Consider the following 72,089-nt stretch of genomic DNA (forward strand, 5'->3'; position numbering starts at 1 on the left):
TCCAAGTATAATATAACTTTATAAAATATAATTATCATAAGATAAATAATCTGATATATTTCGGTCTTTGTCATCTGGCCGAACTAAGTATTGTTTCTCCTATTTTTCCAGAATGACCATTGAATCTTCCAAGATCAATATCTACTTATAAAAAAATAATACCAAGAATTGGTTGAATAGGTAAGAAAATAGACTTACTTATATTTCTTTTGATATATAATTCTCTATATAAAGTCTCTTTCTTGATAGGATAAAATACCTCTGAAGTTGAGGCTTTCTGGTGTCGCTCAAACCTCTTTTTCAATCTGACCTTTGTTGCTTCAAATATCGATTTCTCTTTGTAGATAACTCAGATAAAAAATTGGTTGAATAGGTAAAAGAATAGACTTACAGATATTTCTTTTAATATATATTTCTTCATATAAAGCCTAGTTCTTGATAGCAAAAAATACCTCGGAATCTGAAGATTGCTACAGCTGCTCGACCCTATTTGCAATCTGACATTCGCTCATTCAAATATCGATATCTCTCTATAGATAACTCCGATTGGAACAAATAGTTTTTATTTGGAACATAGAATCAAATATATTTTTTTTAATATTTAATTTGAAATATGAAAAACTCCTTATAGAGGTAAAAAAAGTAAATCAAACTATGGGTGTAGGGACTAAAAAAAATAACTACGAACATAGACATAGGGTTTAGGGTTTAGAGAAAAGGATCAAATTACCTCTGTAGGTTGACCACGTCAACTCACAGAACCTGCTCTGATACCATGTTGAATTTATGAAAAAGAGAAATACTTCAATGACTGACTATAATCAGTATACATGAACCTCTATTTATAATAGAGGTAGTAGAGTCCAATTACAATAAAACTACCTTTGTCCCAATTACACTCAAACTCTAACATTTAAAGATAAGTCCTAGCATAATTAAATAACTCAATATAGATATAAGTCCTAGCATAATTAAATAACTCAATATAGATAAAAGAAAAACCTAACTCAAACTAAAACTCTTCTAGGACGTGACCACTAGATAAAGATACTTTCTTGAGTCCTTCTTGATCTTCCAATTGATGTGTTAAGGATGCCAGCTCATGGTAATCATTGTGGGTCCTATTTTTTATGGGCTTGGGCCCATCTTGTGGGTCTTCTTTGGTCATTTGGCCCATCTTATAATACTCTTAGATATGTGGGCCTTCCTTTATTGTGTGGGCTTGAGCCCTATCTTCCAACACTGTGAGGCCAAATGAAGAAGGAGAAATACCCTTGGTTCACGAAATAAACCACCTTTGGCCTTGGAGGAAGAAGTGTCCCTTAAAAATAGTTCAGAACTAAGAATTGTTGAAGGAGAAATTTCTCTCAAAGAGATTTTAGGAGGACACATGAAGACTGACACGATGACGAATTTTAAATTTGCTGATGACGTTGCAGTGAAGAAAGGTGCACAATAGCATAAGATGAAAATTGATAGTAAGGATTTTGAAGAAGCTGATCAGAACATGGAAAATGTGGAGAATAAAGTGGAATCACAGGGTGCATCTATAGATCATGATAATCTTGTAAATTCTTAAGTTAATACTATTGATAAGATCTATGAACACAATTTGGAAGGAGAAAGAAGTATTCCATTTGCTCCTAGGACGCAAGGTCATTGCAGCCAAATTGAAGATACTTTAGAGGATCATCTCTTGAAGCACACCTCACTTGAAAAGGTTGAGAACAATACAAAGACCTTTCTAAAAGAAGAAAGTATAATGAACACTATGACAAGGCACATATGCAATGGTCACCAAGAGAACTTAAAGGTTGAAATAGTGGACACCATTCCAGGTGAAAACAAAAAAGAGTTAATGGGTGTGGACACTATTTTCGGTGAGCTTCAATACAAGGATGTTGAAGACAGTACACAGTTGGCAAATGTGAAGAATGAAAAATGTAATTTAGACTCTAATGGTCATGGAGTTATATCTGAGTTTAAATATGTGAATAATAACATGCAAATACTTTATCCTGAGCTTGCTTGTAATCACAAAGATACTGCTGAGGCAGAGACAATTGATTCTTTTTCTTCATTGGAATATAATTGTCACGACACGAGGAAAGCTTTGGAAATGGTGATCAGTGAAGGTATTGAAGCAGTTACTCACTCAGATTGCAATAAAATTGGAGTTCAGAAAAAGGAAAATGTAAAAATAGCGAGAGAGGGCATTGTATGTTGAGTCAGTGAAGGTTTTATTGAGCTTCATCATGATGAGTGCAATGAGACCCTCAGAGTTGAATTTAGTCAAGCTATTCCTGGTTGTTGTGACGGCAGAGATAGAGTAACGGAGAAGGCACCTAAGTTATTCAGTAGAGTTTACTTTTACTTTTTCGATGCTTTTGAACCATCTTCCAAAGGAGACCTTAGGGACCTTCTTCTTGTAGTTGGGGGTGTTGTCTTGGATGACGAGGAAGACCTAAGGAATACAACGGAAGTGCTTGCTTCTACATGTGCCTGTGCAGTCAGTGAGTGATTCTGTTTGGCATGCAATGAACAGGGAGTATATTGTAGGCGAGTTCAGAAGTGTGATAAATACACTATATCAACTTGTACCTGGGATGCAAATTGCAACTGATATAATTTGTGGTTTTCCTGGTGAAGTAGTTGTGGCAAATCACGCATAGGATGTTAATGTTGTGCATGCTCCTAAATGTTGTGTTGAATGGGTTCCACAAATATATTTTGTTAAGGAGACAGTCCTGAATTTAGAAGCAGAAGTTCAAAGGTTCCATATGCGAGAAGTATCCCTTGAATGAGCTTATAGCCTACTTAGATTGGTGGCAGTCCTATATTAGGAATTTGAGAGTGTAACTGTTCAGAATGAAGACTATTGAATTAGGAGAACTCCTATTGATCCATGGGGCCATATCATAGAGACACTTATTGTTGGCAATGTAACCTCAATCAAGACATTGGAATGGATGATGGAAGCACTACTAAGGGATAAGTTGCAGAGTTGGGCTTTATCAAAATTCCAAGATTGTGATGGGGTAACAGATAGTTCCTTATCCAAGCAAGAGCAAGGCATGATACACATGATAGCTTCTTTGGAGGATGAGTGGGTCGTAAGTCCAATTTAAGTTTTGGAGTTGGTACAAACTTCCGTGACATCCATGGGTGGACTGCCATGCCTTCCTTTGGCCTGCAAGATTTGGAAAGGAGAAGGTGGTAGCTGCACTTGTAGCTGTTGGGGCGGTGACAAATCCCACTTCACAACAATTGTCAACGAGGGATGCTGACCATGTTGAAAAAAAAAATTGCTTCTCGGGTGGAAAATTCTGCCAACAGGGAACCAGAGGAGGATTTCGAATACCACAATCTCTTCGTCCGGGTGTTACATTGGAGCGCTTACATCGCTTGTATCATCCAATGGGTTGACACAGCTGCCACAACTGCTACTTGGGAAGATGTGGAGACGTTTTGGCACGCATCCTTACCTTCGAGCTTGAGAACAAGCTCTGGTGGAGTGTTATGAACTCAATAGCAGGCCAAGTCAAGCAAAGACACCGTGACTAAGTCAATTACTTTGGCTGAGTCAGTTACTTAGTCATTAAGTTACTTAGTAAGTTAAGTCAATTACTTAGTCATTAACTTTATTTACTTTTCAAGTTAAATGCCGTGGAGGCTCAAATCTATAATTTTCTCTTGAACCTTGTTAACATGATCCCTATTTAGGGGTGTAAGGAATGGGAAAGAAGTAAGTCTGAATTTAGGTAAGACAGAGTTTTGAGTTCTCCTAAACGAGCTCTGGGGCGTGCGTTCTCCTCAACGAACCTAGGGTCTCAAGCTTCCCTTTGGCTTGATTTTCTTCTCTTCTCTTCATCTTCCCTATGAATCATTGTGTTAGATCCGGGACCCTATCAACTATTCATCTTCCGGAGCAGCGACATTTGAAATCATATCACGACACTTCATTTTCCAATAGTCTCTCAGAAATCTCAATGGAAGACTGACGTATATCCTCTCGCATTGCTAAAAATAACTCTCTGCGCATTGTTGCAAATTGATATTGGAGTAGAGCATGAATTTCATTTACGATTGAAGAATCACTCATTGTGTTCCTGCTCTGATACCAAGTTATTACGGTCTCGGATCTACACAGTGATTCGTAGGGAAGAAGAAGATAAGAGAAGAAAATCAAGGCGAAAGGAAGCTTGAGACCCTAGGTTCGTTGAGGAGAATGCACACCCCTAAACTCATTTAGGAGAACTCAAAACCTTGTTTTACCTAAATTCAGACTTACTTCTTTCCCATTCCTTACACCCCTAAATAGGGATCACGTCAACAAGGTTCAAGAAAAAATTACAGATTTGCCCCTCCGTAGCATTTAACTTGAAAAGTAAATAACCTTAATGACTAAGCAATTGACTTAACTTACTGACTAAATAAATTAATAACTAAGTAACTGACTCAACCAAAGTAATTGACTCAGCCATGGTGTCTCTGCATGACTCGGTTTGCTATTGAGTTCATAACAGATACCACGAACTAGTATCCTTATCAACATAAATTGGAAGATCAAGTGGGACCCACAAAGATAAGACCACGAGCTGGCTTCCTCTCTTGTAGTCACGTGCTTAAAGAAGCGTTAGTGTTTGAGTTATATTAGACCTATAAATAGATTGTGTTATCTTATCATGATAGGCTTATCTTAGAGAATTAGAGTTGGAATGTATTTGGGAGACTTAAAGTTTAATTGTACATGGACTTTATCACCTCCTCTACTATAAATAGAGGTATTGTAACTCGAAAGTAATAGCATCAAAGAAAAGAGTTCTCTCCTCTCTCTCTCTCTTGTGTAGCGTTCCCTTCCTTCTTCTTTTTCTTTGTCTCTCTTCTCTACCCGAGAGTTCTCTCTCCTTCTTTTCTTTCTTCCCTCTCTTACTTGCTCGAGATATTAGTAATGGGGTCTTAAATTCAACATGAATTTTCCACATGATCTCCAGCAACATAATTTTCCATGATCTCACGGTACGTAGTGGTGTGAAAAGAAGCTCCTAAATCTAACACCTAAGAGTCAATAGGGCTATCAACTGACAAGAATAAAGCAACTTGTGCCTCTTTAGTCACCGCATTTGCAGCATCGCTTTTCTTTTCATCCTTTTTCGGTGCTCTGTAGTTCTTCTTTATGTGACCAGACTTGCCACAATTTCAGCATTCCACATTCCTTCCAAATTTGGACTTGCTTCTACCATTCCTTGACTTCCCTCTATCAATTCCCTTATTGGAATTCTTCTCGAAGTTCCTGCCCCTAGTATCGATATTTAGGGCAGAATTAGATGTCGACGATCCTCCGGAGTCCTTTCTACAAACTTTCTCCATGAGAATGGTATCCTAAACATCATTAAAGATCAACTTCCAGTTGCCTACAGAGTTGTTGACCGTAGTCTTTATAGGCTCCCAACAATTTGGCAAAGACGCCAAAAGAATTAAAGCATGAACCTCATCATCAAATTTAATTTGAACGAAAGTCAATTAATTGACAATCGTGCTAAACTCATTCAAATGCAATGCCACTGATGTATTTTTTGTCATCTTTAAATTGAACAGTTTTTTCATGAGATGTATCTTATTATTTACGGAAGGCTTCTCATACATGTCGGACAAAATCTTCATCATCCCCATTGTGGTTTTCTCCGACGCTACATTGTGAGCAACGTTCTTTGACAATGTTAACCGAACTATTCGCAACACTTGTCTATCGAGGAGATTCCACTCATCATCTTTCATATCTTCTGGTTTCATATCCAAAAGTGGTGCTTGCAGCTTTTTCCTGTATCGATAATCTTCGATCTGCATCCTCCAGATTGCAAAATCCATACCATCAAACTTGTTGATTCCAAGTGTCAATCATTTTCCGCCAGCCATTGCTCTCAATCACAACCCAAAGTTATGATACCACTTGTTAAGAATTAGAATCCCTAATTCAAAAATACTGAGAGTAATAATAATAATATTGAAAGAAAAAAAAAAGCACAAGAACAAGACAACAAGATTTATACAGGTTCGCCTCAAGGTCAGACTACGTCCTGTCTTTCGTTCCTACAATAATCCACTATAAAAATGAATAGTTTACAAGAGAAATCGCACACACTTACAGGTGGTTTCTTTTCTAACCTCTCTTGGCCGCAACAAATGCTCCTCGGATGATAAAACCCTAATAGCAGTGACCCAAATATAAAAAGGCAACTGTGATACAAGAGTAAAATTTCCAAACAAACCATAATGAAATAGTAGTTAATATATCATGGACCAGGCAGGGGCTCCGCCCCCACACCCATAAGAGGGGGGTTTTCCGCCCCCCTTTCAACCCCCACGATGACCTTACAGCAAAGGTCGATCCGCATACCGATTCAGCTTAGGGCATTGATTAAGCTCCACAACTTAACACTATCCACTTCTCAACCTATTTCTCATTATATTTTTACTCATTGATTGTCTCCAAGTTATGTTTCTTTTTTATCTATACTGTCCTCTTCATCCATTCCTACTAGTTATGAGGAAGCTTCACGTGATCCAAGGCAGAAAGCGGCTATTGATGAGGAGATCCAAGCCGTGTATAAAAATTCTATTTGGACATTAACTTCTCTTCCACCCAATAAAAAGGTTGTTGGATGCAAATGGGTATTTACTCTCAAGCATAAGTCTGATGGCTCTGTGGCTAGACATAAAGCGTGGTTGGTGGCAAAAGGATATACACATTCCTAGGTGTTGATTACAAAGAAACTTTTTCACTTGTGGCAAAAATGAATTTCGTAGGGATACTTAACTCTCTCGCTGAAAATTTTAAGTGGGAGTTACAATAGTTAGATGTGAAGAATACCTTAAATGGTGAACTCTTTGAATTGCCAACCACCTGGTTATGTGGTTGAAGGGGAGACATTTTGTCAATTACACAAGGCAATCTATGGGCTGAAGCAATCCCCTTGAGCTTGGTTTGGTAAATTCATTGTTGTGGTTAACCGGCTTGGGTTCAAAAGGTGTGAGACCACTTTTTTTTTTACAAAAATTACTGTTGAGGGAAACATTCTTATGGTAGTCTATGTTGAGGAATTTTTATTACTAGAAGTGGTTACATAGGTATTCAGCAAGTTAAGGACTTAAATAAGAAATTTCAAACAAAAATCTTGGACTTCTCAAATATTTCCTTTGCATAGAAGTTCTCCAATCCAATCATGGCATAATTCTATCTCAAAGGAAGTATGAGCTTGATCTCCTGAAGGAAACTGGGTTGTTCGGATGTAAGCCAACTGATACACGAATGGAACTTAATGTCAAGCTATGTGCTAGAACTTTAAGTGTTGAATTTATGGAAAAGAGTCATTGACTTAATTAACTTCTTATAATCAGAGTACATGAACCTTATTTATAATAGAGGAAGGTAGTAGAGCCTAATTACAATAACTACCTTTGTCCCAATTACACCCAAACTCTAACACTTAAAGATAAGTCCTAGCATAATTAAATAACTCAATATAGATAAAAGACAAATATAACTCAAACTAGAACTATTCTAGGACGTGACCATAACATAAATATGCCTTTGTGAGTCCTTCTTGACCTTCCAAATTATGTGATAAGGATGTCATCTTGTGGTAATCATGGTGTGTCCTACTTCTTATGTGCTTGGGCCCATCTTGTGAACCTTCATTGGCCGTGTGGGCTTGGGCCTATCTTCCAACACTCCCCCTCAAGCTGGGGTTGAGAGAACAACATGAACTCCCAACTTGCTACAAATGATGTATAATTTTTTTTTGTATAAAATGGCATATCTTCCAATATGCCTTTATCTTCCAACACTCCCCCTCATGTTGTTGCGACCTTCCATAAGTGAGAGTAAAATCACTCCTAGCCGGTAAGACATTGCTCCATACTGCAGACCTAATACTGGATGTAGGGCACACTCCGTCTTTTGTAGGTAGTGTGTCTATCGACATTGCTCTGAAGTGTCCACAACTGTGTCCCTCCACAGGACACCGACTCTCAAGTGTAGGAGTAATAAAAACCATTATAGGGGGTAGTGGGTTTATTTATAATGGTGTCCCAATCCGAACACCAACTCTCATTGTATCCCAACCGTGATATTTTTTAGAGTTAAATTTATCATGGTGTCCCAATCCGGGTATCGACTCTCATGGTGTCCCAACCGTGATATTTTTGAGAGTCAAATAAATTATGGTATGAGAAAAGGTACCGAGGCAACCTCTTCTTCAATAATAATGTCTTGTCCAAAGACACATAATAGCAACAACTGTAATATAACACGACCATCTTCCAACACATATAACACGAACCAAAATAATAAACCTTGTAGAAGGACCCATGAAATAATCATAATCCGATATAAATATTTTTTCTTAGAAGCATAAGCTTCATCTTTTGTGTTCCCCCTTTCTTGAATATTTTGGTCACATAAACTTATCCACAAAATATGGAATAAAATACCTTTTTCTTATACTTCTACTTCTCCCCCTCAAGTTGGGAAGTAATGGCAGTGATCCCAACTTGAACCAAATATCATAGATACAACAATAAGCCCAAATAACATAGATGTAGTAATAAACATTTAAACCATGGAGAAGTGAGATATTTTTTTCTGATATAGAAACTCAAACAGTGACGCAAAACAAATGGCGTAAATTCGGATTTTTCAATACAACAAAATACTAGCATGACCTTTGATTATTCCAATGCGAATATATCTTTAAATATAGATCAGATTGACATGAAATTTTTCCCTTCTGAAACTAGATTTAAATACCTTTCATCCAAGTATAACTTCTCTTTATAAAATATAATTATCGGAAGATAAATAATCTGATATATTTCGGTCTCAGTCATCTAGCCGAACTATGCATTGTTTCTCCTTTTTTTTCCAGCATGACCATTGATTCTTCCAAGATCAATATTTCCTTATACAAAATTCAAATCGTAGATTGGACAAGCTCCCCTAATGATAAAAAATCCACTTCCGATTATTGTACAATGGTTGGGAAAAATTTAGTCACCTAGAAAAGCAAAAAATAGAATATTGTGGCTCAATCAAGTGCTGGGGAAGGAGGCTCATTCATGAGCTCACGCCAAACCCTAATCGTCTTCCTCTCTCAACTTGACCGCTAGTCTCTTCTAGCCTCTTTTCCTTCTTCCTTTCTTTCTTCTTCTCTACTTTTCTTCTTCCTCAACCTAAGCTTCCTATGGATTAGTTGAAAAGCCTCTCATTTCTCATTAAGAAGTGTTGTAAAGCCTAGATTGCATTTAGTTGGTTGAACTGAGTTCAACTTCATGCAATCTCTCATCCGGGTCACGTAATTGGAAAAAACTCAGAGAAATGTTAAACCCAGGCTAATCTAACGAGTTTTTTATTTTATTTAACAGGTAAATCAAATATCCCAACGATCAGCCAGCTGACAATCATGTGAGGAAAAAAATTTCCTCCATGATGAAAGTAGGTAAGGAAGTATCAAGAGTGGTGGAGTAATCCAAGTGAGTTGCCTGTTAATAATAGACCTTTGGCACTAATAGAGTATGACATGATATTCATGACAAAAACAACAAGAGATTGCAAAAATCGCAAGTCAACAAGTCACTATTAAATATGTCTAACTTTCAAACCATATGCTGTGATGTAGAAGAAAAAAATTAAATAGTACTAATGTCATATGCTTGTCGAACTTAAATTGTTTCACTGTTCTGCTTAATTGTATCTCTTGCCATACTCCAAAGGCTAACAGTAGACATTTGATTCATAAACCTCTGCCTTGGTATAACCCAGATTCGCATGTTCAAAATTAATAAGTTGATTACGAAATCTTATAATATTACTGTAATAGATATCACCTACTAAATTTATTATATTATTTAATATTAGATTGTCACGCCATTTACGCGGATAACCTATTATTGGATAAACATGAATCTATCCAATTTTTAACACTGTCATATAAAGGTCCATTAAATTCCTTCTGACTGACCGATTGATGACTTTGGTACATTTGTGATTTACAAATATTATTTGGGATGTGACCGGCACTTCATGCAACTTCACAATTTAACTCTTCAAGAGTTCATCACGACCACAGGGAAAATACACCAACTACGTTACCTACTCACAGCCATGCCATGGGACAGAAGAATCACATTTTCATAAGAAAATACCCCACAGAGCTATTGTAAAAATTGTGCCAAGCGTGGATCAGTACGGTGTGGCAGACCAGTTCGAGCACCCAAAGCGCGACACCCAGCTGCCGCCTGAAATCAACACAAATTTAGCAAACAATTTCAATCTTTTGCACTTACACAGTAATCCACTGGGTGGAAGTGACTGTACTAGTCCATTTTAAAGGCTAGAGCAACATTTTCAAGTCATGTAAAAAAATGTTTTACACACCCAGGTGATTCAGTGAACTCCTAGACCTCTAAACTCCATGTAAATAGTGAAATTAACCTGATGCAAGAAAGGTGACTTACCACTTGCGCTGCAAACGGCAACATTTTCCCTGGTGGCATGTTTGCACAAATAGCTGGCATAAATATATGATGGGAATGAGCTCACATATAGAAAAACATAAAAAAATCTAAATATACTTTTTTTCTATATTCTCTTTTTTTCCTAAAAAATTAGCTTTGTTGGTGTTTGAGAAAATAGAACGAGTGAGAGGAAATACTGAAGCCTCAAGTTACGATCACAAAGACATCCCCTCAACTACCAAAAAATGGTGAAACACAACTTCTTTAGCAAGAATAGATGCAATTGGCTGATGTAAGGTGCTTCCAAGATTATTTTCAATACCCAGTTCTTTTAAATGTCGCTGAAATTCTTGCAAGTAAAATAACAAAGAGAGAAAGAAATGAATGTTCAAGCGTTCTTTCACATTGGCACTGATTCACCAGCAACAGTCGCGCTCTGCATATATCACTAGCAAAATTTTCTGAGAATACAACTGAGGTGCTTGGGTAACAAGAAGATATAAGACTCTTACAGTGTCTGGCAAAATAAGGAAAGAGAAGACTAAAAGTGAACCTACAAAAGTAAAAGTAGGAAGAGAAATAGATGATATTACCGGTGTACTGTTTAGAAGAGTTTTGTTGATGTTAGTTGGACTGGCAAGACAAAAGAGACAGGTAAAAACTGACATGAATGCTGGAGATGTGGAAAGACTTGAGGAACCTTAAGTAAGAATAGAGCAAGTAAATGATGGAGCAAAAGCAAGGATACCAAGGTAAACAACTCATTTCAAGGAGGTTTCATGTAACCAGCTCCATTTAGCTGTGTGTCAGCGCTGCAATCATGAACTTGCTCAGAGTAAGCACGTTCTTTAAATCCTCACATTTATTTGCACAGAATCATGAACCCTCAACATTTTATCAAAGCAGTCAAGCTCATTCAGAGTATCCATTCATAAATTATCTAACATGATCTAACAAAACAAATTTTATTCAGTTTATCAACACTAGAATATAGTTTCCAGCTATATAACCATTTAGAAGCCAGAGCAGGATGCTGCAAAAAGATATACCATAAAGAATGGCTCCAATAAATGCATCTCCAGCTCCAGTGGTGTCAATAAGCTCAGAAGGAAGTATTTTTTCTGCAGTACCCACATGAAGCATCCCATTAACTGCACCGACCCCACCTGCTCTTAGCCTCATCACTGTCTGAGAAACATTCAATTCGATAATTAGTTAAGCCCAATTGTTTCAACCAAAAATTATCAAAATATACAAGAACGGAAGCTAAAAGAATCAAAATGTTTCTATCCATCACAAGATAAAGTGGATAGGTCATAATCAGCTACTATTCCTAAGAAAGAAAGGTGGGGGAACTCTGAGAACACCAAACATGAAATGTGTGAGATTGCAGCTCAAGGAAAACTGAAACCAGTCAATTACAGCCTGATATTTTGCTTACCAAAGCAGTTACCAAAATTTTCAAATACTTTGATCCAGGTGACTAACTACCACACTATTTATTGTTTCCACGCTAAAGGATACCAATTTAAAATTTAGTGAAATTGCCAAGTGGATGAAAGGAACCACTGGAAGTTGAAAAGCAGCTTAAACATCCCTTTTAATCAAATTATACATCACCATGACAGAGGCATACTTCAAAAAAAGCATAGCATTCCCAATCATGCATCATAGGGACCTCCATAAAACAGCTATTGCTAGGGATCAACCATTGTGGGCCAACTGGAATTTACTTTTTGTTAGTTTTGTAGGTCCAGAAAAATCCAGCTCAACATATCCTTAAATTGGCTGACAACCAGCAGATGCTACTGAAATTTAATTCTGACCCTGTGCCAATTTCCCTGATTTGCTGTCATTTCTAGGCTTTTCATTCTTGTTTCTTTCCAATTTCAAGGATGAGATTTGTAATCCAGAGGAGCGGTTCTCCTAGCTGGAAAATCAAATTCTGCCAAACACATCAAGACCAGAACTCAAACTATACTTCAGGTATGATGTCAAATTTCATTAGCCAATCACAGGCCATTGACCTAAAAGTCAGAATGGCTGGATGAGTAAGACTTTAGGATTAAGGACTCCCAATGCTCGATCCACTGGAACTATGACCAATATAAAACAGAACTTGAGAACATTCAGTCTAAAACAGTAAATGAGAAGCTGTAATTGTAGTCGAGCCCATAAATATAAATGTATACAGGTTCTAGAATAAAAAAAGACAAACAATCTGTCCTCATTGTAACAGAAAACTTGATTTCATCTGCTGTTACCTCAGATGAAATACATGTTGGATTAAAATTGGTTGTATCAATCTTCTTCTTCAGTGATACCAGCAACTCATCAATATCCATTTCTTCTGACATAGAATATTCTATTGCAAGTAGTAAACCACTATAAGTTATAAGAATTAAGATATTTTGAAGCTTGGAAAAAAAAAATAACCTTAACAAATCCTTGAATATTAAACAAGAATATCAGCTTCCTGTTCAAGAACTTATCCTAGACTCACCAGTTAGGCTTCTCTCAAGCATTATACATCCTTCCTCACCTAGGGTCACAATCACAAATTTGATATTTGGTAGCCTTAGAAGCATAGATAATAGGGCACTTGGAACAGATGATGCTCCGGTCCATTCCTGTCCCCAAACACAAGCAGAAAGTTATTGAATCTCAGATTCTCAGAACTTAATAGATGTAGGATAAGAATAGGAGGAATCGATTCAAGTGACATAATAAAAATAAAAATTAAGGAAAGTAACTTATTAAAGTTGGGTCCAGGTCTATCCAGATATAACTAGCCAAAATTTGAGGTCATTTCCCAACTGATAACCATATAACTTTTGTTAACGCGTACTTATGTGGGACTATTCCCGCTAACACTCCTCACATCCTTGCTTATATGTTATTGTTGAAGAGAAGATAAGGAAGGCTCTTACGGGACTCTCACAATAAAAAGTCTCACAAAGCCAAAATTAATATGGTGGAGTTTTATTGGAGTCTCACAAAAAAGTCTCAGTTTAAAGGTGTTTTAGTTATGTTAGTCTTCTATTTATGTTGAATTATTTAATTATGCTAGGACTTATCTTTAAGTGTTAGAGTTTGGGTGTAATTGGACTTTACTACTTTCCTCTATTATAAATAGGGGTTCATGTACTCAGATTATAACAAGTCAAGAGAGTTTTTCTCTTTTCCATAAATTCAACATGGTATCAGATCAGGTTCTATGAGTTGACTCAATCAACCCACAAAGATAATGCAATCCTTTTCTGATCTATTATCTCTAGTTGTTTAGGTTTGTATTTATCTTTTTTCTCTCTTTTCAATCCCTATACCCGTTGTTTGATTTGTGTTTTCACCTCTATATTGAGTTTTTCATATTACCTATTATATATTTCCAGAACGATATTCGAGTCTACTTTCAAAAAAAAAATGAATTTTGGCAATCAAAGTTTTCTACAAAGAGAAATTAATATTTGAAGCAGCAAAAGTCAGATTGCAAGAGAGGTTCGAGCAGTAGCAGAAAGCTTCAAATTTCGAGCCGGCTTATTCCATCAAGAACGAGACTTTACAGGAAGAATTATATACCCAAAGAAAGATCTGTAAGTCTCTTTTCTTACTTATTCAACCAATTCTCAATCTGAGTTTTCTATATGGAGATATCGATCTTGAAAGAGCCAATGGTCGCAGGCCAAAGAAGAAAGAGTACTTATTTCGGCTAGATTATAGATTCCGAAATCTATCAGATTTTTTTTTCTCCAAAGAAGTATATTTTTGTCAGAGCTAGGTGGTTCCGGTCCACCTGGGTTAGGTTCCGTCCACCCCTGGTCCACCTGGGTTAGACACTTGGCTTTCTGCACTTAACAGACCGGTTTGTTGGGTTGTATTAGCTAGGCATTTGACATGGTATCAGAGTTGGGTACCACGTTCCGCGTTCGAATATTGGCTAGGCGTTTGATAATTTTATGAACAAATATTATACCTGGATGAAAGGTATTGGAGTCTAGTTTCAGAACGAGAAATTTTCATGTCAATTTGATCTATATTTAAGGGGATATTTGCATTGGAGTCAGCAAGGGTCTTGATACAAAATAAAGAGAATCAAGATATCATAAAAGATTCAAGAAGGAATATTTTATGTCAAATTTGATGTCAAATTAAAGATATTTGAGTCTAGTTTCTTGATCAAGAAACCGTTTGTCATTCTGAGCTATATCTTTGGAGATATTGATATCAGAAGTATTAAAGCTTTCTTATTCAGGATGGACTCACACTGAATTATTTCATGTGTCCTTATTAAGGACTTTCATTATTTGGTATGTGTTATTTGGGCATTGGCCCGTATCTGTTGTTTCTATTGTGTCTATTTGACTGAGACATTATTATGGAAGGACTCCTCGGTTGCTAACTATTGTCAACATTGGTTATCATGATGAAGATTTGAATAAAGAACATTGTGGCCCCATCATCTTATCTTCCTTTAATTCTCATTATCATGTTATTGTTATTTGACTCTCACTTAACCCTTTGGTCAAACCCTTTTGAACCATTACTTTGGTTGGTCCATTTTATTTATATGTGTGTTTGAAGTCCATTGAGACTTTTTATTGGTACCCATGGGTCTTGTGAATGATAGGCATTACCCACTTTAGTGATTATTATCACTATATTTGTTCGAAATCCTTTTGAGTTTGGTTTTGACATATGTTTTATCACCCATTTTTACCTTTGAGTGTCGGTGCCTGGTGTTGGACATCATGATGGAGGAGTTTATTACTATATCTATGTTATTTGGTTCAAGTTGAGATCACTGTCAGTACCTCCCAGCTTGAGGGGGAATGTTGAAAAGAAGATAAAGAAGACTCTTACAGGACTCTCACAGTAAGAAGTCTCACAGAGCCAGAATTAATATGGTGGAGTTTTACTGGAGTCTCACAGAAGGAGGTCTCACAGAAGAGTCTCAGTTTAAAGGTGTTTTAGTTATGTTAGTCTTCTATTTATGTTGAGTTATTTAATTATACTAGGACTTATCTTTAAGTGTTAGAGTTTGGGTGTAATTGGGACAAGGGTAGTTTAATTGTAATAAGACTCTACTACTTTCCTCTATTATAAATAGGGGTTCATGTACTCAAATTATATCAAGTCAATGAAGTTTTTCTCTTTTCCATGTTGATTTTCAGGACTCCATGGATTTAGCTCATGGAGAAAAAGAGATAGACACCATTGGGAGAAAACAGGAGGAAAAAGAGGTGATGGACTTATAGTCCTAACCCTCCCCCTAAAATCAATTTATAGACTAATCAAACTATAATATTACAATAATACCCCTGGAACTTAACCTAATTACATCAATGTCATCTCTATGATATGACTCTTTATTTACCATCCTGTCATCATTGTATGGGCCTATGGGCCTTCTCCTTGGTCTATGGGCATTGAGCCCATCTTCCACATCTCTTGGATGTGTGGGCCTTCCTTGGTCTTATGGGCTTGGGCCCATCTTCCAACACGCTTGGAAATGAAAATGGCTGCTCAAATTTATAGGAAATGAAAATGAGTTTACTCACTTTTTAAGGGTAGTTCAAAATATTACTTGGGTATACCACTTAGATAAAACAAAAAAAATGAATGAAACTGGATGTTGTGCGCACTCCTGATTCTTTGTAGGTAGTACGTCTATAGTAATGCTCTAAAGTGATTTTAAAAAACAAAAATTGAAGAAAGTACTTTGACGAATTAAGGGTGTGAATAAAAAGATAGAAACTCTCATACTTCAAATGGAAGGAGGCACACAATGCATCTCTTCATACGTCTAAGTAAGAAGGATGTGTTTTTAGACAAATAGATGGATAAAACATGACTAGGTTTGACTCAAGAGAGATAAAAAAAATCCTCTATGAACATTGATAATTGAGGAAACATAAAAAAAAAACTTCAATAAGAAATCTTTGAGATGGAACATGATAATGGAAACTTTCTAAAAATAGACTTCTCATATAAGGCTCACTTTACCAAGTTGAAGAGACAATATTCAAGGGAGAAATTATCGAATAAGAAAGATTTAGAACACTAACATTTGGAATTTAGAATGAAGATACAAGACTTTCTAATTCAAAATTTTCAGGCTTTGTCAAAAAGAAAACTAAACCAAGATTAGCAATTACAAACTTCTCTTAAGGAAACTAATGTAACGTGAAATCAAAGAAAAAAAACTTTTAAGGAAGGAAATATACTCAAGTTGGTAAAATCTTGACTAGAGTTTGAAACAAATAGGAAAATTTAACCAAGATTAGCAACTAAAAAAATGAAGCAAAAAAATGGCTTAAATTCATATTTACGCATGCAACAGGCTACCAATATGACCTTTGATTCTTCCAATGTTGATATCTTTCTCTAGAAAGATCGTATTGAGAAATAGTTTATTGGGATAGAAAGTAGACCTGCAAATCGTTTTTTTAGATAGAAGTATCTATATAAATTCGCGATCATGTTGGTACACACCGTTCATAAAGTTCAGGCTTTTTGTTGTTACTCGAAACTTTTCTGCTACTTAACCTTTGTTGTTTCATAGATTTCTTTGTATAAAACTTTGATTTCAAAAATTCTTTTTGCATTGGAAACTAGACTTAAATATCTTTCCGACAGCATATGTTTTTTATATGAAAATCATGGTAAGAGAGTGGAAAATCCAAGGAAAAACAAGAATTGGGAAAGAAGAAGACTAAAGGAAAAAACGAAAAACTTCTCTTTTTTTCTTTTTCTTCTTCCTCCATTTCTTCTCCATCTTCTCCTTTTCCATGTCTAATATTTACCCACTCTGATACCATGTTGATCTAGGGCTTTCACGTAAACACAAAAGATTTCAAGGAAAGTAGAGAAGAGAGAAAGAAAAGGAGAAGAAGAGAGAACATGGCATATTCCAAGAGGGGAATGAGACTCAAGAAGCTAGAGCTTGATGCTCTTCCTTATCCCATTCGGTTGCATTTATAGTTGTTTTTTAGTTCTCAATAGTGCTTCGAGTCATACTACTGTCTCCTCCCCACCATCACCAAAATTTTAATTTAGAAACTCTACGTGTTGCCTTCTTCAACCAATTGTCTCAATGACATTTTGAAAACTAAACATAGTTAGAGAACCTGTTTTTGTTGGCTTGGCCTGACTAGAGCTTGTAACCAAGTTGGAGCATCATTCTAATTTTCATCGCAGGAACAATTTGTTAACGAAGATGTGTAGATGAAGAAATAGAACAGCGTTGAATGAAAAGTGCACTAAGGCTAGGCACTCGAAGACTGTGTTGGCAATGTTGATGAGGAAGGAAGACTTTGTCGTAATCCTAGATGATGTTGCAATCACCCATCTGTCTTACGGGGTTGAATTCTCCAGGGGCACGAAGAACAAGCAGGTTGCGCAACAGGTAGTCGGGAGGTTCAAGTATGTAGTGGTCGATAGTCTTGAAACTTGAACAACACAAACATGGTACAAACTAACGCACAAACTGCACTAAACATGCAAACTTCCTACTCTAGTACCATGTTAAAGTTGGGTTCAAGTCCATCTTAATAAAATTAGTTGACGTTCGTTTCCCAACTAATAACCACATAACTTTTCTTAACACTCATCTATGTGGAACTATTCCCTCCAAGATAACTTAATACTAAAGGAAATTAAGCCCATATTAACAATAGTTAGCCTTATTTGACTTAGTAAGAGCAAATGATTCTAATTATATGAAAAAACAAAGAAATAATGATTTTTGGTGCTCTAGAGCTTAAATACCCAATTTGGTTTATTTTCTTTCCCCTGTTGGAGGATAGGAAGCCCTCTAGTCTCAAAGGCCTGGACATGTCATGGGCTTGTACATGTACACATGCCTCAAGCTTGCAGTTTCAGCATGTGAAACAAATTGGCAGTTGGTGAATAGCCCCACATTGGTTACATATTTTGATGATATTGAGCTAATTAATTGGAAAGTAATCTCCTATATTAGCTAATCATTTTAGAACAGACCAAGACCAACTTTGCATGGCAATAGAGAAATATAAGCCCAGGTCTCTTGTTGATTATTTGAGCATATTACCATGGGGAATATTCCATATTGGTTATAGGATTAGATGAGTTTGCTTATTACCAGAGAAGCGATCTCCTAACTAGGCTATTCCTTTGGGATGGGCCAAGATTCGACTTTTTAATTTCTAGATGAAATTTAAATATTAATTAATTCGTCAAAATTCTGCTTCTTATGTTTGTGCATTCAGAATTGCATGGCAATGAAAAAGTTGCTCATTTCTTTTTTCGTTTTTTTTTTTTTTTGGAAATAACTCCAATTCAAAACCAATATGTCCCTCGTCATGATAACAAGAATTATCATGCATCTATGTAATCATTTACTAAAAACTAAAATTCCACTACAGCTCTTCATATAGATAGAAACAATTAAGTTCTTGTATGGATCCCTGCCAAATTATTTATCGATGAGAACCAACACTGCATAGTCAAGAAAAATTGATTAAAACATATTTCGTTGTAATTTTTTTTCTAATTATATCAGTTCAGGATTTACACATGAGAAACATAACTCCATATAGTAAAGACTCAAAATAAAGGGAAATGGCAGGAAAACTTCATGTCACCAGTTACTGTCAGAGGGGAAAGGCATTCACAATATTCAAAGAGAACACTTGGGCAGATTCAATGAATATAAATGTCCTACCTGAGGAAATTTTTGCGAGCATACCACATATGTGGCCAAATTCAGAAGTTCATCCAGTCCTTCCCTCTTTCTTTCTGAATCAATCAAGATGGGTATTTTCCGGTTAGCTGCCTGCACTGGAAGAATGCTTCAGGCAGCTTAGACCTGTCTTTGAAGGAATGACAAGGGAGAAATAAAAGAAAAAAAATAAAAACTAGCATATTACCTCTTTTGCTATACGTAAAGCAGTGTCATGAAATCTAACATCAAAATATACAAGGGAAACTTCATCTAGGGCAGCTAACATGCTTGACTGAGATAGGTCATCTGGCACCAGTGGCGGGTATCCAGGAGTGTGAATGCAAGTTCGTGTTTTCCTGGAAATGACACCATTATTATTGTATCAAAGAAGGACTAGGAACACAGACATAACCTGAAAATTCATAATTGATATATTTGAAGAGAAGTGGGATGATCCTCACGTTTGATCATCAACAATGACATAAGTAAAAGGCGTATTCCCCTCCTTTGAAACCTGAGAGTTGATGGTTTTGTCAATCACAAGTTCCTCAGAGGCATTAGGAGAAAAAAGCACTTCATTTTAACTTGCATATTACTAGAATCCAGACTAGCACAAGGAAAAGTGAATACAGACACGATGGACATGAAAATGGTAAAGAATTCCATGAAAAACACAAAGAAAGAGAAAAAAGCAAGTTTAGTAAAGAAAGAACACAATATGGTTAATAAAGATTGTATGCATAATGATGAAGTTCAAATGAAAAGAAAAATCACATATATTTAATTGTGCAGCAGTTCTCTTAGAATTGGAACAGACAGGTTAGTATCGGGTGCATATGGATTATGAAAGTAAGGGAAACACAGACTGAAGAGGTGGAACATGAAACCCCTGTATATATCAGGTGCAATCTTCTAAATGCTTGACAAGACAACTAGCATTTCCATTGGTCTCCAGATAAATAGGTCAAAATAGTCCACATTGTAAAAGAAATAGTACTTCTGGCAAAATATAAGTTAACCTCCACGGCCCAATTGATAAAAATAGACACAACAAAGAAAAAACAGTAAATAACAAGATTACCACAATAAAGGAAGTATCTATGCCATCAGTCTCGAGTTCAGCTACCACATTTCTTCCTTGAGCATCATCAGAAACCTTGAAGCAAGAAAGCAGACAGACAAATAAGTCCAAGCACTTCAAAGAGCCAAGTCAAGAGCAAAATTTACCAGTAAGTCCTCAAGGTTTCTCAGATACTCAAACAACAGGACAGTAACATTGTAAACTATATGGTTGCAAGCCACTTGAGAAATAAACAGTCTTGATAAACAAAAGATAGATCAATTTGATTAAACAGTCAACATCACTGAGAAAGAAAAGAAACCTTAGCAATCAGCCTTGGGGCCAGACCTAAACGTGCAGCTCCAGTAAGTGCATTCCCGGCATTCCCACCTCCTTGAACCTATTCAGAAAACAAAGCAATTTTTTAAGCACAAGATTAAAGAAATCATTTACGAAACCACAGATCTCCTGCTTAATTTAAGATATCCATGAGGATATCAGGTTTATTCTGCTCTTGAAACTTCACCAAATCATCTATTAAAGTAACAGTCTAACAAAACTCCTAAGAATTCAATTTGCTGTGTTAAGTAACAAAACAACTTAGACACGAATAACACAAGTGAAATTTCACAAGTCACGGTTAATATAAAGAATTTTCTACATAAGTATCAAAGTGAAAGTAGATAAACGTCAGCAGTCATATAAACACATTTACCTGCTTCTATGATAAACAAATGACAGGCAATGACGAAGTCCAGTAAAATCCTAAAAATTTAGCGATAATTGAAAACATAAGCAGTCGAGTGGATATCTGACAACAACAATCAAGGTTCCACTCAGCGTCAGAATTCTCATTAACACTATTATGAGCTGATCTCAATCAATAGGCGTTATTTACGCAGCATAAGAGTAGATTATCTTACAAACTCACCAAAGAGTTTGTGCTGCGTATTTTATGGTCGGGTTTAGGAAATGCAGCCACCATTACCAAATAATCCAGCCCAAGTCCCCCACATCCCAACTGCGAAAAAGAAGGCATGAAAATCAACAGGAGTCCCCATGAAGAAAAAAAGCAAGAGAGAGAGAGAGAAAGAGAGAACGTACGACAATCCGCTTCTCAGGCAGAGGAGGCAGAGAAGGGGAGACTACTGTTGACGATGACATGACCACCCTCAAATTCCTAATAACCAGACATAAATTCTATTTGGAAAAAGAATCCGAAGAATCAGACCACCTTACGCAATAGTGATCCAAATACTGCTCACCTGGGGAGAATTCTGGATGCGAAAGAGGGCAGAAGCGGAGAAGAGAAAATGAAATTGCTGGAAGTTGGAGTCGTTGCACTTCGAGAAGCGGTCAAACAAACCATTGTTCTAGCTTGGTGGAGTCCAGACCCAAGTCAAACGAAAGTCGTGTGGAGCACTGCAGCGTGTTGGTGTGCACTTGAGTGCAATAGGACGACGCAGCAATGGTAAGTAGTTAACACGTGCAGAGACAGTAGATGGGACCCACCTGATCATCATTGGGTACTTCGAGGATTGTATGGACGGCGTTCACCGGAGGTTGGCTTGAAGTGGGTGAGCAGATTGAACCCAACGGCCGAACCTGGCTATCTTTTTTCTCTAAACTGAGTTGACCGGGTGCAGGGCAAAAAACTTTGAAGGAAATGAACTAGCAAGTAAACAAAATATTAGTACTCCTTCCGGTCAAAATTTCTGTACTATGGTCAACAAAGGTAAAATTTGTTAACCCGAATCACCAAAAAAAAATCTAAAATGAGAGCAAAGACAAAAATTCCTTTTAACCCTTCAAACTAGGATTACATAATTTCTTGGACAAGAAAAAAGAGGTAGTGTGATGAGCTAAAAAATACCCGGTAACGAGTGACAAAGCTCTGAAATTGACAAACTTCCGAGCCAAAATTTCCAAGCTATCGTCCCCTAATCATCTTTCTCTTTAAGTCAAAGCTCCCAAAGAACAAGCATAAGCGAAGGTAGTAAGCCGTGAATGAATGTCGCCCCCAATTCTGTGGGACCAGATTTAAATTAAAAAAAACGAGGTTTCCCTTATAAGTAGGGGTGGCATCGAGCCGAGCCAAGCCCCAACCTGCCTATGTTCGAGTTGAGATTGATTTAAATATCTCGAACTCGAACTCGAGCTCGAGCTGAGCCTAAGCTCGAGCCTAAAATTGTTATCGAGTTTGAGCCTAATAATTTTAACTAAGTTCGAGCTAAGGTCAAGCTTCAACATTCATTAAAACTTTCCAAAAAATACAAGTCTCGAGTTCGTGCTCCAACATATATTTAAAATTTTTCAAAAAATACATGTCAAATAAATTGTATATAAAATAATGCATACATTTTATATAAAATTGGGAATGACCTCTACTTAAAAATTGGACATAAGGGTGACATCGAATCCAGTTGAGTCCGAACCTTATTCAAGCCGAGCTTGATTTAAATATTTTGAACTCGAGCTCGGTCAACCCTAGCCTTGAACCTAAAATTGTAATAGAACTCGATCCTAATAATTTTACCGAGTTTGAGCTCAAGCTCTAGCTGAGTTCGAGCTTAACCTACATTTAATACTCTATATAAAATATATGTCAAATAAATTATATATAAAATTATGCATATATTTTAAAAAAAGAATGATAGGGGAGGTTCAGGATTGAATTTCAATAATGGATTAGAACACACCAATATTAATCTTTTTTACTTCAAATGTTGTCTAGCTTATTTTATAATTTTTGAATCTGGCCATAAATTTACTATGGCCTCCTTAGTGCCCCTAGTTGAAAATTTATATTCTAGGAAAAACTAGAAATGTTTTTCCTATGATACATATTTCCAAAAAAACCTTTAAATAATATCTTATATCTATTAGTGACTTATTAGAAAATTACAAGAAATATTTTAAAACTTTCTTAGGAAAGTTAAATGGACCTCTTATTGCCTCTTCTAGGGAAATAAATAAAAAATAATAATCAATCTAATATATTACTATACTTATCGATAAACATTTTATCAAATAAAATGTCAAACACGAAATTGCTATGAAAATTGCCTCATGCTAAAAGTATTACAGCATCAACTGTCAAATACTCATTCAAAAATTTTCTATACAGTTTTCTTGCCCATCTTGGTAGGAAAATCTTACTTAGAAAATTATATGATTTTTAATAAGAATTTTCAATTAGAAAAATGTTTACAAAAAACATGAGACACGAATAGTCCTTAGAAACTTATTTCTACTAATGTGTATTTTCAATTTCTTCAAGAGCCATGAGGAAGGAGAGTCTAAGAAAAAGTTTTTTTTTCACTTTATGATCTCACACATGTGAAATCATCTTCGCGCGATAGGGGGGGGGGGGGGGGGGGGGGGGGGGGGGGGGGGGGGGGGTTGGGGAGGGAATTATTTCTCCCCTTGACTTAGGTATCTTTGTTGGTTCTGGTTTTCCGCCGAGACGAGAAATGACACTGAGGGAAAAACTTCCAACGGCGCCGGCGAGGAACTTTCGTCGAGGATAATGGCTACGACGAAAAGGCAAAAGGCGGTCGACAAGGCAACTATCAACAATGACAGAGGCGGTCACAACAGCGGACGGGAGGGGCTAGGCAATGACGAGGGGAGGAAGAATTTTTTCCCCCTCGTTCCGCTCGGCGCTCTGTTGTGGGCCAAAAAGGATTATGGGATCCTGGGTTAAGTTCTTAGCTTTCTGCCACCTACCAAGCCGTCTTTTGGGTAGTATTGGCTAGGTGCTCAACATTTGGTATCAGAGCTAGCGCTACATCGCGAGTTCGATACCCGGCGTGGGGGATCGCGAATCCCAGACGCAGGCATCCACGTAACAGTGGATCTAGGGTGAATAGGCCTGAGACCTCGTCGCTAAATGATAAGCCATCGGGTCATCGACTCGTGAAGGTGGGTGTGATGTTGTGAGCCAAAAAGGATTATGGGATCCTGGGTTAAGTACTTATCTTTTCACTACCTACCAGGCCGGTCTTTTGGGTAGTATTGGCTAGGTGCTCAACATGCTCCAGTCCCACTCGCAGGTCTCGACACCTCCAAATCCCCTGAATCACGTGCCGATTGTTAAAGTAACGAGCCGACTCGTGAGCTTTCAAGTCGAACCTTGATTTTGTCGAACTCGGCTCATTAATTTAAAAGAGCCGATCCCGGATCTCGAACTCAGCTCGAGATCCAGGTATACAGAATTGAACGGAGCCGTAATCGAGCCGAGCTTGAGCCAACTCGGTTCGTAGCCACCCCTACTTATAAGTATAGCATTTCTAATGTTGGGGAACAAGCAGATTAGAATTTTTGGAAAGACAAATCAATAATTTCTAATAAAAATGCAAGTACGGCTCTATCCTCCACATTATACCAGTCTTTGCATACGAGTGACACTGAGCTCTTATCTTTGGGGGGAGGTTAGTGCACCATGAGTTCGAGTTCAAGTTCATGTGATTGTATGGTTTATTCATTTGAACCCATTGGTGTTGTACCCGGAGTCGGGTTCAAGTGAATGATGCAGTTCATTTACTTGGACGAACTCCAGAGTAAAGTGAGTGAATCAGAATTCCCACCAAAATCCTAGTTCATCCAATTGAACTCGTCAGGACCCAAATTTTTTTCTCCCGATGCTACTCATTCTTCTCTCAAAGTTTCTCTTCTCCCTCTCACTCTTGGCCTCCCATCTCACTCTCCATCTCCATCTCCCTCTAGTGCTCAATGATTTTTCCTCTCTCATCTCCCTCTTGCTCTCACCCTGCAGCAACGTTGCCTCTCCCCCTTCGACCTTCCTCCCCTCTAGCCTCTACCTCTCTTTTTCCCTCTTCTCTTGCTTCTCACTCTATTTTCTCCTAAAAATTCTCCCAATTTCTTTCGATTTTCCCTATTTCGGTTTCAATTTTCTTCAATTTTCCCTATTTCGGCGGTGATTTCTTTAAGTCTACTTCGATTTCCCTTAAATTTCCCCATTTGGCTTCCATTCCCCCATTGGGCTTCAGTTGTCCCCAAATATCAGAAGGTAACCCTAAACCCTAGCTTTTTTTAGTTTAATGTACTATCGTATTTGATTTTATTTAATTTTTGTGTGTGGTATTTGTATTGGTTGTTTAATTACTACATAATTTTGGGATATAGAGTTAGGGTCATGTATTTAGGGTTTAGTTTGGTCTTTAGGGTATACTTTCGATTTTAGGGTTAGGGTTTAAGGTATTTAGGGTATGGTTAATGGTATTTATGGCTTCTCAGTATTAAGGTAGGGTTAATAGAAATTAGGGTTATAGTTTGGGGTTTTCAAGGGGTTAGGGTTTAGGGTTTGGAGCTTGGAGTTTAGGGTACTGGTTTAGTAGGGTGTACTTTATGGAATTAGGGTTAGGATTAATAGAAATTAGGGATTAGGGATTAGGGTTTAGGTTTATTAGGGTGTACTTTCTAGAATTAGGGTATAAGGTTTAGGGTTTAAAGTTTTGGGTTTAGGGTCTGTAGAGAGTCTGATTTAAAGTATGTTGGGTAATGGAGGATGAGTTGAGTCCATTTCAAATAAGGCTGAGTCACTTGCACGGGCATTCATTAGCCAATGAAACCCGACCCCCGTCACGGACGAGGTATGGTTCGTAGTGACTACGAAGTCATATGGGGCTCTACCAAGGGGTGTTCGGTGAATTTTGACTTGGGAGTGCTTTTGCATTGTCATGAATAGTCATCTGCAATGGAAACAATTTGATTAATTTTTAAATGTTATAGAATGTTGTTGAATAATTTTGAAGTGCTATGGAATGATCTTGCCATGTGGTGAGGAGATTCGGTTGTTATAAATATCCACCACATGGTATTTTTTTTTCAATGTTTTATTGTGTTTCCATGTGTGCCTAGTTACTAGGATGAGTAGAGAGTCTAATTAAGGTGGTCTTAATAAGTTTTTTCCATGAGGACCATCTCGATTTTAGATTATATATGGTTGGAAGAAGACAACAAAATGCTCGATCATATGACATTTGGACCTTCAAAGAAACAACAGAATGCTCGATCTCTTGGCCAAGCAGGTCAATACGGGCAACAAGTTGCCCAATGGGGTTTGGAAGCATGATGTTTTTTTTTTACTGTGTCAATAAGTTCAATGAAGACACAATCAATTAAAAAACTTGCAAGCAACTCAAGAATCAAATAAGATCATGGAAGAAAACTTACCAAACAATAATGAGTTGTCTCAACACTAGTAGGTTCGATTGGGATGCAACCACACAGTGAGTTACTACAAGTCATTCTATATGGCGAGACTACAATAAGTTCAGTAAATCATGTTGTACTACAAAACATTATGTATATTTTCCGTGTTACTAAACTCTATTCCAAAACTTCTAAAAGATGTTTTTTCTTGTAGGAGCATAGAGATGCTGAGAAGTATAGACGTAAAGGATGCCCGTTTGCTTTTACGTTGCAAATTGTGGACTTTTACAAGTAATTCGGTTCATTATCAAGTATTTTTTAATTTTTAATTATATATATGTTATTAATAATCTATCTTATGTTATTAATAAAATGATATATTAATTTATTTATTATATTTATTATTTTTATTACTATATTAAATTAGTAATTTAAGAGTGGTAATTAAAATATTATTAAAGTAAGCATTTGATCAATTATTTTTGTTTAATTATTCCATTTTTTATAATTAATTAAACTAATGGTTTTTAATTTTGTGAAAATATATTATTAATTAATACTACGTAAAAATCTATCTTATGTTATTAATAAAATAATATATATATATATATATATATATATTTATTTATTTATTATATTCATTTGTATTACTATATTAAATTAGTGATTTAAGAGTGGTAATTAAAATATTGTTAAAGTTAGCATTTGATCAATTATTTTTATTTAATTATTCCTTTTTTATGTTAAAATATATCTTACGTTATTAATAAACTAATATATTTATTTATTATATTTATTTTTGTTATTTTTTAATTTTTATTTATCTATTTTTATAATTAATTAGTGTACAATTAATTGTCACATGTAATTATTGTATTAATTTACAATAAACTACAATCATTTATTAATATAATATCTTATGTAATTAATTATTATATTAATATATTTTAATTCTACATTAAATTACTTATTAATATAGTAACCATGTTTGTTTTGGTTAATTATTTGTTTAGGTATATGTTCTATTTAAGTATATTATAAAAAGTTACTCATTCTCTTGTTTACATCATATTTTTCATTTTGGGCACTAACACTGGAAATTGTTTTCCAGTACACTTGAACTCATCCACCATGAACTTGAAATGAAGTGAAGAATTTAGGGGGGGTTAGTCCACAATGAAGTGGAATGAATTCCCCCCGCATTACCTAGGTCATCACAAATAAGGGGTTAGTCCACAATGAAGCGAGATAACACCGTTTCATCTCCTTAGGCAAAAACGACGAAAAACTGATTCCGCCCTTTTTTCCAAATTATTCACTTACCACGAGCGACGGCGTCGCTTCTTCCCACCCAATCCCCCCCCCCCCAGACTAAAAATTCCTCTTCTCCTCTCCTCTCGCTCAGCCTTCGTCTCCCGACGATTTTTTTTTGCCCAACCTTTTGCTCTCGTTTTCACTCTCTCTGCTCCCTCTACTCCCTCTGCTGGCTCTCGTCTTCGTTCTCTGCTTCCTCTGCTGTCTCTGCTCCCTCTACTTTCTCTTGTTATCTCTCGTTTTCGCCCCATCTCCCTCCCTCGTCTCTTTCTCTCTCGGCCTTTATCTTCCTTCTCCCTCTTTCTTTTCCCTCTAGGCCTCCATCTCTTCTCACTCTCGGCATCCCTCTCCCTTCTCGTTCTAGCTCTTCTCTTTCTTCCTCCCCCGATTTCCTTTGATTTAACCTATTCCGGTTTCGATATCCTTCGATTTCCTTCAATCTTCATCGATTTTTGACAGTTAGGCGTCGATTTCTTCCATTGGGCTTACATTTCCCCATTCAGCGGTGATTTCCCCCAAATTTCAAAAGGTAATCCGAAACCCTAATTTTTTTTTCAACTAGTTTAGTGTTGTGTTTGAGTTAACTTCAATTTTTGTGCGTAATTTATCTTGATTGTGGCCTAATTTTGGGATTTAGGGTTAGGGTTTATGGGATTTATGGTTCAAATTCGTGTTGATAGGGTTTAATTTCGGGATTAGAGTTGGGGTTTGGGACTTTTAGGGTTTTAAGGTCTAGGGTTTAGTCTTTAGGTCTGGAATTAGGGTTTATGTTTATTTTTTAAAAAAACATAGGGTTCTCGATTTTTGGGGTGGTAGTGTTTTAAGTTCTTAGGGTTTAGTGTTTGGGGCTTTTAGGGGTTTTAGGGTCTAGGGTTTAGGGTTTAGGGTTTGGGACTTTTAGGGTTTTTAAGGTCTAGGGTTTAGGGTTTATGGTTTGGGACTTTTAGGGGTTTTAAGGACTAGCATATAGGGTTTGGAGCTAGGGGTTTTAAGGGATAGGGTTTAGGGTTTATTTTAATTTGTAGGTTTCTCGGTTAGGGTATAGGATTTAGGGGGTTTAGTCGAGTTCAAACAAGATTGAAATGTTTTAGAATGTTGTTGAATATGTTTGAAGTGCTATGGAATGTTTTTGCCATGTGGTGAGGAGATTTTGGAGTTATAAATATCCACCACATGGTCCAATTCAAACATGGTTGAGTCGCCTACATGGGCGTCCATTAGCCAACAAAACCCGACCCCCATCAATGACGATGTACGGTTCGTAGTGACTGCGAAGTCATATGGGGCAGGGTGTTCGGTGAATTTGGACTTCATGAGTTTGTTTTTGCATTGTTTTAGTCATCTGCAATGAAATTAGTTACATTAATTTTGAAATGTTTTAGAATGTTGTTGAATATGTTTGAAGTATTATGGAATATTTTTGTCATGTGGTGAGGAGATTTTGGAGTTATAAATATCCACCACATGGTCCAATTCAAACAAGGCTGAGTCGCCTACATGGGCGTCCAGTAGCCAATAAAACCCGACCCCCATCAATGACGATGTATGGTTCGTAGTGACTGCGAAGTCATATGGGGCTCTACCAGGGGTGTTCGGTGAATTTGGACTTCATGAGTTTGTTTTTGCATTGTTCTAGTCATCTACAATGAAATTAGTTAGATTAATTTTGAAATGTTTTAGAATGTTGTTGAATATGTTTGAAGTGTTATGGAATGTTTTTGTCATGTGGGGAAGAGATTTTGGAGTTATAAATATCCACCACATGGTCCAATTCAAACAAGGCTGAGTCGCCTACACGGGCGTCCATTAGCCAACGAAACCCGACCCCCATCAATGACGACGTACGGTTCGTAGTGACTGCGAAGTCATATGGGGCTCTACCAGGGGTGTTCGGTCAATTTGGACTTTATGAGTTTATTTTTGCATTGTTCTAGTCATCTGCAATGAAATTAGTTAGATTAATTTTGAAATGTTTCAGAATATTGTTGAATATGTTTGAAGTGCTATGGAATGCTCTTGCCATGTGGTGAGGAGATTTTGGTGTTATAAATATACACCACATGGTATTTTGTTATTTGTTGGTTGTGTTTCTGTGTGTCCCTAGTTACTACGACAAGTAATGATTGTCTGATAAAAAAAATTTCCATGAGGACCATCTCGGATTTAGATTATAAATAGCAGGAAGAAGACAACAAACTCCTCGATCATATGAGATTTGGACCCTCGATGATGACAACAAAATGCTCGATCTGTTGGTTGAGCAAGTCAATATGGGGAACAGGATGCCCAATGGGGTTTGGAAGCATGAAGTATATTTGGACTGTGTCAATAGGTTCAATGAAGACAACTAATAAAAAAACTGTTGAGCAGCTCAAGAATCGAACAAGATCATGGAAGAAAACTTACCAAGCAGTAACAAGCTATCTCAACACTAGTGGGTTCGGTTGGGATGCAACTACACATCGAGTTACTACATGTCATTCTGTATGGCAAGACTATATCAAGGTCAGTAAATTATGATTGACTGTAAAACATTTTTTATGTTTTTCGTATTACTAGAACTCTATGCCAAGTCGTCTAAATGATGTTTTATCCTTGTAGGAGCATAAAGAAGCTGAAAAGTATAGACAACAAGGTTGCCCTCTTTATGGCAAATTGACCTTGGTAGTGGGAAACTCAATAGCCATGGGGAGAGCAAGTCAAACTGACGAAGACATGTGCAATGATGTCCAACATCAGGAAGAAAATGAGCGCGTGGACATGCTCAAGGATGTCGATTTAGGTAGAGATACTCCTTCGCCATTCTTTACAGAAAATGAGTCGGCACCTGATTAGTCACCAATTACTAACCCGTCAACTTCAAGTCGTCGTAGAAAGAGACCACAAATGACCACCAATGATAGTATTATGTTCGATGATACAATGACAAGAATTGCCACCCTATTGCAATCTTTACAACCTAAAAATGATAAAACTGCCGGAGAGAATTGGTTATGCAAATATGTCAGGATTTTTGGCTCCATATCGAGGAACTCGTTATCATCTACAAGAATTCGGAGACAACCTTCCTAGAAATGATAAAGAGCTATTCAACCGAAGGCACTTATCTTTGAGGAATACTATTGAACGAACTTTTGGTGCTTTAAAAGCTCGATTCCAAATGTTGAAAGTCGCTCCTCCGTTTTCCTATAAGATCCAGATGAAAATTGTAATAGCTTGTTGCATATTACACAATTATATACGTAAAGAGGATTACAATGATATGTTTGAATTGGAAGATGATGATTCCGATGATGAGGTAGGTGGAGGAGGTGATGAGGTCCAATTAGCAGGTGAAAATTTGGATGAAGATAGCGATAATCTTTATTAACAACAATGCGGAGGCATCGTGCATTAGAATCCACTAGAGTTGCATATTTTCGAGATGCCATAGCAATTAGCATGTGGAGTGATTATTAGTGGTTGTGCTTTATTGCATTTGAACATGTATGTTGTCGTTCGTATCTACTAAACTAGTAAGTTGATGATGTTAAACGCACAAACTCGTTGTTAAAAATAATTTACTCTAATTATTTTTGTTGTTGTCATTTTATACCTTTTTGTCACGTGTTTTAATTTTATTTATTAAGTATTTTAATTTATTAAGTATTTTTATACGATATATTATGTTATTACAAAATAATTTATTTATTAATTATATTCATTTATGTTATTTTTAATTGTTTTATGTAATTTAAATAATTTATTCTAGTCACATGTAATTAGTATATTAATTTATAATAAAATATAATCCTTAATTGGTTTAATTATACAATTTCTATAATTAATTAAACAATTATGTTTATTTATTATATTCCCTTATGTTATTTTTTAATTTTTATTAATTTTATATAATTTATTCTAGTCACATCATAATTAGTATATTAATTTATAATGAATTTTAATCATTAATTGGTTAATTATCCAATTTCTATAATTAATTAAACCCTTATGTTTATTTATTATATTCCCTTATGTTATTTTTTAATTTTTATTAATTTTATATAATTTATTCTAGTCACATGTAATTAGTATATTAATTTATAATGAATTTTAATCATTAATTGGTTAATTATCCAATTGCTATAATTAATTAAACCATTAGGTTTATTTATTATATTCCCTTATGTTATTTTTTATTTTTTATTAATTTTATATAATTTATTGTAGTCACACGTAATTATTGTTTTAATTTATAATAAACTATAATCATAACAGGTTACTCATTCTCTTCTTTATTTAGAAAAGGACACTGGAATCTGTTTTCCAAGCACTAACACTGGAATCTGTTTTCCAGCCACTTCAACTGGCCTGGACTAACACCCAAACATGAGTTGAAGTGGAAGTAATTCATCTCACTTCAATTCAATTTTCCACTTCATTTCCACTTCATTGTGGACTAACCCCCCCTTAATTCATCTTAAATGAATTGATTCAACTTCAACTCATCCTTGGGTGTTAGTGTAGATGAGTTCAAATGCACTAAAAAACAAATTCCAGTGTTAGTGCCCCCAAAATCAAAGTATGATATAAACAAGAGAATGAGTAATCTTTTATAATATACTTAAATAGAACATATACCTAAACAGATAATTAGCCAAAATAAACATGGTCACTAAACTTATAAGTGATGTAACGTGTAGTATAAAAATATATTAATATCCTAATTAATGAAAAACTATATTATATTATTTAATGATTATATTTTATTATAAATTAATACAATAATTAAAAAATAAATATATATATTTATCAACAACATAATATATATTATATGTATTATTAATTAATAATATATTGTCACAAAATTTAAAACTTGTGGTTTAATTAATTATAGCAATGGGATAGTTAAACCAAAATAATTTATCAAATATTTATTTTAAAAATATTTTAATTATGACTATTATCACTAATTTAATATAATAATTATAAAATAAATATATTGAATAAATAAAAATAATTATTTTATAAATAAAAAATAAAATTATTATTTTTATGACGATGGTGGGACCCACCATGAGGACGTGGGACACCAAGAAGGGTCTTCACTCAAGCAAGCACGAGTTAAGGAATTAAGAAGCACAAACGGAATTGAGTTAGAAGACTTGAATATCAAGTGGGACCCACAAATATCTCACGAGCTGTCAACCTTACCAAGATAAGCTAGAAGATCATGAGGGACCCACAAAGATAAGGCCACGAGCTGGCCTTCTCCCTTATATTCACGTGAATGAAGATAAAGTCATAATTCAACTCATATTAGTCTTCTAGTAGATTGGTTTGGATAAACTTATCTTAGGGGGGGTTAGTCCACAATAAAGTGGAAATGAAGTGGAAAATTGAATTGAAGTGAGATGAATTGTTTCCACTTCAAGTCATGTTTCGGTGTTAGTCCAGGCCAGTTGAAGTGGCTGGAAAACAGATTCCAGTGTTAGTGCTTGGAAAACAGATTTCAGTGTCCTTTTCTAGATAAATGATTATAGTTTATTATAAATTAAAACAATAATTACGTGTGACTACAATAAATTATATAAAATTAATAAAAAAATTAAAAATAATATAAGAAAATATAATAAATAAACCTAATGGTTTAATTAATTATAGCAATTGGATAATTAACCAATTAACGATTATAATTCATTATAAATTAATATACTAATTACGTGACTAGAATATATTATATAAAATTATTAAAAATTACAAAATAGCATAAGGGAATATAATAAATAAAAATAATGGTTTAATTAATTTTAGCAATTGGATAATTAACCAATTAATGATTACATTTTATTATAAATTATTATACTAATTACGTGGGATTAGAATAAATTATTTAAAATTAATAAAAATTTAAAAATAACATAAGGGAATATAATAAATAAACCTAGGTGTTTAATTAATTATAGCAATTGCATAATTAAACCAATTAATGATTACAATTTATTATAAATTATTATACTAATTATGTGTGATTAGAATAAATTATTTAAAATTAATAAAAATTTAAATATAACATAAGGGAATATAATAAATAAACCTAATTGTTTAATTAATTATAGAAATTGCATAATTAAACCAATTAATGATTACATTTTATTATAAATTATTATACTAATCACGTGGGATTAGAATAAATTATTTAAAATTAATAAAAAATTAAAAATAACATAAGGGAATATAATAAATAAACCAAATTGTTTAATTAATTATAGCAATTGCATAATTAAACCAATTAATGATTACATTTTATTATAAATTATTATACTAATTACGTGGGATTAGAATAAATTATTTAAAATTAATAAAAATTTAAAAATAACATAAGGGAATATAATAAATAAACCAAATTGTTTAGTTAATTATAGAAATTGTATAATTAAACCAATTAATGATTAAATTTTATTATTAATTATTAAACTAATTACGTGTGAGTAGAATAAATTATTTAAATTACATAAAACAGTTAAAAATAACATAAATGAATATAATTAATAAATAAATTATTTTGTAATAACATACTATATAGTATAAAAATACTTAATAAATAAAATTAAAACAAAATGGTATAAAATGACAACAACCAATATAATTAGAGTTTGTGCGTTTAACATCATCAACTGACTAGTTTAGTAGATATGAACGACAATATACATGTTCAAATGCAATAAAGTACAACCACTAATAATCACTCCACATGCTAGTTGCTGTGGCATTTCGAAATTGTGCAGCTCTAGTGGATTCTAATGCACGATGCCTCCGCATTGTTGTTGATAGGTTGCCTTCATCCCCAAGATCATCGCTATCATCGCTATCTCCATCTAAATTTTCACCAGCTAATTGGACCTCATCACCTCCTCCACCTACCTCATCATCGGAATCATCATCTTCCAATTCAAACATATCATTGTAATCCTCTTTACGTATATAATTGTGTAATATGCAACAAGCTATTACAATTTTCATCTGGATCTTATAAGAAAGGGAGGAGCAACTTTCAACATTTGGAATCGAGCTTTTAAAGCACCAAAAGTTCGTTCAATAGTATTTCTCAAAGATGAGTGCCTTCGGTTGAATAACTCTTTATCATTTCTAGGAAGGTTGTCTCCAAATTCTTGTAGATGATAACGAGTTCCTCGATATGGAGCCAAAAATCCTGACATATTTGCATAACTAGCATCGACTAGATAATATTTACCTACAATACAAAATATTTTTCATATAAGATAATTGAAAAAAAATAAAAAAAAAATACTACATAACAATATATTATTTACCTTTAGGTACACAAATTCTATTTCGGCGAGTCAATGCGTCCTTCAATACACGGGAATCAGCTGCTGATCCCTCCCATCCAACAAGTACATAAGTGAATTGCATATCAAATGTACATGCTGCCATCACATTTTGTGAGAGATAGCCTTTTCTGTTCCAGAACCCTTGTTGTTCTTCAAGTTGGATGTTTGCTTTGATATGAGTTCCATCAATAGCCCCAATACAATCCTAATTATATCATTTCAATTAATACAAGTAACTCTAAATATTAATCTAAAATTGTTCATTATATGTCAAGTGATGTTACCTTAAAATACGGATTAAACATTGGATTGTTTAAAATCTTCGAGTGAGTCCGTTCCGAAGGCCGTTTGATGTAATCAGGCCGAAGTTTGATAATAGCATTCAACACCTTATTGAAATACCTACTTATAGTCCAGTTTGATCTATCAAACATCTCTGCTGTGACACTATACGCTTGTCCTTGACCAATAGTTAAGAGAAAATATGCAAGTTGTTCTTCCACTGAGATGGTCTTTGTAGGTGATAAAAATCCTTTGCTATAAAGTATCTCTGCCATTTTTTTAAACACAATTTGATTCATCCTATAAACTTTTCAAAATTTAACAGGTGATTTCGCTAATGCCTTTTGTAAATAAATCGGACCACCTATCCCACGAGGACGTAATGTACGTCTAGACCTATGGTTCATATAGTATATTCCCATCATGTACATAAGACATGTCAATAAAATCATCATTGTATTTCTATTTTCGTCTTCCATGGAAACCTGCAAATACAATCACCACAACCATAATAACGACTTCAACAATAATTCCTGTTTCTTCATAATATCATCAACACAAAAACATACCATTTTCTTCAATCATAACCTATTTTTAATCACACCTATATAAAATCATCTCCAATCACACACCCACAACATTCATCCACACAATAAGAACACGACAATCATGAAAACCCAAATCTTAACCATAATAAAATTCATAATCTATCAATGATACGTCTTACAAAGTCATAATTAAAAAAACATAATTAAACTTCAAAACAATCGTCCCAAAATACATAATGTACTTCAAAGTATTGACTCCATTTCACCAGCACAATATTTAAGCCAATTAATTCGCTCTTCCACTGGCAGCTTCGTAAACATGTCCTTCTTCATTGGTGTATCTAACAATATAGGAGCGCGAAACTTCATCTCTACTGATAGGTCCGGGATTTTTGTGAGTGCTTCATACCAATTTTCTCCGGTGGCTTTATCATTTTTAGCTTGTAGAGATTGCAGTAGGGTGGCAATTCTTGTCATTGTATCAGCGAACATAATACTATCATCAGTGGCCATTTGTGGTCTCTTTCTACGACGACTTGAACTTGACGGGTTAGTACTTGGAGACTGATCAGGTGCCGACTCATTTTCTGTAAAGAATGGCGAAGGAGATTCTCTACCTAAATCGACATCCTCGAGCATATCCACGTGCTCATTTTCTTCCTGATGTTGGACATCATTACACATGTCTTCGTCAGTTTGACTTGTTCTCCCCATGGCTATTGAGTTTCCCACTACCAAAGCCAATTTGTCATAAAGAGGGCAGCCTTGTTGTCTGTACTTTTCAGCTTCTTTATGCTCCTACAAGGATAAAACATCATTTAGACGACTTGGCATAGAGTTGTAGTAATGCGGAAAACATACAAAATATTTTACAGTCAATTATAATTTACTGACCTTGATATAGTCTTGCCATACAGAATGACATGCAGTAACTCGATGTGTGGTTGCATCCCAACCGAACCCACTAGTGTTGAGACAACTTGTTACTGTTTGGTAAGTTTTCTTCCATGATCTTGTTCGATTCTTGAGCTGCTCAACAGTTTTTTTATTAGTTGTGTCTTCATTGAACCTATTGACACAGTCCAAATATACTTCATGCTTCCAAACCCCATTAGGCATCCTATTCCCCATATTAACTTGCTCAACCAACAGATCGAGCATTTTGTTGTCATCATCGAAGGTCCAAATGTCATATGATCGAGGAGTTTGTTGTCTTCTTCCAGCCATTTATAATCTAAATCCGAGATGGTCGTCATAGAAATTTTTTTTATCAGACAACCATTACTCGTCGTAGTAACTAGGGACACATAGAAACACAACCAACAAATAACAAAATACCATGTGGTGGATATTTATAACTCCAAAATCTCCTCACCACATGACATAAACATTCCATAGCACTTCAAACATATTCAACCACATTCTAAAACATTTCAAAAGTAATCTAACTAATTTCATTGCAAATGACTAGAACAATGCAAAAACAAACTCATGAAGTCCAAATTCACCGAACACCCCTGGTAGAGCCCCATATGACTTCGCAGTCACTACGAACCGTACATCGTCAATGATGGGGGTCGGGTTTCGTTGGCTAATGGACGCCCGTGTAGGCGACTCAGCCTTGTTTGAATTGGACCATGTGGTGGATATTTATAACTCCAAAATCTCCTCACCACATGACATAAACATTCCATAGCACTTCAAACATATTCAACAACATTCTAACACATTTCAAAAGTAATCTAACTAATTTCATTGCAAATGACTAGAACAATGCAAAAACAAACTCATGAAGTCCAAATTCACCGAACACCCCTGGTAGAGCCCCATATGACTTCGCAGTCACTACGAACCGTACATCGTCATTGATGGGGGTCGGGTTTCGTTGGCTAATGGACGCCCGTGTAGGCGACTCAGCCTTGTTTGAATTGGACCATGTGGTGGATATTTATAACTCCAAAATCTCCTCACCACATGACATAAACATTCCATAGCACTTCAAACATATTCAACAACATTCTAACACATTTCAAAAGTAATCTAACTAATTTCATTGCAAATGACTAGAACAATGCAAAAACAAACTCATGAAGTCCAAATTCACCGAACACCCCTGGTAGAGCCCCATATGACTTCGCAGTCACTACGAACCGTACATCGTCATTGATGGGGGTCGGGTTTCGTTGGCTAATGGACGCCCGTGTAGGTGACTCAGCCTTGTTTGAATTGGACCATGTGGTGGATATTTATAACTCCAAAATCTCCTCACCACATGACATAAACATTCCATAGCACTTCAAACATATTCAACAACATTCTAACACATTTCAAAAGTAATCTAACTAATTTCATTGCAAATGACTAGAACAATGCAAAAACAAACTCATGAAGTCCAAATTCACCGAACACCCCTGGTAGAGCCCCATATGACTTCGCAGTCACTACGAACCGTACATCGTCATTGATGGGGGTCGGGTTTCGTTGGCTAATGGACGCCCGTGTAGGCGACTCAGCCTTGTTTGAATTGGACCATGTGGTGGATATTTATAACTCCAAAATCTCCTCACCACATGACATAAACATTCCATAGCACTTCAAACATATTCAACAACATTCTAACACATTTCAAAATTAATCTAACTAATTTCATTGCAAATGACTAGAACAATGCAAAAACAAACTCATGAAGTCCAAATTCACCGAACACCCCTGGTAGAGCCCCATATGACTTCGCAGTCACTACGAACCGTACATCGTCATTGATGGGGGTCGGGTTTCGTTGGCTAATGGACGCCCGTGTAGGCGACTCAGCCTTGTTTGAATTGGACCATGTGGTGGATATTTATAACTCCAAAATCTCCTCACCACATGACATAAACTTTCCAGAGCACTTCAAACATATTCAACAACATTCTAACACATTTCAAAATTAATCTTCAGGGTTGGAATTAATTTGGCCACAATCAACACAAATTACGCACAAAAATTTAAATTAACTCAAACACAAAACTAAATTAGTTGAAAAAAAAATTAGGGTTTCGGATTACCTTCTGTTATTCTAGTTACTAGGTTTTTCCTAACAAAAGAGAACAACAAAGAGAATAAAAGAAAGCACATCAGAAACTGCAACAGTGAATCAAACTGTAGAGGAATGGCATCTAGCAGCAAGTTGCTGGTGGGAGATCTCATAACTAGCAAGAAAATTGGCAAGACTTGCATTGGGAAATGTAGAACAGCTAAATGCAGATGCTTTGCTTTGGTTTCATGATTTTACCAAGCGAATGGGTAGAACCACTTAATATTGGATGGTTCGTTTTGGGTTCATGGTCTTACCCAGCGTATGGCCAACTGGGTGTCACCCTCTAAAAGGAGCATTGTTAGTGCAAAGGAAAAGTTGCAAGAGAATTTACTCTCTTGAAAACTGTATGGAAATGAGTTAGTCAAGGGGAAAAAGTAGGGAGGGGAACTCACTGCATCTAAAGAACCTGTTATGAGGAAACTGCAAGGGCATGGTCCCAGAAATATGCCATGAACTGACAGCATGCTTGATGGGTTGTCAAGTTCTTAAACAGTCAGTTGAGCTATCAACTCTCATGCACAGGAAACAAGTGAGCAAATCTGTATTATTTATTAATGAACGTTTTGTATCTCAGCTTCAATGAATGTGATATTATTGGAATTAATTTGGCCACAATGAAGATAAATTACGCACAAAAATTTAAATTAACTCAAACACAAAACTAAATTAGTTGAAAAAAAAATTAGGGTTTCGGATTACCTTCTGAAATTTGGGGGAAATCACCGCCGAATGGGGAAATGTAAGCCCAATGGAGAAATCGACGCCTAACCGTCGAAAATCGAAGAAGATTGAAGGAAATCGAAGGAATTCGAAACCGGAATAGGTTAAATCAAAGGAAATCGGGGGAGGAGGAAAGAGAAGAGCGAGAACGAGAAGGAAGAGGGAGGCCGAGAGTGAAAAGAGATGGAGGCCGAGAGGGAAAAGAGAGAAGGAGATGAGAGAGTGAGAGGGAAGAGAAAGGTCGAGAGAGAAAGAGACGAGAGAGGGAGATGGGGCGAAAATGAGAGATAACAAGAGAGAGGGAGCAGAGAATGAAGACGAGCGCCGAGCGAGAGGAGCAGAGTGAGCAAACGAGCGCCGAGCGAGAGGAGCAGAGCGAGCAGACGAGAGCCGAGCGAGAGGAGCAGAGCGAACAGAGACGAAGTCGGGCAAAAATTTTCGTCCAGAGACGAAGGCTGAGCGAGAGGAGAGGAGAAAGGAAATGAGGGTAATTTTTTAGTTTCGGGGGGGGGGGGGGGAAAGAAGCGACGCCGTCGCTCGTGGTAATTTGATGAATTGAAAAAAAGGGCGAAAACAGAATTCCGTCGTTTTTGCTTGAGGAGATGAAACGGTGTTATCTCACTTCAAGTCAATTCATTCTGGACTAACACCATAAATGGGATGAACTAGGTAATGCGGGGGGAATTCATTCCACTTCATTGTGGACTAACCCCCCCTTAGAGAGTTAGAGTTGAAATGAATTGTTTTTTCTCCATGACCTAAATTCATGGAGTCTTGAAAATCAACATGGTATCAGAGCTTTGATTTTTAGGACTCCGACTATGGGTTTTCAAAGTTAATTCTCATCCATTGTTAGAATTTTTTTTCTCTTCATCTCTTGGTACTCATGCATTGTTTTTTCACTTCTAATATTAGTTTAGCCCTTCTTTTTGAGTCTTCACATTGTCAATTCTTTTGAAGTCTTTTATGTGAAGGTCCTACAATCAGAATCGACTCGGTACTACCTACTAGTGTGTTGGTGTATGGCAACACGATCATGTTGAGATCATTGCTAATAATCAAGTCACCTCGACGTCTGCATGAGAGAGCCTGAGTCCGGGTTTTACGCTCTGTTTGGAACCAGAGTCGACGACTCGCTGTTCAGCACCGTGAAGAAGACGAAGGCATTCCGAGAGTCCTTTGGCGCCGGGAGAAAAAAAAAATGATCACTTCTGGCAAAAAAAATTCTCCCAAAGAGAAGGTTTTTCGTCATTCTCCATTCGGCCGCGGGGGAAGACGACCCATCGTTGCCGAAGAAGAAGAAGAAGAAGAATATTGTTGTTAAGCCGATGTCTATTTTGCTGAAGCTGACGTTGCCTTTTTTGGAGAAGATGACACCAATCTCTGCAAAATTCTGACGTTCCTGCTGTTGTCGAAAACTTTCCCGTTGTTGTTCCGCTCTGTTCGGAAAGCAGGGATCGTCACCGTGGGGAAGAAGGAGAGTTACCTTTTCTTGACAATGATTCCATTTCGGGTTAAGGAGGTTCTGCTCGGAAAGTTTCCTCCCAATCTCCCTCTGGTTTTCCATCTCTTCGCGTGGGGAAAAAGGTTGTGTTTCTCGATTAAAGCTTGTACTAAGTTAAGAAATTTTATTATTTCAACGCCTAAGTTCGAAAGTTTAATTGAGCGCTCTGTTCTGGCGCAATCCGGACTCGCCCTAGTCAACTCAGGGACCGAGTTCCCAACTGATCGAGTCAACCCAGACCAACTCAGACCAGGTCAACTCGGGTTCGGGTCAACCTGACTGGGGCCACTTATTTTTTGACTCGATATACATGCCCAAGATTTCTGCGCGACTCGGTAAATTTTTTCATTGGCTGGATTATTATTTTTGAAAAATTGACAAATTATTCCTTGGTTAGCACATTATTTAGAACATATATGTGCCTTTGATTATTTCATGGGTCATTTTCAAGGATTATTTTGGGTTGTGTTAAATGGGCCCAAACCAAGCCCATTTCAACTGCTGCTATTGTGTCTCTTTTGATAAGACATTATTATTGAAGAAGAGGTAGCCTCATACCATTATTTATTTATGTCCCCAAAAAAATATCAAATTTTTGTGGTTGGGAGTCCATGACAGAGGAACTTCATCCCTGTCAAAAATATCAAATTTATTTGTGGTTGGGAGTCCATGACGGACGAACTTCATCCCCGTCAAAAATATCAAATTGTTGTGGTTGGGAGTCCATGATAGAGGAACTTCATCCCCGTCAAAAATATCAAAATTATTTATGGTTGGGAGTCCATGACGGAGGTACTTCATCTCCGTAAAAAATATAAAAAATATTTATGGTTGGGAGTCCATGACGGAGGAACTTCATCCCCGTGTAGGGCACACTCCTATCATTTACAGGTAGTGGCACTCCTATCTTTCGCAAGTAGTGGGTCTATATGTAGTGCTCAGAAGTGTAATAAAACTCCTCCATCCCACATGACAACGAGTCTCAAGTGGTAGGAGTAATAAATGCCAATTAAGGGGGGTAACATATATGTAGTAATAAGCTCTTCCATCACGGTGTCCCAACCTGGGCGTCGACTCTCAAAAGTGATAAGTGGATAATGTCTGTCATTCACAAGACGAAGATAAAAGACCCACGGGTGTATATATAAAAAAGTCTCAATGGACTCAAAACACCCTATGTATATATGTATGGACTTAAACTCCCAACCAAAGCAACACGCAAAAGGTTGGCCCAAAGATGTATATGAGAGTCAAATAAACGATGGTAGGATTAAGGTTGTCAAATAAACAATAGGTAATGGGTAAATAGGAAGATAGGATGTTGAGGCCGCCACTTCTTCAATAATAATGTCTCATCCAAAGAGACACAATAGTTGTAGTTGAAATGGGCTTGGACCCATGAAATAATCCGATGCGAGTATTTGCACCAAATAATATGTTGACCAAAGGAATATGTTGCGAATACTTCAAAATAATAATCCAGCCTGAGAAATAGAATCGAGTCGAGCCGAGTCAGGTATCACCAATAATTACCACAATTATATTGCTAGTCAAGATTCTTGGTCTTCAATTTTCTTTGCTGCAAAAATTTATTCTTAGATGCAAAAGCTTCATCTTTGTGCTCCCCCTTTTCTTGAATATTTTTGTCACATTAAAATTACCACAACATATAAAATACTTCTTTCTTGTACTTCTTCGTCTACTTCTCCCCCTCAAGCTGGGAGGTAATGGCAATGATCCCAGCTTGAACCAAATAACATAGATGTAATAATAACAATATGTTAAACACCTAGCCAATACTACCCAAAAGACTGGCCTGTTAGGAGCGGAAGACATAGGTACTTAACCTAGGACCATAACATCACACCCCTCCTTCACGGGCCGACATCCACGACGGCCCACTTGCGATGGCCCACTCTAGCGACGGCCCACTCCGCCAAGGTCGCCCCCTCCGCACGTGCGGTGGCCTACTCCGTCAAGGTCGCCCCCTTCGCAGTTGCCCCCTCCGGGATTCGAACACGCGACGAGGGAGCTAGCTCTGATACCAGTTGTTACGGTCCCGGATCTGACACGTGGATTTTTTGGGAGGATCTGGGATCTGCCACGGGTTACGGGTCTTCCAGGCATTACCATAGGGGTAGTAGGAAGACATGGGGAAGACGAAAACGAAGATCAAGCCTAAGGGAAGCTTGAAAACCCTAGAGCTCGTTGAGGAGAACTCTAAGCCTCTTTACGCTAGATTTAACCTAATTCTTAATACTTCAATGTTTCCTTTTCTCATTACTCTTACCCCTTAAATAGGGTTCACCTTGTTAGAGTTTAATAAAATATTACAGAAATATCCCTATGAATAAAATATTCCAAAAATATCCCTATTAATAAATAATTCCAAAAATACCCCTATGGCCTAAAACTGAAATAAAATAAAGAAAATTAAATAAAATAACTAAAATAATAATGTTATTGCGTGCATAACATTACACCACCCTTGGAAGATGAGCTTGTCCTCAAGCTCGGAAGTAGTGTCGGTCTGCCGACGTTTCCACCGGTGCCGAAGTAGCATCTGCGATAGCTATGACCCACCTTCAGGACGCCAATTTTTTTTTTTTTTTGGCCCGGTCCGAGTGAACCTGGGTTGACTCGGTTTAGGAACCCGGTCCGGCGCACTACTCAGCTTCGTGCGCTGATGAAATTTTCCTAACTTAGGAAAATTTGAATTGAACCATCTTCTTCCTCCTTCGGCGGAAATGTCGTCGACGCTTCTTCGGAAATCGAAATCCGGCATTATCCTCCTGCCGATCCCGAACATAGCGGCCATCGGTAAGTGCCGAAACCTTGTCAACAACTGCTCCTTCCCTCAGGGCGTTGACGAAGGCGGGCGACGGTCGTCTTCCGTCCACACAGCTCCGAACAGGGCAGAAAGTTCTTGGTCGAACAACATACAGGGGATCCAGAAATTGAAATCCCACAGCTGCAATTCAAAGATCCACATCCGCACAGGTATTGTGCTCATCCACAGAAACACAAAGCCCCTCAAATTTTTTTTTTTTCCGATACACTGTCCCCCCCCAATTTGGAACAATGGTTTGCTCTGTTCTGCCGAGAGGTGGATTGAGTGTGGGAGGTGGTGGCCGGCAGTCGAATCCCACCGGAGTTGTGTATGACGGTGCCGACGGAGTCGCCTTCGTGTCCGGTGGTGAAGAGCAGCCGTTTTGGGCGCCGCCGCCTGGTAATTTTTCGAGACCGAGGGCTCTCGGAAACACACCCCTGTCGGAAGAATCGCCGGAAGACACTGGGCTGGCCGTGGGGAGGGGTTTTGGGAGGCGGAACTCCCACCCTTGATTACCGACGGGAAATTTTTCCCCTCCCGTGCAGAATGAAAATTTGTCCCCTCCCGTGCGTAACGGACTATGGCTGCGTGCTTGGCTTGCCGTGAGCAGGGGACGACTGCTTTCTGTTGCTTTTTTGCGTCCGCCCCTCCAGACGAAATTTTTAATTTTCCCGGCCATGGGCCGTTCTGCCCGTCCAAGATAGAGATTTGAGGTCGTATGACCTGTTTTGCTGCAACAACAAGTTTCTCCCTTCCATAACGTTCAATGGAAGCATCTAACCGTGATCGTATTTTCTCCAATTCCTTACCCATAGTGATCCATCTTTCTTGGGATATAGAATAACCCATTGTGTTCCCGCTCTGATACCAGTTGTTACGGTCCCGGATCTGACACGTGGATTCTTTAGGAGGATCTGGGATCTGCCACGGGTTACGGGTCTTCCAGGCATTACCGTAGGGGTAGTAGGAAGATATGGGGAAGACGAAAACGAAGATCAAGCCTAAGGGAAGCTTGAAAACCCTAGAGCTCGTTGAGGAGAACTCTAAGCCTCTTTACGCTAGATTTAACCTAATTCTTAATACTTCAATGCTTCCTTTTCTCATTACTCTTACCCCTTAAATAGGGTTCAGCCTGTTAGGGTTTAATAAAATATTACAGAAATATCCCTATGAATAAAATATTCCAAAAATATCTCTATTAATAAATAATTCCAAAAATACCCCTATGGCCTAAAACTGAAATAAAATAAAGTAAATTAAATAAAAAAACTAAAATAGTAAAGTTATTATGCACGGGAGGGGACAAATTTTCGTTCTGCACGGGAGGGGAAAAATTTCCCGTCGGTAATCAAGGGTGGGGGTTCCGCCTCCCAAAACCCCTCCCCACGGCCAGCCCGGTGTCTTCCGGCGATTCTTCCGACAGGGGTGTGTTTCCGAGAGCCCTCGGTCTCAGAAAATTACCAGGCGGCGACGCCCAAAACGGCTGATCTTCACCACCGGACACGAAGGCGACTCCGTCGGCGTCGTCATACACAACTCCGGTGGGATTCGACTTCCGGCCACCACCTCCCACACTCAATCCACCTCTCGGCAGAACAGAGCAAACCATTATTCCAAATTGGGGGGGGGGGGGGGACAGTATATCGGAATTTTTTTTTTTGAGGGGCTTTGTGTTTCTGTGGATGAGCACAATACCTGTGCGAATGTGGATCTTCGAATTGCAGTTGTGGGATTTCAATTTCTGGATCCCATGTATGCTGTTCGACCACGAACTTTCCGCCCTGTTCAGAGCCGTGTGGACGGAAGAAGACCGTCGCCCGCCTTCGTTGGCGCCCTGAGGGAAGGAGCAGCTGTTGACAAGGTTTCGGCACTTACCGACGACCGCTATGTTCGGGATCGGCAGGAGGATAACGCCGGATTTCAATTTTTGAAGAAGCGTCGACGACATTTCCGCCAAAGGAGGAAGAAGATGGTTCAATTCAAATTTTCCTAAGTTAGGAAAATTTCATTAGCGCACGAAGCTAAGTCGTGCGCCGGATCGGGTTCCTGAACCGAGTCAACCCAGGTTCACTCGGACCGGGCCAAAAAAAAAATTAAAAAAAATCGCGTCTTGAAGGGGGGTTGTGCACCGGACCGGGTTCCTGAACCGAGTCAACACAGGTTAACTCATACCGGGCCAAAAAAAAAAAAATTGGCATCCTGAAGGTGGGTCATAGCTATCGCAGATGCTACTTCGGCACCGGTGGAGACGTCGACATACCGACACTACTTCCGAGCTTGAGGACAAGCTCGTCTTCCAAGGGGGGTGTAATGTTATGCACGTAATAACATTATTATTTTAGTTTTTTTATTTAATTTACTTTATTTTATTTCAGTTTAAGGCCATAGGGGTATTTTTGGAATTATTTATTAATAGGGATATTTTTGGAATATTTTATTCATAGGGATATTTCTGTAATATTTTATTAAGCCCTAACAGGGTGAACCTTATTTAAGGGGTAAGAGTAATGAGAAAAGGAAGCATTGAAGTATTAAGAATTACGTTAAATAAAGCGTAAAGAGGCTTAGAGTTCTCCTCAACGAGCTCTAGGGTTTTCAAGCTTCCCTCAGGCTTGATCTTCGTTTTCGTCTTCTCCATGTCTTCCTACTACCCCTACGGTAATGCCTGGAAGACCCGTAACCCGTGGCAGATCCCAGATCCTCCCAAAGAATCCATGTGTCAGATCCGGGACCATAACACAATAACAATAACATTATAATAGGAATCAAAGAAAGATAAGATGATGGGGCCACAATGTTCTTTATTCAAATCTTCATTAGGATAACCAATGCTGACAATAGATAGCAACCAAGGAGACCTTCTTTCATAATAATATCTCAGTCAAAGAAACACAATAGGAACAACGGAAATGGGCCAATGCCAAAATTACATGTACCAAATTTGCTGTAATATAGAAGTAGATAACCGGTAAATAATGAAAGTCCTTAGGAGTAATAAGGACATATGAAATAATTTGGCTTAAATTTGAATATTTTAATGCAACAGGATACCAACATGACCTTTAATTCTTCCAATGCGAATATATCCTTAAATATAGATTAGATTGATATGACACTTTCTCCTTATGAAAATATTCTAAAATACCTTTTCATCCAAGTATAACTTCTCTTCATAAAATATACTTCTATTGAGATATATAATCTGATAGATTTTAGTCTTTGTACTATGGCCAAACTAAGTACTCATTTTCTTTTTTCCAGCATGACAATTGACTCTTCCAAGATCAATATCTCTTTTGCTTACAGATATTTCTGGCAATATATTATTCTCCATATACAGTCTCAACTTTTGAGATATTTTATGCTATTAAGAACGAGACTTTATATGAAGAATTATATATCAAAAGAAAGATATGTAAGTCTATTTTCTTACCTATTCAACCAATTCTTGATCTGAGTTTTTTATATGGATATATTAATCTTGGAAGAGTCAATAGTCATGCTAAAAAAAGGGAAAATAGTACTTAGTTCGACGGAGATGAAAATTTATCAGATTATATATCTCAATAGAAGTATATTTTATGAAGAAAATTTATACTTTGAAGAAATTTATTTAAGTCTAGTTTCAGATGGAGAAAAATTTATGTCAATATGATCTATATTTAATGATATATTCTCATTTGAATAATCGAAGGTCATATAGATATCCTGTTGCATTGAAAAATCCGAATTTAAGCCAATTTGTTTTGCGTCACTTTTTGAGTTGCTGTTATTAATCAACTATATCAGGGAAATATCTCACTTACCCCTTTTTTGGTTACTATATCTATGTTATTTTGTTCAAGCTGGAAACATGTTGGGATCTTCTCGGGCCATGGATCTTGTCACCCTTCTTCCCTCTCTTCCCTCCAGATTGGCTGTTGACGTTGGAAGAGAACTCCTATTCTTGGAACGTGTAATGGTGGAAATGGATTGAGCCTTGAGGAGGCTTGACCTGGAACTTTGAGGGTGAATCCGACCTAGAACTCTGAGGGAGAATCCGACCTGGCTAAAACTAAATGATTCAATACTTAATCTTCATTCAGCTCTTTGTCCCAATAAATAGGTTTGGGGACGAAAATACAACTCAGACCCATGGGTCACATGGTTCACACAAAATTACATTCAAGCCAAACCAAACCAAATTCAACATAGATGAAAAGGGAAATAGCATAATTTAATTCCTACGTCTGTTGATAACTCGGGATGCTATGGAGTCCATAACATCATCCCCTTCTGGAGAAAGAGCTTGTCCTCAAGCTCGAAAGAGGAGTAGAGAGCCCTGAAAGTGGCTAAGGGTTCCCATGTAGTGTCAATGGGGTCAGTATCAGCCCACTGCACTAGAATCTCCCAATCACCCTAAATGCGGCGAGTCTGCAACACCTGTGTTGGAATAGAAAGGACCCGACCCTCATGTAGCGGTGGCAGAGGTGTGTGTAGGAATGGGGAGTCTCCCTGGAAGGCCTTCAATTAGGAGAAGTGAAACACATTATGGATCTTGGCTTCTGGTGGAAGCTGCAAGCGGTAGGCGACTGTGCTAATGCCTTCCAGTACTTGAAAGGGCCCATAATATTTTGGGGAGAGTTTGTGACATTTGGATGCTGTCAGTGAAGGCTGCCGGTAATGTTGGAGATGTAGCCACACATAATCCCCTGGAGAGAAGAAGACGTCCCGGTGTTTCTTATCATAATAGAGTTTCATGGCCTATCGGGCCTCCTGGATATAAGTGTGTACTGTTACGGTCCCTAGCCATGGATCTAGTAACTCGGCGAGTTGAATATGAATCCAGCACTGTTTGAGGGTTTCTTATCACGTTTTTGTGAAAAGAACTCCTTATACTTCTCCTTTCACGTTAGGATTGAAAAGGATTTCCCTTTTTCAATTATAGATACAACCAGCAAGTTAAAAGACTATTTAACCACTCAGATATGAAACCCCTCTTTTATGATTCAAGTCAAGAGGGTTTTACTTACTGTAATGACTCAAGAACAACCCTTTTCCCTTTACTGAATTCATTCCCCTTGAAAGGAGTTTCCTTTTCTTAATTATGAATGAACCCAGCTAGTCAAGGAAGCTCCTTGAGGCCTCCACGTGGAACCCCCTTTCTTATGGCTCACGTCAAGGTAGGGTTTCCAATTTCATGCAGCACTGGTTCCTTACGTAAAAGAGAAACATCAATTCTAATCTTCAATACTTGGAACAAGATTAAGAATTACCTCTTGACGTCAACACCAATCCAGCAACAGGAATTCCTCCTCCTTCCTAGTTAGCTCACTCCAACCCTTCTCCCTTTCTGGAATTTCGTCAAAGAGAAGGTCTTCTCTTGCAGCTCGGAAGAGAAAGGTAATTCCTCTTCCTTTTCCTTCCAAGATCTCCTCGAAGACTGCCCAATGGATGCAACAAACCACCAAGAGAGTTCACACCAAGAACCCTACAAGAGGGAGCCTAGCAACAACCTAAATTACCCTAGTTTATGCTAATTCCGAACTTGCTTTATTTCTCCATCCTTACCCTTAAATAGGGTAATTAACATCAACATAGGTTAGGGTAATAAAACCCAATTCTACCCCTACCTTTAAGTCTTATTACAAATCAATAAAATTGAAAGCAAAAGTAACATAAAAAATAAAAGTAAAGTAGAGGACTCAGTGTTATTGAGTCCATAACATCTGCCCCCCCCCCTTGGAGATCGAGCTTCTCCTCAAGTTCGCAAGCTGGGTAGACCTGGTGGAAGTTGTCGAGCCGCTCCCATTCTGCGTAGTTGTGGCCGATTGCTACCCAGTAATGACATGGGGAGATGTCCGGTGGTTCTTCCTCAATCACCTTGATATCCTCATCTTCAACCTTATCGATCAAAAACAATCTTTTGCACTGATGCCCAACCTGATATGGTTCATCACAATTGTAACACAAATTATTAACCCGCCGTTCCGCCATCGCAGCACTTGTCAATTTTTTATATAAGGAGGTGTAGGATGACTAGATCTTGGATCCCATGTTAAAGTAATACCCGGGTTGTTTCTCGGAGGAATGCGCTCCTCTGACCATGGAGGTCGTCTGTGTTGTGCCTACTGTCGCAGTTCTAAAGCACGAGCTATATTCATAGCGCTGGATAAGTCAACAGGTGCATAGAGTTTGACCTCAAGCTTTAATGACTCAGTCAGTCCTGCTGTAAACAACGCAACTTGCTGATCCACTTGTACCATACTGCTGGCTCGTGCTAATTTTTCCTGGAACAATTTTTGATATTGCTCCACGGCCCCAGTTTGGCGTAATAAAACCAAATCTCCCAAAGGGTTACTGTAAGCCGGAGGACCAAAACGGAGAGAGCACAGTCGCTTAAATTCATCCCAATCTACCACCTCGCTATCAACCTCAACTAGCTTGGTACCAAAGTTGTGCTTCCCCTAGTAAGTGGAAAATAACTACGTTGACTCGATCATAGGTTGGGACTCGCTGATGGCTAAATTTTTTTTTTGCATTGATACAACCATATCAAAGGGGTCTTCTGACCCATTATAAGTAGGGAATTCTATTTTAGTATACCTTGGAACAGTGTCTCCCCCCTGGTAGAAGTGTCCCCCCGGAATGAAGGGTCCTTGCTATCCCGAGAAACTCGTGTGCCTCAGAAATTCATCTCCCCCTCTGTTATACGAATGGTCCCCTCCTCTATGATCTGGAATGAGAGGTACAGTACCTCCCCCCTGGTTGAGGTGTCCCCCCGGAATGAAGGGTCCTTGCTGACCCGAGAAACTCGTGTGTCTAGTAAACTCATCTTCCCCTCTGATATGCGAATGGTCTTCCGGAATTGGGTTCTTGCTAGTGCTCAGACCAGTCTCTATGCTATCCATCATTCCTTTCAAGGTTTCCAAACTGAGAGTGAACTTCTCCTCCAATGCAGCAAATTTCTTGCCAGTAGTTAGACCATTCTCCATGCTATCCATCCTTCCCTTCAAGGTCTCCATATCGATATCAATTTTTGAGAACCTCTCTAGGACAGTATCAAATTTTCTTTCAAGCAATTCAAAGTATTCATTGGTGCTTCTCTCTACCGGGTTACCCTGCTCTGATACCAAGTTGTTACGGTCCCTAGCCATGGGTCTATTAACTCGGCGAGTTGAATATGAATCCAACACTATTTGAGGGTTTCTTATCATGTTTTTTGTGAAAAAAACTCTCTTGTACTTCTCCTTTCACGTTAGGATTGAAAAGGATTTCCCTTTTTCAATTATAGATGCAACCAGCAAGTTAAAAGACTATTTAACCACTCAGATATGGAACCCTTCTTTTATGATTCACGTCAAGAGGGTCTTACTTGCTGTAATGACTCAAGAACAACCCCTTTCCCTTTATTGAATTCATTCCCCTTGAAAAGGAGTTTCTTTTTCTTAATTATGAATGAACCCAACTAGTCAAGGAAGCTCCTTGAGGCCTCAACGTGGAACCCCCTTTCTTATGGCTCCTGTCAAGGCAGGGTTTCCAATTTCATGTAGCACTGGTTCCTTACGTAAAAGAGAAACATAAATTCTAATCTTCAATACTTGGAACAAGATTAAGAATTACCTCTTGACGTCAACACCAATCCAACAACCAGAATTCGTCCTCCTTCCTAGTTAGCTCACTCCAACCCTTCTCCCTTTCTGGAATTTTTGTGAAAGAGAAGGTCTTCTCTTGCAGCTCGGAAGAGAAAGGTAATTCCTCTTCCTTTTCCTTCCAAGATCTCCTCAAAGACTCCCTAATGGATGCGGCAAACCACCAAGAGAGTTCACACCAAGAACCCTAGAATAGGGAGCCTAGCAACAACTTAAATTACCCTAGTTTATGCTAATTCCGAACTTGCTTTATTTCTCCATCCTTACCCTTAAATAGGGTAATTAACATCAACATAGGTTAGGGTAATAAAACCCAATTCTACCCCTACCTTTAAGTCTTATTACAAATCAATAAAATTGAAAGTAAAAGCAACATAAATAATAAAAGTAAAATAGATGACTCAGTGTTATTGAGTCCATAACATCTGCCCCCCCCTTGGAGATCGAGCTTGTCCTCAAGCTCGGAAGCTGGGTAGACCTGGTGGAAGTTGTTGAGCCGCTCCCATTCTGCGTAGTTGTGGCCGATTGCTGCCCAGTAATGGCATGCAAGGAGATGTCCAGTGGTTCTTCCTTAATCATATCCTCTGTCACCTCGATATCCTCATCTTCAACCTTATCGATCAAAAACAATCTTTTGCACTGATGCCCAATCCGATATGGTTCATCACAGTTGTAACACAAATTATTAGCCCGCCGTTCCGCCATCTCAGCACTTGTCAATTTTTTTATATAAGGAGGTGTAGGATGACTAGATCTTGGATCCCATGTTAAAGTAATACCCGAGTTGTTTCTCAGAGGAATGCGCTCCCCTGACCATGGAGGTCGTCTGTACTGTGCCTCCTGTCGCAGTTCTAAAGCACGAGCTATATTCATAGCGCTGGATAAGTCAACAGGTGCATAGAGCTCGACCTCAAGCTTTAATGTCTCAGTCAGTCCTGTTGTAAACAGTGCAACTTGCTGATCCACTTGTACCATACTGCTGGCTCGTGATAATTTTTCCTGGAACAATTTTCGATATTGCTCCACGGCCCCAATTTGGCGTAATAAAACCAAATCTCCCAAAGGGTTACTGTAAGCCGGAGGACCAAAACGGAGAGAGCACAGTCGCTTAAATTCATCCCAATCTACCACCTCGCTATCAACCTCAACTAGCTGGTACCAAAGTTGTGCTTCCCCTAGTAAGTGGAAACAACTACGTTGACTCGGTCATAGGTTTGGACTCATTGATGGCTAATTTTTTTTTCGCATCGATACAACTATATCAAAGGGTCTTCTGACCCATTATATGTAGGGAATTTCATTTTAGTATACCTCGGAACAATGCCTCCCCTCTGGTAGAAGTGTCCCCCTGAAATGAAGGGTGCTTGTTGTCCCGAGAAACTCGTGCACCTCAGAAATTCATCTCCCCCTCTGTTATACGAATGGTCCCCTCCTCTATGATCTGGAATGAGAGGTACAGTGCCTCCCCCCTGGTTGAGGTGTTCGCCCGGAATGAAGGATCCTTGCTGACCCGAGAAACTCGTGTGTCTAGTAAACTCATCTCCCCCTCTGATATGCGAATGGTCTCCCGGAATTGGGTTCTTGCCAGTGCTCAGACCAGTGTCCATGCTATGCATCCTTCCTTTCAAGGTTTCCAAACTGAGAGTGAACTTCTCCTCCAATGCAGCAATTTTCTTGCCAGTAGTTAGACTATTCTCCATGCTATCCATCCTTACCTTCAAGGTCTCCATATCGGTATCAATTTTTGAGAACCTCTCTAAGACAGTATCAAATTTTCTTTCAAGCAATTCAAAGTATTCATTGGTGCTTCTCTCTGCCGGGTTACCCTGCTCTGAAACCAAGTTGTTATGGTCCCTAGCCATGGATCTAGTAACTCAGCGAGTTGAATATGAATCTAGCACTGTTTGAGGGTTTCTTATCATGTTTTTGTGAAAAAAAACTCTCTTATACTTCTCCTTTCACGTTAGGATTGAAACGGATTTCCCTTTTTCAATTGTAGATGCAACCAGCAAGTTAAAGGACTATTTAAGCACTCAGATATGAAACCCCTCTTTTATGATTCACGTCAAGAGGGTTTTACTTGCAGTAATGACTCAAGAACAACCCCTTTCCCTTTACTGAATTCATTCCCCTTGAAAAGGAGTTTCTTTTTCTTAATTATGAACGAACCCATCTAGTCAAGGAAGCTCCTTGAGGCCTCAACATGGAACCCCCTTTCTTATGGCTCACGTCAAGGTAGGGTTTCCAATTTCAGGCAGCACTGGTTCCTTACGTAAAAGAGAAACATAAATTCTAATCTTAAATACTTGGAACAAGATTAAGAATTACCTCTTGACGTCAACACCAATCCAGCAACCAGAATTCGTCCTCCTTCCTAGTTAGCTCACTCCAACCCTTCTCCCTTTCTTGAATTTTTGTGAAAGAGAAGGTCTTCTCTTGAAGCTCAGAAGAGAAAGGTAATTCCTCTTCCTTTTCCTTCCAAGATCTCCTCAAAGACTCCCTAATGGATGTAGAAAACCACCAAGAGAGTTCACACCAAGACCCCTAGAATAGGGAGCCTAGCAACAACCTAAATTTCCCTAGTTTATGCTCATTTCGAACTTGCTTTATTTCTCCATCCTTACCCTGAAATAGGGTAATTAACATCAACATAGGTTAGGGTTATAAAAACTAATTCTACCCCTACCTTTAAGTCTTATTACAAATCAATAAAATTCGAAATTAAAAGCAGCATAAATAATAAAAATAAAGGAGATGACTCAGTGTTATTGACTCCATAACACGTACCACATGGAGGATGGCGTCTCTTTCGGGTAAAAATCTGTCCAAGATGGCGACCTTGGATGCACCTGGTTCTTACGATAAAAGCCGATGCGGATCTCTGCCATACACTACCTTGAATGGAGTAGTGCCGAGTGCACTGTGGTATGATGTGTTATAACAGAATTCTGCCCATGCCAGCCACTGAACCCACCATTTAGGTGAGTCCCCGACAAAACAACGGAGATACATCTCCAGCGTCCTGTTGACCACCTCAGTCTGTCCATCAGTCTGCGGGTGGTAGGTAGAAGAGAACACCAATTTCGTGCCTTGCAGCTTAAAGAGTTCTTTCCTGAACATACTAGTGAAGATGGCGTTCCTGTCATTGGTAATGGACTTAGGCACCCCATGTAACAGGACAATATTATCCATGAAGAGTTGAGCCACATGAGCTGCTGTGTAGGGATGCACCAAAGGGAGGAAATGGCCATACTTGGAGAATCGGTCAACCACTACAAATATAACGGATTTGCCTGAAGAGGTGGGAAGGCCATCTATGAAGTCCATTGAAATATCGGACCATACCTATGACGGTAGCTGAAGAGGTTGGAGCAACCCTACTGGACTTAATGATTCGACCTTGTTCTGTTGACAAGTCTGACAAGTTGCCACATACTCTGTTACACTTTGCTTCATACCCTTCCAAAAAAATTTACGACTGAGGCGGAAATATGTTTTCTGTTTGCCCTCAATGTGTACAATCATGGAAAGAGGTTAAGATGCTGGTAATGAGTGGCGAGATGGGGTGCAAAACAATCCTGTTTTTTAATAGGATAAGACGATCCTGGATTGTCCAATGGCTATTCGAGGTCCCCTGTTGAATATCATGATATAAGGCAATGAGTTCGGGATGCTGATGTGTCTCTTCCCTAATAGAGTCCAACAAAAGACTTCTGGGCTGACTGATAACATGCAATTGTGGCTCTGGAATGTCCCAATGAGACAAGGCATTGGCCCCCACATTTAGACTGCCATGTTTATACTCAACGGTAAAGTCAAACCTCATTAGGTTACTCAACCAGTGCTGCTGAGGAGAGGTGGTGAGATGCTGCTCAAGAAGATACTTCAGGCTTGAATGATCGGTCCAAATAAGAAATGGGCGCCCCCAGAGATAGGGCCTCCAATGTTGGACGACTTTAGCTAAACCGATCAATTCCCATTCATAAGCTGCAAGTTTGTGATGGTGTTGGCCAAGCTATCGACAGAAATAAGCGATCGGGTGGCCTTGTTGCTGTAACACTGCACCTATACCCCTGCCCGAAGCATCACATTCCACTACAAACAACTCATCAAAGTCCGGTAGCTATGAAACCGGCACTGAAGACAAGGCTGCCTTCAACTACTGAAAAGAATGATCCGTTGGCTCGAACCAGTTGAAAGCATTTTTCTTGAGGAGTTTGTTGAGCGGCGCTGCAATCTGTCCGTAGCTGCGGATAAATTTTCTGTAATAACCAGCGAGGCCCAAAAATCCCCTTAACGCTGTGATGGATATGGGAGGAGGCTAGTCTGTGACGGCTTGAATCTTGCTCTGGTCAACCTTTACCCCCAACGGCGAAAATAACATGGCCAAAGTATGCTACCTCGTTTGTGCCCATAGAACATTTTGACTTGTTTAAAACCAAATGACGTGAATGGAGGAGAGTAAATACCTGGTTAAGGTGCTGAATGTGCTCGTCCCTATGTTTGCTATACACCAATATATCATCAAAAAAGACTAGAACATATTTCCGTAAGAGAAGGCTAAATACCTCATTCATGAGGGCTTGATAGTGGCGCCATGTAACTCATCTAAAAACTCATCCACCACGGGATTGGGAAATTTGTCTTTAATTGTGTTAGCATTGAGCTGCCTGTAGTCCACACAAAATCTCCAGGACTTGTCACGTTTTTTGACCAGTAACACCGGGGATGAGAAAGGAGACCTGCTGGGCTGAATAATTCCCTGGGCGAGCATATTTTGGCACTGTCTCTCAATTTCATCCTTCTGTAAGTGGGGGTAACGGTAAGGTTGAACCACCACAGGTTCTGTCCCCAGTTTCAATCTGATGCGGAGATCACAGTGGTGAATATGCAGAAGAGTAGAGCAGTAGGTTCCTGAAATAAATCTTCAAAGTTTGTAAGTAATTGAGATAACTTACAGTGCTCGGCGCTTTGGACCTGAGCTGCCTGAAGTGTGCAGGGCACCGTAGCATGTGTGCCATGCAAGGTGATTTGACACTAGCCCTCTGTGACGGTCATGGTCAGGGCCTAAAAATCCCGCAAGATAGGCCCCAACAACTGGAGCCATTTAACTCCGAGTACCAAATCAAATCCTGCCAATGGAATCACCAAGAATTCGACAATAAAGGAGTGGCCCTCAATACAAAAGGCGGTGGCAGTAGAGATACCCACACTAACGATTTTGGCCCCATTGGCCACTGCGACTGAGAGGCATGTTTTCTGTGTGATTGCCAACCCAATCTATTCTGCCACTGGCTGACTTATGAAGTTGTGCGTGCTGTGAGAGTCAACTAAGGCTAGTAAATGTAGATGGTGCAACTTGGCCTGAAATTGCATTGTATTGAACTGTGCATGCTAGTCATGGCATGGAGTGAAATAGCCGGGGCATCATGTTCTGTTTCAACACTGTTTTCCTCTGGGAGTATTTCTTTTGTATCTTCATAGAGAAGCACACTGAATAATCTCTTGCATATGTGACCCTGGAGATACTGTTCATCACAATTAAAACAAAGACCCTTCCCCCTCCTCTGTTCCATCTCTTGTCTATTCAATTTTTTTATGTATGGTACTGGCGACGTAGGGGAAGAACTCTCTACACGTGGAGCTGCTTTGTGTCCATTACGTGGAGGCCCTGAATAGGGGGAGGGCGTAGTGGTAGTCGCCCTACTTGGCCAAGATGGTCTTCAGACTAGGGATTCCTTCAGAACTTGCTGTTTAGTATCAATGGTCCTGGCCAAGTTCATAGTATGGTCCAAATCTATAGGTCCATGTAATCCAACCTCCAGATGAAGGGCCTCTGTCAAGCCAGCAATAAAAAGGTTAACATACTGGGAGGGCTTGAAATTGGTACTGGCTCTGGCCAAGCGTTTCCTGGAAGGTCATTTGGTACACTTCAATTGTGCCCGTCTGTTTCAAATTCACTAATTCGCCCAACGGATTGCTACTGGCTGGAGAACCAAACCTTAGCATGCAAGATTGTTTAAATACATCCCAATCCAGAACCAAATGTTCATTTGTGAATTGGTGGAACCATAGAAGCGCTTCATCGAGCATGTGGAATGCGGCCAACTAGACTTGGTCATCCGTCGGTGTTTTTTTATGGTAAAGAAGTGGTCACATCGGTGTAACCAGATCAAGGGGTCCTTAGACCCATCAAATGTAAGAAAGTCCAATTTCACTTACCTGGGAACCGAATTAGGGGCAGTAGCATGAGGTCCCAATGGGGGATGTGGGTGGCCCAGCGGTGGTGGGTGGTGCGCTGCCGGTGGTGTATAGGTTCTCGGCGACGGTGCTCAAAGCCCATTGTCATCCTGTCGCAGGGGTGTATAGGTTCCCGGTGGCGGCGCTCGAAGCCCATTGTCCTCCTATCGCTGGAGGAGGAGCTGAATTGACGCATCCATGGCTGCTATGGCTGAACGCAGGTGAGCCGTGGACTGACGAACCTCATCAAAGGAGGTCTCTGTCTGTTGACGATTTTCATCAATCAGTTGACGCAAATTCTCTGGGGAAGAGGAATCCCCAAGGGTGGACCTGTCTAATACCAAGATGTTGGGATCTTCCCGGGCCATGGATCTCGTCACCCTTCTTCCCTCTCTTCCCTCCAGATTGGCTGTTGACATTGGAAGAGAGCTCCTGTTCTTGGAAAGTGTAATGGTGGAAATGGATTGAGCCTTGAGGAGGCTTGACCTGGAACTCTGAGGGTGAATCCGACCTAGACCTCTGAGGGAGAATCTGGCCTGGCTAAAACTAAATGATTCAATGCTTAATCTTCATTCAGCTCTTTGTCCCAATAAATAGGTTTGGGGACGAAAATACAACTCAGACCCATGGGTCACATGGTTCACGCAAAATTACATTCAAACCAAACCAAATTCAACATACATGAAAAGGGAAATAGCATAATTTAATTCCTACGTCTGTAGATAATTCGGGATGCTATGGAGTCCATAACAAAACACTGCCATTACCTCCCAGCTTGAGGGGGAAAAGTAGAAGAAGTACAAGAATGAGGTATTTTATTCCATATGTTGTGGTAAGTTTTATGTGACCAAAATATTCAAGAAAGGGGGAGCACAAAAGATGAAGCTTTCTATCTAAGGATAAATTTTTTCAGCAAAGAAAACTGAAGACCAAGGATCCTGACTAGCAATAATAATTGTGGTAATTATTGGTGATACCTGACTCGGCTCGACTCGATTCTATTTCTCAGGCTAGATTATTATTTTGTGGAATTCAAAACATATTCCTTGGTCAACATATTATTTGGTGCAAATACTTGCATCAGATTATTTAATGGGTCCTCAACATTATTATTGAAGAATTGGCGACCTCAACATCTTATCTTCTTGTTTACCCATTACTTATTGGTTATTTGACAACCTTACTTTTACCATCCTTTATTTGACTCTCACATACATCTTTGGGCCAACCTTTTGCGTGTTGCTTTGGTCGGGAGCTTAATTCTGTACATATATACATAGTGGTGTTTTAATTCCATTGAAACTTTATTATATATATACCCATGGGTCTTTTATTGTTGTCTTGTGAATGACAACCATTACCCACTTATCACGTTTGAGAGTCGGTGCCTGGGTTGGGACACCATGATGGAGGTGCTTATTACTACATATATGTTACCCCCCTTAATTGGCATTTATTACTCCTACCACTTGAGAATCGTTGTCCTGTGGGATGGAGTTTTACTACACTTCTGAGCACTGCGTATTGACCCACTACCTGCGAAAGATAGGAGTGCCACTACCTACAAATGATAGGAGTGTGCCCTACATCCAGCATGGCATATGACTCAGTATGGAGTGATGTCATATGACTTGGAGTGATTTTACTCTCACTCATCTTATGCCAACTGAGCCTCATGGAAGAGAGCACTAGCGTGAGGGGGAATGTTGGAAGATATGGAGGACCGCCATTTTATAGGATAATATCCTATACATCATTTGTAGCAAGCTGGGAGTTCATGATGTTCTCTCACCCCCAGCTTGAGGGGGAGTGTTGGAATATGGGCCCAAGCCCACACGACCAAAGAAGGCCCACATATCCAAGTGTGTTGGAAGATGGGACCAAGCCCACACGACCAAGGAAGGCCCACATATCTAAGAGTGTTGGAAGATGAGCCCAAGCCCATATGGTATGGACCCATAGAAGATGGGCCCAATCCCACACGACCAAGGAAGGCCCACATATATAAGAATGTTAGAAGATGGGCCCAAACCCATAAGATATGGACCCATAGAAGAGTTTCAGTTTAAAGGTGTTTTAGTCATGTTAATCTTCTATTTATATTGGGTTATTTTATTATTCTAGGACTTATCTTTAAGTGTTAGAGTTTGCGTGTAATTTGGACAAGGGTAGTTTAATTGTAATTGGACTCTATTACTTTCCTCTATTATAAATAGAGGTTCATGTACTCTGACTATAATAAGTCAATGAAGTTTTTCTCTTTTCCATAAATTCAACCTAGTATCAGAGTAGGTTTTGTGAGTTGTTTGGTCAACCCATAGAGGTAATATGATATTTTATGATTTATTATCTCTAGGAAAAATTATTTTTTCAAATCGGAGTTATCTACAAAGAGAAATCAATATTTGAAGTAGCGAAGGTCAGATTGCAAAAGAGATTTGTGTAACAATAGAAGGCCTCAACTTCCAAGCTATTGTATGCTATCAAGGAAGAGAATTTATATGGAGAATTATATATCAAAAGAAATATTTTAAGTCTATTTTCTTACCTATTCAACTAATTCTCTATATGAGTTTTTTATATGGAGATATTGATCTTAGAGCAGTCAATGGTCATGCTGGAAAAAAGGGAAAGAGTACTTAGTTCGGTAGAGACCAAAATATATCAGATTATATATCTCAATAGAAGTATATTTTATTAAGATAATTTATACTTGGATGAAATTTATTGAAGTTTAATTTCATAAGGAGAAAATTTCATGTAAATCTATCTATATTTAAGTATATATTTGCATTGGAAGAATCAAAGGTCACACTGGTATCCTATTGCATTGAAAAATCCGAATTTAAGCCAGTTTTTTTGCATCACTTTTTTTATTATTATTTTGGTTCGTGTTATATGGATCCAAGCCTATTTCAGCTGCATCTATTGTGTCTCTTTAGATGAGACATTATTATTGAAGAAGTGGCGGCCTCTGCATCCTATCTTCCTGGTTATTTGACAACCTTACTCCTACCATCCTTTATTTGACTCTCACATATATCTTTGGGCCAACCTTTATTGTAACCTTTTGAATGTTGCTTCGGTTGGGAATTTAAGTCCATCACATATACATAAGGTTATTTTTCAGTCCATTGAGATTTTTTAATATATATACCCGTGGGTCTTTTATCGCCGTCTTGTGAATGACAGGCATTACCCACTTCTCACCTATTTCTACCTGAGAGAGTCCGTGCCCGGGTAGGGACACTATGACGGAGGAGCTTATTACTTCATCTATGTTTCCCATTAATTTCTACCTATGAGAGTTGGTGCTCGGGTTGGGACACCGTGACGGAGGAGCTTATTACTACATCAATGTTACCCTTTAATTTCTACCTGTGAGAGTCAGTGCACGGGTTGGGACACCGTGATGGCATAGCTTATTATTACATCTATGTTATACTTGGCATTTATTACTCCTACCACTTGAGAGTCGTCTATGTTATACCCCCTTTAATTGGCATTTATTATTCCTAACACTTGAGAGTCATTGTCTTGTGGAAGAACACAGTGATGGAGGATTTTTATTACACTTCTGAGCATTGTGTATAGACCCACTACCTACAGAAGAGAGAAGTGTGCCCTACTGAAAAATGGAGCAATGTGATACGGCTTGGAGTGATTTTACTCTCACTTATCTTATGCCAGTTTGGCCTCACGGAAGAACCACCAGCGTGAGGGGGAGTGTTGAAAGATGTGGAGGACTGCCATTTTATACAAGAAGATCCTATACATCATTTGCAGCAAGCTGGGAGTTCATGATGTTCTCTCACCCCTGCTTGAGGGGGAGTGTTGGAAGATGGGTCCAAGCCCACACGACCAAGGAAGGCCCACATATCTAAGAGAGTTGAAAGATGGGCCCAAGCCCATAAGATATTAACCCACAAAAGATGGCCCCAAGCCCACATGACCAAGGAAGGCCCACATATCTAAGAATGTTGAAAGATGAGCCCAAGCCCATAAGATATGGACCCACAAAAGAGTTTTAGTTTAAAGGTGTTTTATTCATGTTAATCTTCTATTTATATTGGGTTATTTTATTATTCTAGGACTTACCTTTAAGTGTTAGAGTTTGGGAGTAATTGGGGTAAGGGTAGTTTAATTGTAATTGGACTCTACTACTTTCCTCTATTATAGATAGAGGTTCATGTACTCTGATTATAATAAGTCCATGAAGTTTTTCTCTTTTACATAAATTCAACTGGGCCCAAGCCCATAAGATATGGACCGACCATGATCACACGAGCTGGTGGGACCCACCATGATCACGTGAGGTGGCATTATGAGTCTTACACAATAAGAAGTCTTACACAAGAAGAAATCTTACAGAGCCACAATTATTATGGAAGGAGGTCTCACAAAAGAGTTTTAGTGTAAAATTGTTTTAGTCATGTTAGTCTTCTATTTATATTGGGTATTTAATTATGCTAGGACTTATCTTTAAGTGTTAGAGTTTGGTTGTAATTGGGATAAATACAGTTTAATTGTAATTGGACTCTACTACCTTCCTCTTTTATAAATAGAGGTTCATGTACTCTGATTACATTAAGTCAATGAAGTTCTTCTCTTTTCCATAAATTCAACATAGGGAGAAAAACAAGAGGAAGACAGATGGATTTGTGTCCTAACCCTCCCCCTAAGGCTCAATTTATAGATGAATAAGATTATAATATTACAATAATACCTCTAAACTTAAACTAATTACATCAATACCATCTTTATGAGATGATTCTTTATTTACCATCATGCCACCACTGTGTGGGTCTGTAGATCCTTGTTAGGAATTAGATGCCCTAATTCCAAACTAATGAGAGCAATAATAATAAATGCGGAAGAAGGAAAAAACAAGCACACAAAAGCACAACAAGATTTATATAGGTTCACCTCAATGTATGACTACGTCCTGTCTTTTGCCATTGCAATAATCCACTATGAAGATAAAATATTTTACAAGAGAAATCGCGCACTTACAGGTGTTTATCTCTAACCTCTCGAGCTGCAACTCGAAATGTTCTTAGGATTAAGATGATAAAACCCTAATGGTGGCGCCCTTCAATGATAAAGAGAAAATTAGGGCAACCGTGATACAAGAGTAAAATTCCAAAATTGCCCTTAATGAAATAACAGTCAATATATCATGGATCGGATGGGGCCTCTGCCCCCACACCTCGGGAGTTCCAACCCCCACGACAACCTGACCACGTAGGTCAATCCGCAACCAACTCAGCATAGGGCATTAATTAGGCTCCACAACTTAACAACCCTCTCCTTGGTCTATGGGCCTTGAGCCTATCTTCTACCTCTCTTGGATGTGTTGGCCTTCCTTGGTCTTATGGGCTTGAGGCTATCTTCTAATACACTTGGACGTGTGGGCTTGGGCCCATCTTCCAACAGCTTGAGGGAGAGTGTTGAAAGACATTAAAAAACTTGGGCATTATTATTGTAAATATCTTTTTTTTCCTCCTCTTCACTCTCTCTAGGGTGAAGGGTATACTTATAATTTAGGTACTCTTGATATCTATAAATAAAGGCAAAGGGGAGAGTTTGAAGATCTTTCATAACCCATATTCTCCCCTATTTTTTTTCTCTCTCTCTCTCTCTCATCCGTCCTTACCTTTTTCTTCCCTACTTCACTTCACTTCTCCTCACCTCCTTCTTCTCCCATCTTCTCCTCTACACTCTAAGTTGAAGATCTTAATAGTGTGGAATCCTGAAATTAACAATACTTAGGTTGCCTTACTATGGAATAAATGTACTTGTGTTCTTTGGATCTCTATTAAGGCCTTGAGAATCTCATCCCATGGCTATGAATCATTTTTCACTTGAAAAGTTGATTCTATGCATGATTCATATATTTGATTCTTATGCTTGTATTGAAAGCTTGACATAACCAATTCTCATTTAGTGGCAACAATGGCTTAACCAGTATTTTGAATTTTCCTATCTCAATTCAAAATTTGCCGACTTATGCTAAATTAGATTTTCATATTCACCCTTTCTAGAGATGTGAAGATGTCAATTGTAAATAGCTTAGATAAATGAAATTGATCTACACAAAACACATATGTCCATGAGTTAATGATAAATCTCATCATTTTAATTAGACCAAGTTATAAATTTTGAATCATATTAATGCACTTAGAGTGGTAGGACTCTCCATTGAGTCTCGGCCAATCTCATTGCTTTTGAGTATTACGTTAGATTTGTTAATATTTTACTACTCAAAGACATATTGAGACTAGCAAATCATATGTATAGTTTCATATTCTTTATATGGTTTGAAGCGAACACTTAGAGCTCATGACTTCTATGAGATCACCTCTTGTGAGACTCTTGTAAGACTCCACCATAATAATTTTAGCTCTGTGAGATTTCTTACTATGTGAGTCATGTTAGACTCTTCCATATATGCTCTTCAACTAGGACCCTTGAGAACCGAAGCTTCCAAAATAGAAGCCAGTGGAGCTGATCTCTGCCCCTACTACATTATCACTCCTAATACTATTAAAAGGTGTTGAAAGATATGATGTAATTAGGGTGGCATTGATGTAATTACTTTTCATTTTTGTCTCTTATTCATGTTAAGTTGTGGAGCCTAATCAACGCCTTACACTGAGTCAGTATGTGGATTGACAAAATATTAACTGTTGTTTCATTAAGGGCAGTTTGGGAATTTCACTCTAGTAAAGCGGTTGCCCTACTTTTCTCTTTATATTGTGGAGGGGGGGGGGGGGGGGGGGGGGGGCACTATTGGGATTTTTTTTATTATCATCATCGAGAAGGAGTTAGAGTCGTAGACCGAGAAAGGTTAGAGAAAACACCTGTAAGTGCATACGATTTCTCTTGAAAACTATTTCATCTTTATAGTGGATTACTGCAATGACGAAAGATAGGATGTAGTCTCACCTTGAGGCAAACCTATATATAGCAATGCAATTTCTTTCATGCCAGAGGATAAGGTGTTAATTTGGTTCCACAACTTAACAAAATTACCTAAAAATAGAAAAATAGGTACGTACAAGGAAAGCCTATAAGATCTCTGCATGTTGATATGTTAAAGCTTGACACAATGTGCAATTGGAGATGGAGAGGTTTCGTACCAACTGAAGTAGAGAGGAGAGGTTTTGGGCCTTCGACGTCCTTCGGTCCTGAGTCCTGACTCCCAAATTGTTTAAGTAGATGAGCTGGTTCGTGATCTCGCGATCCAAAATGAACCTCGTTCAAGTTCGGCTCGTTTACTTAAACGAGTTGGAAACCCAATCTCAAATTCTATTCAAGATTAGTTTTTTAATTGAACCGAGCCTGAATCAAGTCGAGCTGGAGCTATTTACGAACTAGCTTGGTTCGATGCCACCCTAGTGTTTGGGACATTGTTGATGGTGGAGAAAAGATAAACCTTTTGTTGGTTTTCAGGATTCCATAGATAATAACTTTAGGCAATGGAGAGAAAGAAGAAGGAAGAAGGAAGAAGAAAGTAGAGAGGAGAGAGGAGAGAAGATTATGATACACGTCCAAGAGAGAAAAGAGAGAAAAAGAGAGAAGAGACGTGAGGGAAAAGAGGATGAATAAATTAGCATCTTGGACTTAGTCCAAACCCTCCCCCATAAGTTATATTTATAGGTATCGAAAGTATCAATATTACAAGTACAATGTTCACCCTAATAAGAGTGAATTGTTAGGAATTAGATGCCTTAATTCCAAACTAAGAAGAGAAATAATAATAAACATAGAAGAAAAGAAAAGCAAGCACGAAAAACAATAAGATTTATATAGGTTTACCTCAAGGTGAGACTACGTCATGTCTTCCGTTGCTGCAGTAATCCACTATAAAGATGAAATAGTTTACAAGAGAAATCGCACACACTTACAAGTGTTTTCTCTAACCTCTCTCAAGCTACAACTCCAGCTCCTTCTCAATGATGATAATCATAAAACCCTAAGAGAGGCACCTCCCCAATATAAAGAGAAAACTAGGGCAATCACTTTACAAGAGTGAAATTCCCAAACTACCCTTAATGAAACAATAGTTAATATATCATCATGCCACATACCGACTTAGTGTAGGGAGTTGATTAGGCTCCACAACTTAATGATCTTCCACTTGGAGACTAATTCATCATCAATATCACCTTTGCAACAACAACAACTTCTCAGTTCTTAGGGAGAAGTCCAACTGAAGTTGCACACAACTTCAGCTTCTCAATTGTAACAGTCTTTATCAACATATCAGCCGAATTCTGATTTCCTTGAATCTTGTTACATGGTGGGAGCCATTATGATCACACGAGTTGGTGGGACCCACCATGATCATGTGAGGTGGCATGATGAGTCTTACATGACTCTCACAATAAGAATTCTTACAGAGAAAAAATTAATATGGAAGCATGTCTCATAGAAGAGTTTCAATTTAAAGGTGTTTGTGTTATGCTTGTCTTCTATTTATGTTGAGTTATTTAATTATGCTAGGACTTATCTTTAAGTATTAGAGTTTGGGCGTAATTGGACAAGGGTAGTTTAATTGTAATTGGTCTCAACTACTTTCCTCTATTATAAATAGGGGTTCATGTACTTTGATTACATCAAGTCAATGAAACTCTCCACTTCTCAACTCGTGAAGAATCTCTCTCTTGCCTAAACTTTTTCTCTCTTTTCTCTTCTCTCCTCTCTACCCAAGTTCTGTCTCTCTCTGCTCTTATTCTTCTCCCTCTCTCATCTTGCTCGAGGTTTCAATCATGGGGTGGGCCTAAATTCAACATAGTATAAGAACATCAAATTTAGGATCCCCACATCAAAAGAATGCTCTAAGAAGTTATGATCACAGCTACTCATAGAACACTCTTTGTGAAGCAAGATTGGAGTTTTTTATTTTTGTTTTTATTACTTCATGCTCTTGGTTTTTGAATCTTTAGAAGATGGTTCAGAGATGATTTTATTTCTGTCTTCATCTTATGAAATTATTGATATTTATGCATCTCAGATTAGAAGAAGTTTACCAAGGCAGTTTTGTCAGTTTGCAAGTTCTTGGTTGAAAATCGGTTTATATTGAGATTTTCTGCATAAAAACTTGTAATTTTGTGGGAACAAGACTTTCCTAATGAATAAAATTGTTTGTGAGCCTATTGTTAGTGGTTTTTTATCCATTGGATTTCAGAAATCTAATTACTTAGCTTATATGCTAAGCTGCTCTATTAATCGAGTTATTTGAAGAATTCTACTCGGTTTTGTGCTTTTCAGGAGAATTTTTAGAAAGCCACGAGGAGGCTGATTGATCTTGGAACTGAATATATACTGGTTTATCCCAATATGGAGTCAAATATATTTTTTTAATGATCTTGGAAAGATCTAATTCGGAATTGTTGCCTTACCCTTGATTTCATGCTTATTGATTGATTTTTGCTATTCTCTACAAGGAAGACCAGATAATTAATTATATAAATTTTTTATCAGCAAGTTGACTAGCCTAAGTGGGTTCTCTCCTTGCCTAAATATTTTATATTCTCGGGTACTCCTCCCATCTACTCGAGCTAACCTTGGCTGGTCTTGAATCTCCAAGCAGCTTACTTAGGCTACTTCAAATTTGTGTACATTATTACCCTTGAATTGCCTTTTATGGCTGAAGAATACATGGGTAACAAGAATGATATTCTCAAGATTACTACCATACCATTGTGAAGGATATCAAATTTCTTGAGCTGATCCATATCGGTTCAACAGTTCCTTCTAACAAAGGACCTACATGGTCACCTCACCAAACTTGGGCCACCCATTGATGAAGAAGATATTGCTTATGCTAAGTTGTTAAAAAAATGACACTTTGGTAATTAGTTGGCTGATCAACAACATGGAAGAACCCGTCTCTAACAATGTTATTCATCTTGACATCACCAACCAAATTTGGGAGACATGTACTAAGTTGTACTCTAGCTTCGACAACTTACACATGATCACAAAAGCTGGTGGGACCCACCATGATCACGTGAGGTGGCATGATGAATCTTACATGACTCTCACAATAAGAAATCTTACAGAGCCAAAATGTTTATGGAAGCAGGTCTCACAAAAGAGTTTCAATTTAAAGGTGTTTTAGTTATGTTAGTCTTCTACTTATGTTGAGTTATTTAATTATGCTAGGACTTATCTTTATGGGTTAGAGTTTGGATGTATTGGGACAATGGTAGTTTAATTATAATTGGACTCTACTACTTTTCTTTATTATAAATAGGGGTTCATGTACACTACTTATATCAAGTCGATGAAGCTCTCCACTTCTCAACTCGTGAAGAATCTCTCTGTAGCCTAAACTCGTTTTCTCTCTTTTCTTTTCTCCACTCTCTACCCATGTTCTCTCTCTCTCTCTCTTTGCTCTTTTTCTTCTCCCTCTCTCATCTTTCTCGAGATTTCAATCATGGGGTCCTAAATTCAACAAATCTTCTCAAGTGCTAAGACTCCATCCTCTAGAGCCGATCTAATGAAGTGATAACGCACCTGTATGTGCTTTGTTATGGCATGATAAACAGGATTCTTTGCTAAATGAATAACAACTCTCACTATCACAATATAACACATTATTCCCATGCTTGAGACCTAATTTTTCCCTGAAAGACTGCAAGTATACAATCTCTTTGCTAGCTTCAGTCACGATGACATATTTAGCCTGGATATTATAAAGAACGACTATCTTCTACAACTTAGAGACCTAACTAACTTTTGTACCACCCAATGTGTATCCATATCCAGTGGTACTCTTCCTGCTATCAATATATCCTGCCATGTCAGCATCTACATAACCTTGTAATCCCAAGTCTAACTTTTTAAAACATAAAGCTGAGTCTATAGCGCCTCTCAAATACCTGAGAATCCACTTCACTGCTTCCCAGTATTTTTTACCCGGGTTACTCATATATCTACTCACAACTCCCACTGCATGAGCTATGTCTTATCTAGTACACACCTTGGCATACATGAGATTGCCAATAGCAGAAGCATAAGGCATATTTTCCATGTGGACTCGCTTTTGCTCTGTAGAAGGTGACTGCTCCTTATATAGTCTTAAGTGACTAGCCAAAGGAGTACTCACTGGTTTTCCATCATTCATGTTGAATCTGCTCAACACCTTCTTCACATATTCTTCTTTGGATGGAGCACCAAAGAAGGATGAAAAGAAAAACAATGCTTTAAATGTGGTGACTGAAGAAGTACATGATGCTTTACTCTTGTCGGTTGATAGCTCTATTGACTCTTGGGTGTTAGATTCAGGAGTTTCCTTTCACACCACCGCATATCATGAGATTATAGAGAATTATGTTACTGGAGATCTCGGAAAGGTGTATCTTGCTGATGGAGAACCTTTGGATATTGTCAGAATTGGTAATGTCAGTTTGAGGATGTCAAACGGGTCCCTGTGGAAAATTCACAAGGTGAGACATGTACCAAAACTGATGCGTAATCTGGTCTCAGTAGGGTAGCTTGATGATGAAGGTCATAATGTGACTTTTATTGGTGCTGCCAGGAAAGTCACTAAGGGAGCCATGGTTGTTGCACGAAGAGTTAAAATTGGAACTCTTTACATCACTTCCAGTTGCAGGGACAAGGTTGTAGTTGTTGATGATGTTACTGACTCTGACTTATGGCATTATAGGCTCGGTTACATGAGTGAGAAGGGTATGAAAATTCTTCAGTCCAAAGGGAAGCTACTAGGGTTGAAAACTGTAAACAACAGTTTGTGGGAAGGCTGTATTTTTTATATACAGAAAAGGGTTAGAATTTCTAAGGCTGGAAAGGAGCAAAAGACAACAAAATTAGAGTTGGTTCACACAAATGTGTGGGGGCCTTCAACTATTACTTCCCTTGGTGATTCGAACTACTATGTGACCTTTATTGATGATGCAAGCATAGAGGTGAGGGTTGATTTCTTGAAAAAAATATTTGATGTCTTTGATACCTTCAAGAGATGGAGAGGAAAGGTTGAGATTGAGACAGATTTGAAGGTCAAGTGTCTACCGTCAGATAATGGGGGAGAATGCATAGATGATGATTTCAAGTGGTATTGTGTTGATAATGGAATCAAGATGAAGAAGACCATTCCAGGAAAACCTCAACAGAATGGTGTGGCTGAGAGGATGAACAAAACTTTGAACAAGCATGCTAGGAGCATGAGATTAAAAGCGGGATTGCCAAAGATGTTTTGGTATGAGGCTATTAGCACCACTGCCTATTTTATCAACAATGGTCCCTCAACACTATTGGATTTCAAAATACCAGAAGAGGTCTCTAGAGAGGCAAAGATGTAAACCTTTCTTTCTTGAAAGTTTTTGGTTTTGTTTCTTATATTCACATTGATTTTGTTATTAGAAGTAAAATTGATGTTAAATCTAAAATATGTTTCTTTATTGGCTATGGTGTTACCGAGTTTGGTAATCACTTGTGGGATGACCAAAGTTGTAAGGTTACCTGGAGTAAGGACGTGATCTTCAATGAAGGTGCCCTATATAAAGACAAGTAGAGAACAGATTCTGAGAGCACAAGTGATGAAGCCAAGAAGACTGAAGTGGTTCAGTTGAGAGATCTTCCAGTTATTGAGATAGAGAATATCGCTCAGGAAGACAAGGAAAACATATCCCTAGAAGTAAATCAGGACATTTTTGTGAAAGAACTCAAGAGATCTGCCAGAACTAGCAGACCACCACAGAGGTACTCCCCTACATTGAATTATATTTTATTGATAGATAAAGGTGAACCAGAGAGTTATGAGAAAATCGTGCAAGTTGATGAATCAACCAAGTGGGAGTTGGCCATGAAGGATGAGATGGATTCACTGTTATCCAATCAGACATGGCATCTAACCGAGTTACCAAAAGGCAAGAAGATCTTGCAGAATAAATGGGTGTACCGAATAAAAGACGACCATGAAGGCAGCAAGCAGTACAAGGCAAGACTAGTGGTAAAATGTTTTAAACAAAAAGAAGCCTTTGACTACACTGAGATTTTCTCTCCAGTAGTAAAACTGATTGCTATTAGAACAATGCTTGGACTAATGGCAAATGAAGACTTGCACTTAAAGCAGTTGGATGTAAAGACAACCTTTCTTCATGGTGATTTGGTGGAAGAAATTCACATGGTGCTACCACTGGGTTTCAAAGCACAAAGAAAGGAGAAAATGGTGTGCAAACTTCTAAAGAGCTTGTATGGTCTTAAACAAGCTCCAAGATAGTGGTATAAGAAGTTTGACACCTTTATGAGTAGTAAAGGTTTGTTGAGGTGCCATACAGATCATTATTGTTATGTGAAGAAGCTTGATAACTCCTATATCATTCTACTGCTATATGTTGATGACATATTCATAGCAGGTGCTTGCAAATAGGAAATAGAAAAGTTGAAAAGGGAGTTGTCCAAGAAGTTTGCAATGAAGGATTTGGATGCTTCAAAACAAATCCTTGGGATGAGGATTACTAGGTACATTAATGTCTTGAAACTGTCACAAAAAGAATATGTGAAGAAGGTGCTGAGAAGATTTAACATGAATAATGCAAAACCAGTAAGTACTCATTTGGCCAGTAACTTAAGGCTATCTAAGGAGCAATCACCTTCTACAGAGCATGAGCGAGCCCACATGGCAAATGTGACTTATGCTTCTGTTAGTGGTAGTCTCATGTATGCCATGGTGTGCAATAGACCAGACATAACTCACGTAGTAGGAGTTGTGAGCAAACATATGAGTAATCTGTGTAAGCAACATTGGGAAACTGTGAAGTGGATTCTCAGAGGCACCGTAGAATTAGCCTTATGTTTTAGAAAGTTAGACTTGGTATTATAGGGTTATGTAGATGTTGACATGGTTGGAAACATTGATGGCAAGAAGAGTACAATCGGATATGTATACACATTGGGTGGTATAGTAGTTAGTTGGGTGTCTAAGTTGCAAAAAATAATTGTTCTTTCCACTACTGAGGCAGAATATGTTGTTGTGACTGAAGCCAGCAAAAAGATGGTGTGGCTGCAGTCTGTTATGATCTTCGATTAAGTGTGTGACTTTCCACTACTTACAGGTCGGTCTTTTGAGTAGTATTGGCTAGGTGTTTAACATTTGGTATCAAAGACGCTACTTATGTTGCA

The 72,089-nt window shown here is 38.1% G+C and overlaps 1 protein-coding gene across 2 annotated transcripts; it reads right to left on the reverse strand.

Annotated features, from left to right (window-relative positions):
• Positions 1-9,987: 9,987 nt before the first annotated feature.
• On the reverse strand, positions 9,988-21,679 carry LOC137959471 (uncharacterized). 2 transcript variants are annotated; one of them, XM_068806839.1, is made up of 13 exons: positions 21,542-21,679; positions 21,381-21,456; positions 21,208-21,297; positions 20,599-20,676; positions 20,298-20,372; positions 19,678-19,730; positions 19,422-19,572; positions 19,217-19,327; positions 13,019-13,145; positions 12,780-12,880; positions 11,565-11,703; positions 10,516-10,568; positions 9,988-10,296 (listed from the first exon to the last, which is right to left on the reverse strand). In XM_068806839.1, the coding sequence occupies exons 1-13, from the start codon at positions 21,643-21,645 to the stop codon at positions 10,213-10,215; spliced, it is 1,242 nt and encodes a 413-aa protein (XP_068662940.1). In that variant the 5' UTR covers positions 21,646-21,679; the 3' UTR covers positions 9,988-10,212. The 2 variants fall into 2 exon arrangements, with proteins under 2 accessions (XP_068662940.1, XP_068662943.1); XM_068806842.1 differs by lacking the exons at positions 12,780-12,880; positions 13,019-13,145.
• Between the last annotated feature and the right edge of the window lie 50,410 nt (positions 21,680-72,089).

The sequence above is a fragment of the Aristolochia californica genome, unplaced genomic scaffold (genome assembly GCF_029961685.1).
Source record: "Aristolochia californica isolate CCGP_79_NKW_82.1479 unplaced genomic scaffold, dmAriCali1.0.hap1 SCAF_1, whole genome shotgun sequence".
Classification (NCBI taxonomy): domain Eukaryota; kingdom Viridiplantae; phylum Streptophyta; class Magnoliopsida; order Piperales; family Aristolochiaceae; genus Aristolochia; species Aristolochia californica.

What these genes read in the sequence shown, in the direction of transcription:
- LOC137959471 (XM_068806839.1), bottom strand. Translation starts at nt 21,645, where the DNA reads ATGGTTTGTTTGACCGCTTCTCGAAGTGCAACGACTCCAACTTCCAGC. An exon ending in CTTTACGTATAGCAAAAGAG is followed by an intron (nt 19,328 to 19,421) that starts GTAATATGCTAG and finishes CTTCCAGTGCAG; the next exon opens with GCAGCTAACCGGAAAATACC. An exon ending in GCTCGCAAAAATTTCCTCAG is followed by an intron (nt 13,146 to 19,216) that starts GTAGGACATTTA and finishes GTTTGGGGACAG; the next exon opens with GAATGGACCGGAGCATCATC.